The sequence below is a fragment of the Lepeophtheirus salmonis genome, chromosome 2, assembly GCF_016086655.4.
Source record: "Lepeophtheirus salmonis chromosome 2, UVic_Lsal_1.4, whole genome shotgun sequence".
NCBI lineage: Eukaryota > Metazoa > Arthropoda > Copepoda > Siphonostomatoida > Caligidae > Lepeophtheirus > Lepeophtheirus salmonis.
Window position 1 is genome coordinate 28,494,834 of NC_052132.2, and position 72,089 is coordinate 28,566,922.

General features: G+C 32.6%; 6 protein-coding genes across 9 annotated transcripts; 2 read left to right on the forward strand and 4 right to left on the reverse strand.

The window, feature by feature from the left end:
- Positions 1 to 3,976: 3,976 nt before the first annotated feature.
- LOC121113721 (BOS complex subunit TMEM147-like) lies at positions 3,977 to 5,227 on the reverse strand. The gene is made up of 4 exons (XM_040707574.2): positions 5,050 to 5,227; positions 4,767 to 4,938; positions 4,488 to 4,709; positions 3,977 to 4,427 (listed from the first exon to the last, which is right to left on the reverse strand). The coding sequence occupies exons 1-4, from the start codon at positions 5,124 to 5,126 to the stop codon at positions 4,143 to 4,145; spliced, it is 756 nt and encodes a 251-aa protein (XP_040563508.1). The 5' UTR covers positions 5,127 to 5,227; the 3' UTR covers positions 3,977 to 4,142.
- Positions 5,228 to 10,662: 5,435 nt separating this feature from the next.
- Positions 10,663 to 13,670, reverse strand: LOC121113720 (BOS complex subunit TMEM147). Its single transcript, XM_040707573.2, has 5 exons — positions 13,546 to 13,670; positions 11,735 to 12,991; positions 11,452 to 11,623; positions 11,173 to 11,394; positions 10,663 to 11,112 (listed from the first exon to the last, which is right to left on the reverse strand). Exons 2-5 carry the CDS (start codon positions 11,809 to 11,811, stop codon positions 10,864 to 10,866), a joined length of 720 nt encoding a protein of 239 aa, XP_040563507.1. The 5' UTR covers positions 11,812 to 12,991; positions 13,546 to 13,670; the 3' UTR covers positions 10,663 to 10,863.
- A 91-nt stretch (positions 13,671 to 13,761) lies between these two features.
- On the forward strand, positions 13,762 to 14,260 carry RpL28 (ribosomal protein L28). Its single transcript, XM_040707572.2, has one exon. The coding sequence runs from the start codon at positions 13,762 to 13,764 to the stop codon at positions 14,185 to 14,187; it is 426 nt and encodes a 141-aa protein (XP_040563506.1). The 3' UTR covers positions 14,188 to 14,260.
- Positions 14,261 to 18,296: 4,036 nt separating this feature from the next.
- LOC121113717 (uncharacterized) lies at positions 18,297 to 21,103 on the reverse strand. 3 transcript variants are annotated; one of them, XM_071886732.1, is made up of 5 exons: positions 20,990 to 21,103; positions 20,532 to 20,699; positions 20,161 to 20,468; positions 19,668 to 20,111; positions 18,586 to 19,615 (listed from the first exon to the last, which is right to left on the reverse strand). In XM_071886732.1, the coding sequence occupies exons 2-5, from the start codon at positions 20,681 to 20,683 to the stop codon at positions 19,572 to 19,574; spliced, it is 948 nt and encodes a 315-aa protein (XP_071742833.1). In that variant the 5' UTR covers positions 20,684 to 20,699; positions 20,990 to 21,103; the 3' UTR covers positions 18,586 to 19,571. The 3 variants fall into 3 exon arrangements, with proteins under 3 accessions (XP_040563504.1, XP_040563503.1, XP_071742833.1); XM_040707570.2 differs by having other exon boundaries at positions 18,297 to 20,111; XM_040707569.2 differs by lacking the exon at positions 20,990 to 21,103 and having other exon boundaries at positions 18,297 to 20,111; positions 20,532 to 20,960.
- LOC121113716 (uncharacterized) lies at positions 21,099 to 26,814 on the reverse strand. 2 transcript variants are annotated; one of them, XM_040707568.2, is made up of 8 exons: positions 26,699 to 26,814; positions 26,167 to 26,650; positions 24,900 to 24,971; positions 24,730 to 24,817; positions 24,141 to 24,242; positions 23,857 to 24,026; positions 23,292 to 23,648; positions 21,099 to 22,973 (listed from the first exon to the last, which is right to left on the reverse strand). In XM_040707568.2, exons 2-8 carry the CDS (start codon positions 26,404 to 26,406, stop codon positions 21,300 to 21,302), a joined length of 2,703 nt encoding a protein of 900 aa, XP_040563502.1. In that variant the 5' UTR covers positions 26,407 to 26,650; positions 26,699 to 26,814; the 3' UTR covers positions 21,099 to 21,299. The 2 variants fall into 2 exon arrangements, with proteins under 2 accessions (XP_040563502.1, XP_071742832.1); XM_071886731.1 differs by lacking the exons at positions 24,900 to 24,971; positions 26,699 to 26,814 and having other exon boundaries at positions 26,167 to 26,652.
- Positions 26,815 to 27,424: 610 nt separating this feature from the next.
- LOC121113715 (complement receptor type 2) lies at positions 27,425 to 31,079 on the forward strand. The gene is made up of 5 exons (XM_040707567.2): positions 27,425 to 28,774; positions 28,836 to 29,042; positions 29,155 to 29,692; positions 29,755 to 30,077; positions 30,136 to 31,079. Exons 1-5 carry the CDS (start codon positions 27,634 to 27,636, stop codon positions 30,240 to 30,242), a joined length of 2,316 nt encoding a protein of 771 aa, XP_040563501.1. The 5' UTR covers positions 27,425 to 27,633; the 3' UTR covers positions 30,243 to 31,079.
- Positions 31,080 to 72,089: the final 41,010 nt, after the last annotated feature.

Genomic DNA, 72,089 nt, shown 5'->3' on the forward strand with positions numbered 1-72,089 from the left:
ATGGTGTGTGTTTTGCCCTGCTTTGCGATGAGGTAGGCAACTTCGTATGATTCTATGAGGATTGGTTTGTCGATGGGTACAAAGCTGAGAACAGGCAGAGTAGTCTTTTAATCAAATTTGGCTCTCTTCACCTTGACTTCAGCAAGTGTTGTGTTCTTGTATCTACCATCTCCATGCAGCTTTAGGAAGTGTTCCTTCAGTTTTGCAGGTGCTAGACTAGAATTGCTCAACTTGGTAGTGCAAATCATGCATTGAGGACTCTGACTCCCATCACGTTCCTTTATACACGTGAATCCATATTGTGCGTATTCATCAAACCACTTTCTTTTTTTGCTGGGCATAGTTAATAAGAAGGGATTGAAAGATTATCCATTAAGACTGAAGTAAAGATTTTTTTACACAGCTATTTATACAAGTTGAAACATGTAATAATATTTCCATGAAAATCTTATTTATTTGAACTTTTGTTTTTTTCTAAGGACGCTCATGATGATCGAGATAATACCTTATTATTATATATTTTAAACATGAAGTACTTTTAATATTAATATTTGTTACAATATTCATAGGAACAAGTTCAAAAATGGTGCGCCTGACATTTTTAACGTAGTGTGACGACATTGTTTACTTTTTTTTATCCATACTTATTTTTTGTTTTATACAATACAGTAGAAAAATAACAAGAGGATATATGCACAAACTTTGAGACCCGTAAATCCATTTTAATTCAAAAAATATCATTTCGATATGAGGGAGGCTTTATCAAATTTTTCCTTGTTTAACAGCCATTCAAATAGTCTCTTCTGTAATTACAGTCTAGCTAGTCAGTGGACGCAGGAGCTTGCCAACCTCCCGAGAGTGTGTCACCAAACCCCTGGTGTTCGATCGAACCCAGGGTAAGAACCACTATCCTTGAGGAAATGTGGCAAAAGAAACTCTCATAGGATAAAGTTTTTGATCACATTTTGGATCATATTATTGAGCTATATCCACTATAAGTGACTGTACGAGTAACGTGATTGAAGAGAAAACACAGATTAGTAACTATTGCTTCTCTGAACCACTGATGATTAGATTTTGAAAAATAAGGAGTTGAATACTGGATAATTAAGAATTCATTAATTTCCTATATTTATACTTTTCTATGTTACAGCATATTTAATATCCAGTTGAGTCTAGGGAAAAAAAGTTCTTTTTATAGAAAGAAAGAGTGAAAAAAAGGAAAAATAATTAGGAGGAGAAAGTGGTGATGGTAGATTTTAGTAAACGTGCCCAAAGTCAAATCTGCTCTCTTGCGATGGATGATCCTTTTATAATTATCTTTCTTCAATTTTCTCTATATGGCTTCGGTTTTCTCTCTTGGAGAATATTTCTGAAGAGTCTCCGTATTTTCGTATCATTAAAAATGTAGGTCCTGATTGAATCTGAATTTACGAATAAAGAAAAAAACTGCCTGAATGGTCTCAAGGGAGGGGGGTCTTAGCTTCAAATAGTGCCCAAGGTGTTTGTCTAATATATGTTTTTTCGGGTTAACACTTGGGGATGCTCCATGGATTCATATTCATGGATGTGCAATTTATTTAAGATAATTATAAGTCTTTTTAGTGTATTTGAAGTATGATAGGATGAAAATGGATTGTATTTCTATTCATAATTAGTATATTTATTTCTGGGTAAAAATGTCTCATTATATTTTGTAAATATATAATTTATATTTGTTGCAAACAATTTGTTGAATCCATTCGTAATATTTAATATTAATAACTTTTATTAAAATTTTCTAATTAATATTTTCGTAATAGTTAATCGTTTTTTTATTTATTTTTTTAACTTGATATCACAAATATACGTTATAATACTTTAACTTATCAATTTATTAGTAATTTACTGCTACGCAGCTAAAGCGTTAGCTATTAGTTTTTGATCACTCATTCTATAACGTATCATATTAAAGGGAAGAAATTTAAGAGATCTTAATGTTAATAGATCTATAATATACAAATATGAAAGTTTTTTTTGATGAGTTTTACGATGTAAATCAAGTATTTCTGAATTGAAAATTTCGACTACTTTTTATATTAACTGTTTTAGTGTTACTTGAAATATAGAAGATTATCATTTCTAAAGCAAAATCAAGTGATATGATTTCCTCCAAAACCATAACTTTAATCAATGGTACCATATGTCTCGCTCCCGAATTTTACTCACAATCGCTCGATGACCATCTCTAATTATAGTACATAGGATGTACCAGTTTTAAATATTTTATGCTAAGAAAAACTTGCTAATCTTCGTGACATACACGTTTTATAATATATTATATAGATATGTACCTATTAATTTATAAATAGTTGATGTAATGTCGAATGTAGGAGAAGGAAGTTCGGTTAATGCAATTAAATAACTTCAAAAATATTATATTAAGACACAGATCTAATACATTAATTTCTATACTACTAGATCCAATACATCCACTGAGATTTGTTGTTAGTCTTAGTCACCATCTCTGGTACTACCTGACCGCACAGATGATATCTATTCAGGGAAACAGTATGGGGGGGGCAGTAGCAAAACAAGGAATTTTTGAAAAAATGATTGATTTGGAAGAAATAAATTATTATAAGGAATTATGCGGAACATTTTATTTTAAAAAAAAAGTCATTTTATCAAATTATACTGTGGAGCAAAAAATACCATTGAAAAATTATAAATAATTTAATTATATTAAAAAAAATAACTTGTTAATCTTCTATGTGATAAATGATAATGGACTGATAGTAAAGGAAAGGGAGGATCTGGCAAGAGCTATCGATGATATCAAGATAACCTGTCGGTACTAGAATGCCTAAGTTTCCTCTCATGTCCTGGTCTGTTCAAAGACCTACTGTAGAAGCTTTTATCACAAATTACTCGGGGTTTATAAGTTATATTTAATCTTCTTAAAAGGAGATAGACTTAATGTACCCTCAATGTACTGGCCATTTATTTTGGAATACAAAAGTTAAAAATTTTCACCCAGAATCTCCACTCTCTGAATTACAGCGTAGAGAAAGTTGGTCACAATTTTTATTGATCAAGTTCAAGACGGGACAAGGAGACAGTATGAGGGATCTTTCCAAAAATTCCCTTGATCATTTTTCTTATATTATATAAAATATCAATAGGTATTTGATTCAAGAAAAATATTTTATAAACAAAACTTTAATATATTTGGTCGATTATACAATGGCGTACGGACCACAGGGTTAAGATACCGCATATTAAAAGTATCTCCTATTATCCGCCCCCCCCCCCGAAAAAAGAAAATATTCCCCTCATCCAATATGAAAAATCTTGCTATCTTCAAAAGCTTCACCACGTTAGGATATAAACTTTTTGTAGTTATGTACATAATATGTATTATCCAATATGCTACCATTAATAGAATATGGGACATCTCACATTGTATTCCTTACATCACAAATTGCATAACAAAATAATGTGAGACCATGTTTGATACATATAGTAAAGAAATATTTTTAAAACTTCATTTAATGAAATACAACTCGACCCTAAAAAAAATGTTTTAATAGGTTCTGACAATTTGTAGGATATAGCTAGATTTGTAAAATAAATTCTGTAACTGATGGCTTATTTAGGGAACAGTTAAGTAGGACTATTTGGAGAAAAATGTCTAACCCTCCTAATGTCTTTAGTTTAATCAAGTATCATAATTAATTATGTAAGACTACCATAATTTTTGTATACATATTTGGGTCTGAGATGTTATTAACGAGAGAGATTTATAATTATAATAATTACTTAACCTAGAGACATAAGTTAAGTACCTAATTTATATTTTATTAGCTAACTTAAAAGCAAACAGGCAACAAATAAAACCACTAACTGTTTTTAATTTTTGCTAATGATATGCATTCTTAAAAATCTTCCAGACTAAACAAATTGCAGATAATTTACAAGAAAAAAAATATATATATATACTTCTGATATTTATTTTTTAAAAGACTATCAAAATGAATATAAATCTCTCGATTCCACTTAATAAAAAACAACTTGAGTTTTTAATTTAAACATAATGATACATATTATGTAGGAATAATGATTCCAATAAAAAACGACTTCCATAGCATAGTTATGAATTTTTAAGAAACAAACAATAAATTAAAGATGAGTAAGCTCAATATAAGTCCATTAGCAGTTATTCCAACGTAGAGTTGAAGAGTAATAAGACCTATACAAAGTGTTACAATGGCTTTATAAGCCAATGCAGTCCATATACCCAAACCAAAAGAATGAACAAATGTATCTAGAATTAGGGTTTTGTAAGAACTTATAACTAGAAGGCCAATGATGACAGGAATAACAGATTTAGGAATATCACGTCTCATCCATAGCCAAATGAGGCATGAAAGGGTAATGAAGTGAACCTAAGGAGTACACAGATTTTAAAATGATAAACTTATTCCGTAATAGGTAGGCATAATTACAAGGCTAATGTTGGCATCAAAACTTTTAAGAATATATTTCCAATCGAATTCAATCCCTCGTGCTCCGACCCACAGGAAAATAACTCGTGTTAAGAATAATTCAGCAAATGCCCAACCCACCCCAGCAATCATAATTTTGACTTGTCCTTTTCCAGCGATCCTTTGTAAGGCTAAATATATTCCAACTAGGTCGACAAGGTCCACTGTCAAACGAAGAAACTCCTATGAACGAGATGAGATAGATATAGTAAGTAAACAAATATGGTGAAGGGTCTGTACCGTGAAAAAGTCAAATTTCTCCTCTTTATGGAGATCTTCTTCTAAATAGCCCTCATCTTCATCCAATTCAGAAGTAGGGAAAAATGTAGCTAAAAATAACATTTTGCAGAGCTGAGTTAATGTGTATATTAGACAAGCTTGGATGCATTTTCGAAGGGCTCCATACTCGGATCTAAAAAATGGCATCAAGTATATAATTAAATGGGTTAGAAGTTACGTTAATTATAATTTATTAATTATTTGTATATGTTAAGCCCTAATAGAAATTGAAAGAGGAACTTACAGTCCAGAGTATTTATAAGTGAAATAATAGGGCACACAGGCCAATGCCAAACAATTTCCGAAATGGTAAAAAGTCATCTTTTATAGTAAACTAATTAATCTATGACTATAGACTCAATTTGATGCTGGAATCCTGACAACGACAGCAGTGGTGCGTACATACAGACAGTATAGTAGTGAGTATAAAATGAAATAGGGATGAATTTTAAAGAGTTCGAACCAATTTTACAAAATCCTGTTGTATTTCTACTTTTCTTCTCTCACATTTCATAACAACAACAATAATAGCAGGACTTCTGGACATTTACTATTTTCCACTTTCGAAACTTCGACACACAAAGTTCCTTTAATTTATTAGAACGATTTTTTTTAAATATATAATTTTTGATAAAATATACAAAATGATAAAGACAATACAAAGGAGTAATTACACTATTAATGAGTAAATACTTTTTTGTGGCATAATAAGCAAAGGTCGACTTTTTATTTAAATAATTTCATTTTCATATTTTATTGGGTCAAGAAAGCTGTAATTAAAGGGTTCCATCAATGAGTTATTTTACTATAAAGTATAGCATAAGAACTCATTGGTTCTGTCCTTGATAAGCAGTAGAGCTTGGAAAAAGTCCCTATATTCCAAGTCCAAGTAGTAGTCTTTGATCTCGAAGCTTTTCATTATTTATCAAAAGTCATTAAATCCACTTAGAATTCTCAGATTTCTTTAAATCTCATTTCAAGTCAATACTTATTTATTTGTTAATTTGAGCCAGAATATTTTTCTTGAATTCAGTATAAGTTTGTTATAATAAGGTAAAAGTAATCTCCACAATCAAATCTCAATTTTTAATTAGCAACGTTAATATTTTTAACTTGATATGACTCTCTATGAATTATAAAGGTACTTTTACGAGGAATTTACATCTAGTTAAAAAATGGGTCCAAGTCCAGTAAAGTCTCAATTCTTCGAAATATGTGTGTTAGTCCAAGTCTCCAATCTGGTAAGTAGTGAATATGTCATTAGTTATTTGATGTATGAAGTATGACCCTGTATGTCAGAGGTGGAGATATAATCACTAAATTATATTTCTCTTATTAGTCTTCAGTCTTTGACACCAAATCAAAGTTTAGTCTTAAGATCTTTGGTATCCCAAATCTAATCATAAAAGCCTATTTTTATTCATAGTAAAACACAGTGCGTAACAATGATGTGTGGTGCATCAGATTTCATCAGTGCTCCAAAACCAGAGTGTTGTCCCAGCATGGCTGCAGCTCCATCTGAACAAACTGCAGAAACCATATTCCATGAAAGATTGTTGCCTCTGAAGAAGTTATCTACGAGTTTCTTCACATCGACTGCCTTGGTTGTTGTTGTAAGATACCTACAAATAGAAAATCTTCCTTTATCACGTCTTCTTTCATATAGCACACAAATACGACAAGCTGCTTAGATTAGAAATGTCAGTAGTCTTATCGAGTTGGAGGCTGAATTTTAGAGGGCTTGAAATAAGATCTGCAACTACTTGAGCCAAGATGGCATTGCTCATGTCGTTTATTCTGCTGCTGATAGTGTCATTTGAAAGAGGAATTTGAGAGAAATTATCTTCAGCCGATTTTCACGAATGGTGTGTGGTTTGCCCTGCTTTGCGATGAGGTAGGCAACTTCGTATGATTCTATGAGGATTGGTTTGTCGATGGGTACAAAGCTGAGAACAGGCAGAGTAGTCTTTTAATCAAATTTGGCTCTCCTCACCTTGACTTCAGCAAGTGTTGTGTTCTTGTATCTACCATCTCCATGCAGCTTTAGGAAGTGTTCCTTCAGTTTTGCAGGTGCTAGACTAGAATTGCTCAACTTGGTAGTGCAAATCATGCATTGAGGACTCTGACTCCCATCACGTTCCTTTATACACGTGAATCCATATTGTGCGTATTCATCAAACCACTTTCTTTTTTTGCTGGGCATAGTTAATAAGAAGGGATTGAAAGATTATCTATTAAGACTGAAGTAAAGATTTTTTTACACAGCTATTTATACCAGTTGAAACTTGTAATAATATTTCCATGAAAATCTTATTTATTTGAACTTTTGTTTTTTTCTAAGGACGCTCATGATGATCGACATAATACCTTATTATTATATATTTTAAACATGAAGTACTTTTAATATTAATATTTGTTACAATATTCATAGGAACAAGTTCAAAAATGGTGCACCTGACATTTTTAACGTAGTGTGACGACATTGTTTACTTTTTTTTATCCATACTTATTTTTTGTTTTATACAATACAGTAGAAAAATAACAAGAGGATATATGCACAAACTTTGAGACCCGTAAATCCATTTTTAATTCAAAAAAATATCATTTCGATATGAGGGAGGTTTTATCAAATTTTTTCTTGTTTAACAGCCATTCAAATAGTATCTTCTGTAATTACAGTCTAGCTTGTCAGTGGATGCAGGAGCTTGCCAACCTCCCGAGAGTGTGTCACCAAACCCCTGGTGTTCGATCGAACCCAGGGTAAGAACCACTATCCTTGAGGAAATGTGGCAAAAGAAATTCTCATAGGATAAAGTTTTTGATCACATTTTGGATCATATTATTGAGCTATATCCACTATAAGTGACTGTACGAGTAACGTGATTGAAGAGAAAACACAGATTAGTAACTATTGCTTCTCTGAACCACTGATGATTAGATTTTGAAAAATAAGGAGTTGAATACTGGATAATTAAGAATTCATTAATTTCCTATATTTATACTTTTCTATGTTACAGCATATTTAATATCCAGTTGAGTCTAGGGAAAAAAAGTTATTTTTATAGAAAGAAAGAGTGAAAAAAAAGGAAGAATAATTAGGAGGAGAAAGTGGTGATGGTAGATTTTAGTAAATGTGCCCAAAGTCAAATCTGCTCTCTTGCGATGGATGATCATTTTATAATTATCTTTCTTCAATTTTCTCTATATGGCTTCGGTTTTCTCTCTTGGAGAATATTTCTGAAGAGTCTCCGTATTTTCGTATCCTTAAAAATGTAGGTCCTGATTGAATCTGAATTTACGAATAACGAAAACAACTGCCTGAATGGTCTCAAGGGAGGGGGGTCTTAGTTTCAAATAGTGCCCAAGGTGTTTGTCTAATATATGTTTTTTCGGGTTAACACTTGGGGATGCTCCATGGATTCAAACATGTAGATGTTCAATTTATTTAAGATAATTATAAGTCTTTTTAGTGTATTTGAAGTATGATAGGATGAAAATGGATTGTATTTCTATTCATAATTAGTATATTTATTTCTGGGTAAAAATGTCTCATTATATTTTGTATATATATAATTTATATTTGTCGCAAACAATTTGTTGAATCCATTCCTAATATTTAATATTAATAACTTTTATTAAAATTTTCTAATTAATATTTTCGTAATAGTTAATCGTTTTTTTATTTATTTTTTTAACTTGATATCACAAATATACGTTATAATACTTTAACTTATCAATTTATTAGTAATTTACTGCTACGCGGCTAACGCGTTAGCTATTAGTTTTTGATCACTCATTCTATAACGTATCATATTAAAGGGAAGAAATTTAAGAGATCTTAATGTTAATAGATCTATAATATACAAATATGAAAGTTTTTTTTGATGAGTTTTACGATGTAAATCAAGTATTTCTGAATTGAAAATTTCGACTACTTTTTATATTAACTGTTTTAGTGTTACTTGAAATATAGAAGATTATCATTTCTAAAGCAAAATCAAGTGATACGATTTCCTCCAAAACCATAACTTTAATCAATGGTACCATATGTCTCGCTCCCGAATTTTACTCACAATCGCTCGATGACCATCTCTAATTATAGTACATAGGATGTACCAGTTTTAAATATTTTATGCTAAGAAAAACTTGCTAATCTTCGTGACATACACGTTTTATAATATATTATATAGATATGTACCTATTAATTTATAAATAGTTGATGTAATGTCGAATGTAGGAAAAGGAAGTTCGGTTAATGCAATTAAATAACTTCAAAAATATTATATTAAGACACAGATCTAATACATTAATTTCTATACTACTAGATCCAATACATCCACTGAGATTTGTTGTTAGTCTTAGTCACCATCTCTGGTACTACCTGACCGCACAGATGATATCTATTCAGGGGAAACAGTATGGGGGGGGGGCAGTAGCAAAACAAGGAATTTTTGAAAAAATGATTGATTTGGAAGAAATAAATTATTATAAGGAATTATGGGGAACATTTTATTTTTTAAGGATTTATTTTAAAAAAAAAGTCATTTTATCAAATTATACTGTGGAGCAAAAAATACCATTGAAAAATTATAAATAATTTAATTATATTAAAAAAAATGACTTGTTAATCTTCTATGTGATAAATGATAATGGACTGATAGTAAAGGAAAGGGAGGATCTGGCAAGAGCTATCGATGATATCAAGATAACCTGTCGGTACTAGAATGCCTAAGTTTCCTCTCATGTCCTGGTCTGTTCAAAGACCTACTGTAGAAGCTTTTATCACAAATTACTCGGGGTTTATAAGTTATATTTAATCTTCTTAAAAGGAGATAGACTTAATGTACCCTCAATGTACTGGCCATTTATTTTGGAATACAAAAAGTTAAAAATTTTCACCCAGAATCTCCACTCTCTGAATTACAGCGTAGAGAAAGTTGGTCACAATTTTTATTGATCAAGTTCAAGAGGGGACAAGGAGACAGTATGAGGGATCTTTTCAAAAATTCCCTTGATCATTTTTCTTATGTTATATAAAATATCAATAGGTATTTGATTCAAGAAAAATATTTTATAAACAAAACTTTAATATATTTGGTCGATCATACAATGGCGTACGGACCACAGGGTTAAGATCCCACATATTAAAAGTATCTCCTATTATCCGCCCCCCGAAAAAGAAAATATTCCCCTCATCCAATATGAAAAATCTTGCTATCTTCAAAAGCTTCACCACGTTAGGATATAAACTTTTTGTAGTTATGTACATAATATGTATTATCCAATATGCTACTATTAATAGAATATGGGACATCTCAACATTGTATTCCTTACATCACAAATTGCATAACAAGATAATGTGAGACCATGTTTGAGACATATAGTAAAGAAATATTTTTAAAACTTCATTTAATGAAATACAACTCGACACTAAAGAAAAAAAGTTTTAATAGGTTCTGACAATTTGTAGGATATGGCTAGATTTGTAAAATAAATTCTGTAACTGATGGCTTATTTAGGGAACAGTAAAGTAGAACTATTTGAAGAAAAATGTCTAACCCTCCTAATGTCTTTAGTTTAATCAAGTATCATAATTAATTATGTAAGACTACCATAATTTTTGTATACATATTTGGGTCTGAGATGTTATTAACGAGAGAGATTTATAGTTATAATAATTACTTAACCTAGAGACATAAGTTAAGTACCTAATTTATATTTTACTAGCTAACTTAAAAGCAAACAAGCAACAAATAAAACCACTAACTGTTTTTAATTTTTGCTAATGATATGCATTCTTAAAAATCTTCCAGACTAAACAAATTGCAGATAATTTACAAGAAAAAAAATATATATATATACTTCTGATATTTATTTTTTAAAAGACTATCAAAATGAATATAAATATCTCGATTCCACTTAATAAAAAACAACTTGAGTTTTTAATTTAAACATAATGATACATATTATGTAGGAATAATGATTCCAATAAAAAACGACTTCCATAGCATAGTTATGAATTTTTAAGAAACAAACAATAAATTAAAGATGAGTAAGCTCAATATAAGTCATTAGCAGTTATTCCAACGTAGAGTTGAAGAGTAATAAGACCTATACAAAGTGTTACAATGGCTTTATAAGCCAATGCAGTCCATATACCCAAACCAAAAGAATGAACAAATGTATCTAGAATTAGGGTTTTGTAAGAACTCATAACTAGAAGGCCAATGATGACAGGAATAACAGATTTAGGAATATCACGTCTCATCCATAGCCAAATGAGGCATGAAAGGGTAATGAAGTGAACCTAAGGAGTACACAGATTTTAAAATGATAAACTTATTCCGTAATAGGTAGGCATAATTACAAGGCTAATGTTGGCATCAAAACTTTTAAGAATATATTTCCAATCGAATTCAATCCCTCGTGCTCCGACCCACAGGAAAATAACTCGTGTTAAGAATAATTCAGCAAATGCCCAACCCACCCCAGCAATCATAATTTTGACTTGTCCTTTTCCAGCGATCCTTTGTAAGGCTAAATATATTCCAACTAGGTCGACAAGGTCCACTGTCAAACGAAGAAACTCCTATGAACGAGATGAGATAGATATAGTAAGTAAACAAATATGGTGAAGGGTCTGTACCGTGAAAAAGTCAAATTTCTCCTCTTTATGGAGATCTTCTTCTAAATATCCCTCATCTTCATCCAATTCAGAAGTAGGGAAAAATGTAGCTAAAAATAACATTTTGCAGAGCTGAGTTAATGTGTATATTAGACAAGCTTGGATGCATTTTCGAAGGGCTCCATACTCGGATCTAAAAAATGGCATCAAGTATATAATTAAATGGGTTAGAAGTTACGTTAATTATAATTTATTAATTATTCGTATATGTTAAGCCCTAATAGATATTGAAAGAGGAACTTACAGTCCAGAGTATTTATAAGTGAAATGATAGGGCACACAGGCCAATGCCAAACAATTTCCGAAATGGTAAAAAGTCATCTTTTATAGTAAACTAATTAATCTATGACTATAGACTCAATTTGATGCTGGAATCCTGACAACGACAGCAGTGGTGCGTACATACAGACAGTATTGTAGTGAGTATAAAATGAAATAGGGATGAATTTTAAAGAGTTCGAACCAATTTTACAAAATCCTGTTGTATTTCTACTTTTCTTCTCTCACATTTCATAACAACAACAATAATAGCAGGACTTCTGGACATTTACTATTTTCCACTTTCGAAACTTCGACACACAAAGTTCCTTTAATTTATTAGAACGATTTTTTTTAAATATATAATTTTTGATAAAATATATAAAATGATAAAGACAATACAAAGGAGTAATTACACTATTAATGAGTAAATACTTTTTTGTGGCATAATAAGCAAAGGTCGACTTTTTATTTAAATAATTTCATTTTCATATTTTATTGGGTCAAGAAAGCTGTAATTAAAGGGTTCCATCAATGAGTTATTTTACTATAAAGTATAGCATAAGAACTCATTGGTTCTGTCCTTGATAAGCAGTAGAGCTTGGAAAAAGTCCCTATATTCCAAGTCCAAGTAGTAGTCTTTGATCTCGAAGCTTTTCATTATTTATCAAAAGTCATTAAATCCACTTAGAATTCTTAGATTTCTTTAAATCTCATTTCAAGTCAATACTTATTTATTTGTTAATTTGAGCCAGAATATTTTTCTTGAATTCAGTATTAGTTTGTTATAATAAGGTAAAAGTAATCTCCACAATCAAATCTCGATTTTTAATTAGCAACGTTAATATTTTTAACTTGATATGACTCTCTATGAATTATAAAGGTACTTTTACGAGGAATTTACATCTAGTTAAAAAATGGGTTCAAGTCCAGTAAAGTCTCAATTCTTCGAAATATGTGTGTTAGTCCAAGTCTCCAATCTGGTAAGTAGTGAATATGTCATTAGTTATTTGATGTATGAAGTATGACCCTGTATGTCAGAGGTGGAGATATAATCACTAAATTATATTTCTCTTATTAGTCTTCAGTCTTTGACACCAAATCAAAGTTTAGTCTTAAGATCTTTGGTATCCCAAATCTAATCATAAAAGCCTATTTTTATTCATAGTAATATGAAAAAAATATTTCACAATTATGTTAGTTCCTGACGTAACTTTGAGTATGGATGTTCTTCTTTCAGAACCTAGAATGTGAAAATGAAGGGATAAATTGCTTGATAATAGAAGGAGACGCGCCATCTTGGGGTCTCAAAATTGATATTTTTACTACATAAAATAAGTAAATTTCCAATAAATCTTGATTATACTCAATCAAATGTGTAAATGAATAAAAAAAGACTTACACCTGCATTGAATACTACTTGATGCCAATTATAAACACTGATATTTGAATATAATCAAATTGTAGTAAATATCTTATTTTTTCCATTGTAATAATTTCCCTTTTATCTACAATATAGAAATAAGATATAATATAAGGTATAACGATATAATAACATATATTCAGGGACATATATATATATAATAAAATTAAGGGATTGAGAAGTACATTTTTGATAGACAGTAAGGTTTAAGTCCTTCTAACTGTTGGTGCCATTTTGATGTCCAATAGTTTTCATTGTTATACAACTTGGTTGTTTATGACCTCAAATGGTCGACATGAACAATTCAGCCGTCACTCTCTACATTTATTATAATTAAAGAAGTTGAAGCAGCAAATAAATAATTGATAAATTACTTTTCCTTAGTCATATAGTATTCTTAAAAGGTTGGGAGTTTAAATATTTGGTTAGTCTTGTATGCGGTTTCCCTTCTACATCAGCTTACATTGATATTCCTCTTTCTCCTTCCTTTCCAACTTCCTTTGCCCACGCGGACGGTTCCTAGTTTCTTTAATGTAAGTATTTATACTGAATTTATTTATTGAAATAACCTTATTATCCTCTCAATTAGCATGTCCAACGACGTTATTTGGTCCGTAATCCGCGGCAACTCTGCCTTCCTCCTCAAGAAGCGCAACTGCCCAAAGCCATTCTCTACGGAACCCCTTAATTTGGCCAACAAGCACTCCAAGCGCTACTCCGGCCTTGCCAACTCCAAGGCTATTGGTATTGCCCCCGCCAAGACCAATGGTTTTGTCTTTTCTATGAAGAAGACTTCTTCCAAGAATAGACCTGCTAAGAGCATTTCCACCACGACCATGGTGGCAGGGCCCAGAAGGTCCCTCCACAAGATTAAGAAGGTCTGTTTCGTCAACCGCTACAGAAAGGATCTTGCCAAACTCGCCATGAGAAGAGCTTCAGCTATCATCCGCTCTCAGAAGCCCATCGCATCCCGCAAAGGAGCCAAGAAGGCCGGCACCTCAAAGAAAGCGGAATAGTTCATGTTTTTTTTTTCTTTTTTGCCCCTTCGTTTATACTATGATAAATACACTTCTTTAGGGTATTACTCTATCTCTTTGGAATATCATTTATTTTGATGTGTAATTTACATTAGATGAGGTCTAATATAATTATTTATCAGGGCCAGTCCTGTGAAGGTGGGATAGGTCTCTATCTAAGATTTATATTTCTGTGTTGACTAGTTTAAAATGACATTTTTATTGTTTAATTCTTGAATCTTAATGATATTTTCTATATTTAAGTTCAGTATTAGTAGACGATTAATCCAACATTTACAGTTTTTGAAAACTCTGAATTCTTTATCATCCAAACTCTCATCATATTGTGGTGTGGTCCTCAAAATATGCGGGTTTTTTTTTGTCTTAGGAAAGTTTTGTTTTAAGATATGTAGTGAAATCATTTTGGTGGATTATGATCCTTAGTTTTTCAACAATAGTTTAATATTAATAGGATATGAGTGTGTGTTTATAAGGGGGGTTGTCCATACTACATACGTATCTGGTATTATTCTTATATTTAAACTGTAAGGTTGATATGAGAATGAACCTGGGATTACCAAAGTTGCATATCAGTTTTATTGTATTTAAACTATGTATTCTGTCTTCAATACATTTCTAACTTTTCATAGATCAAAATACTGAACTAGTTGACCTAACTGTACTGAAAAATCCAGGAAATGGTAGTCAAAAGTGGACAATAAAAAAAATTATCCAATTGAAAGGGCTTTAGTACTAAAATAGACAACGAAACAGAATAGAAACGTGAACTATTATGTGTCTGGATATGCGGGTTCGTGGGGTTGTTATCAAATCCCTCAATAGTTGTAGATCTAGAGGACATTTATTAATTAATGATTATTATGTAGACTTTTATACAATTCAAAAAGTACTTGAAACTCACAACTTTTCAGATAATCTGTAAATAAACAACTTAGTGATAATAGAGATTCTTTTCAATGTAGCTCTTGAATTAAAAATATTTTTTAAGATGACAGCATAACTGGGGAGTTGGAAGTGTTTTTATACTTGAGGAAGGGGGAAAAATACAAGATCCCCTGCGCTTTTATTATTAGGTGCTGGACTCCTGTCCTTCCTACGCCACTGCATCATCGACCAAATATAACAAAAAATGCATATATATTTCTTGATTTATACGAAAAAATATTTTCTAAAATATCAAAAATAAATATAAGGAAATTTTTGGAGAGATCCCTTTTATTCTGCTTCAAGTGTTGGGCACACTGGATCAGATCCTATTTCCCCTCCTGTTCTTTGACTTGATCAATAAAATTTGTGGTCAGATTTACACCCTTTTCTCAGTTGTCATTCAAAGAGGGGATATTCTAGGTATGTGAACATTGAAGGTACGTTCTTTTAACATAAGCAGATTAATTGAACGACTTAGCTCAATAGACAGGGAGAAATGATTCTCTTGAACTTAATGTTCGCACCCGGTTGTTTCTAGAGAAAGAAATATACTTCATGAATATGTATATATACTTCAAACAAGATTCCTAAGTCTGATGGAGTAAATGTAACGAGCTATTTCCTTAACTTTATTTTTTTTTCTCGATCTATTCTAAAATGAATATATTATCCAGATTTGCTTTCTTCAGATAATAAATATCAAGGAAGGCTATATAATATATAGCTACTCTTGGTAATACATTAGCTCATCCAGGGAGCATGATGGTCTGCCCTAGGGAGATGAAACTAAAACATATCAACAACTTCCACCAAGATAGACTACAGTTAGCCCAAGAAGTTCCTTGTAATCAACTCGAATAAATGCGGGTTGTGTGTGTACACAACTAAGTATATATATATATATATTTAAATTTTTTTTCCAAGGAGTTCCGCTCTTTTTCCAATCTTCTGATTCACTCCACTTTTAAATTTTTTGTGGAACTAAAAATGATTCTTTTTTTTTTAAATTTTTTAAAATTTGTTTTCCCATCAAATTTCCCGATAACTTTTTCTTGATCAAGACAACTATTACTGTGGATAGGCGGGGGGCGGGTTGTACAGTCCCTTTGCGGACGCCCTTGTTATTTCCTAAAAACATATCACTCAAACCTGGTCGAACGCCCACCTGTTTCTAGCGTGTCACCGCACTAAGCGACTAATTCCCGTTTTCAAATTTAGAATTGTTATAAAATAGGAAATCTGATTTAAGAGGTCACCTGCACTAAGCATTCGATTTTTCAATTTCCTTTGCCAGATCATTTTATGCAGGTTAGATTATTTTTGGTTTCTGGGGGCTCTGCTGGTGAGGGCCCTAAGTCAATAAGTAACACTTTTTAATAGTGACGTCATAGATAATAACTTTTACTAGTAAAAGCTATAAATCGTCATGGACGTCTGGAGCACCAGGAAAACAGACTAGAAAACGCACAATCCAAGAGCTGGCTTAGAAGAAGTTCAAGAATATGTTGTTTTTTTTTAAATGACCATATATTAATACGGATACTCTGAGTAAAAATCTATAAATGTCCTATTCATAATAGGACAATTCATAAGAATTCAAGACTAAATAAGCTACAATATATCACCAATATAATTTACAATAATTATTTCAAAAAAAGATGCACAAACCAGAAAAATTAATGTTCATAACTTAAACATTATCAGATTGAAGTTTGGCAACCTTTCTAGATTTGAGCTTGTTTTCAGATGATCTATTTCTACCTTCCTATCGGATGTTGTTATTGAGTTGAGAAACCCAATTTCGCCCATCTCGTTCAAGAGGATTTAAGAAATCTTGCCCATTTATGACCTTGACTTATGACCACAGTATCAACTATTGCTTCGATTGTAGTTTCTGAGCTCCTTCTGGACCCTTTATGGTGGATTTCTTTTATATGAGTCAAGTTTGGGTGTAATGATGATTTAACTCCTAGACGGTTCAGGGGAATGCTGGAGTATTCTTGCCTTTGGAAGCAGTTATAAATATTTTTTAAATTGTGCACAAGATCGAAGATGAAATAGAGTTTTCTAGTGATGTTGTATGGGTGAGTAACTGAAGTCTGGAGCTCCCCAACACAAAGAAAATGAGTGAAAAACTTCCTGTTGACTGGGTGGCTAGCAACTAATACGACCACAACGATAAATTCAATTTGAAAGAGGGTTTTCATAATTAGAGAATATTTGTTGTAGAGGAATTCAGTCTTTAAAATGGCAACTGGTATAAGTGCTACCACATCGGTGTAGTTTCCTCCACGGATTTAATCATAAATGTCAGGACCTTTTTAGTTGTTTGGTTGTTATCGCAGCCCAAGAGCTTACCTCTAACCAATTTGACTCTTTCTGTGGAGTAGACCTCATCGATTATAAGATTGCCATTACGCTCTCTGTTGTTAAGGTGTTTGATTTTTGTTCCCAGGTATGTAACTATAGATGACTGTAGTCCAGTCTCTACAGTAGACCTATTTCTAAGATACTTGGGACATGGAACTGTAAGGCAATTCGACTTAAAAGATTTGATCATATAGGACTGTACTAACATATTGCCACAAAAAACAAACGGAGAGAAGACAAGGTGAAAATCTCATTCTGTTGGGGTTCTTGATGAGAAACGTCTCAACTAAATATTAAACTTATTGCAACCTAACATATTTAAATGCATCATACAATACATCACCATGATAATTGTTAACATGATAATCTGGATCGTTCAAAGCACACCAACGGTCATTACTATACTCATAATTCCCCATAGTCTCATTGAATTCGTGAATTTAATAAAGGAAACATGCGTGCAGGCATCCCCTGGTATAGGTGTTCTTGGTCATCTTGTAGGAAAATATATTCAATTAAAAAAAAACTTTTTTGGAAAAAAGTCACATTAGTCTAGGGAAAAACAGTTCTTGGTATAGAAAGAGAGAGAGAGAAAAGGAAGAATTAGAAAGAGAAAGTGGTGATGGTAGATTCTAGTAAACGTGCCCACCTCGTCAAGACAACATAAATGTATATGAATTAAAATATAATAGCAATATTTTCCCTGCACTAATACTTTTTTAAAGTTAGAAGGTTCTCCTCTATATAGCAGTTATTCATTTTCTCCTTTCAAAAATCATAAAACAGGCAGCTGATATTAACACAAATAATTATTAGTATTTTATTAAATAAAATAAAATATATATAACACTATAAATAACATCCCAAGACTATTTACATTTTGATAATTTACAATAAAGGGAGTCATTTGGATCCTTCGGCTAAGAAATTTCGAATTATGTTGACAACATATAGAGGTGCAACACCGGGTATTTGGTGGTTCGAAAATATATTCAGTATCATGCTGAATATTTCATGATCATTGTAACCCTTTATAATATCAAGTGATAGACTTTCATAGCTTAAAATAAGGGAAATACATTTGGAAATTCTAGTACTATATTCCAGTTTTTTCTTTAGACCTTTGGACATAAAAGGCATGAAAGATCGTCTTATAGAGTCCTCGAGGGGTTTAAATGATTTAAAATATATCTGGATTCCTTGCTCAGAGCAATAATATTTACTTATGAACTTGAAAAAATCCTCACGTATTTTTGGAGTTAATATTGGGGTAGGCCCTATACAATAAAGGGTATACATGTGTTCCAAGAACATTGAGAATCCAAAAGGTGGATTAGAGAGTTTGCTGAATGATGCTTTAATTTTATCACCCAAGTATTCTTTAAATCGATACTTTAGAATACGAGAACTTTTGATTTCACTAGACAATTTAAAATAAGTATCATGAAGATCTTCATTAGTCAAATTAGAAGAAGCTAAGATCTCGGTAGAAGCTTTATGCACTTTCTTTAATTTAGAACTTAGATTATTATAATTGAAATTCAATTTTGGGGTTTCCTTGGGCTTGACTAGAATACCACAAAAATTATGAAAATATTCCAATGTAACATCAATAATTTGATTATATACTTCAACGTCTTTGCTAAATGAATTCATTCTTTCGAGTACAATAGACCATATCTTCATTTCCAAATCACGAGCCCCCTGGTCAGAATATGTTTTTAACATCATTTTAAAATCCAATTCTCCATCAAGAAGAATTCTACAAAAGTCAAAGACAATTCTATCCCGTGTCACTTTCTTCTTCTTCTTATGGAAGGTTTGAAACAAAGATAATTTATTAGAAATATATAATGCAAGTGGCAAACATGACTCCATCCTTTCCTCAATTGTTTCAAGAGTTGCCGCTCTTTTTAAAACACTTGATCCTATTGGTTTAATAACGAATGAGTAAAAGTTGGAATAGGTGGGAACTTCACCACTGAGGAATTTAGTTGTCATTTTTTCGAGAAGCATTGCCTTATGTTGACATGAATAGAGAAGACAAGTATTTTCTTTTCTACCCATTAGTTTTGAGTAAATTTTGGAGAAAAGAGGAACAAGTATATCACTATACAAGATAGGATTAGTAACTTGCAAGTGACTATACAGATCACCAATACCTTTCACCCTTTTTTCAAATCTTCGAAATAAATCGTATTTCTTTAATGCCTTCAGTAAATATGGAGTTGCTTCATCCGATAATGATAAAATTAGAACTCCATCAAAGTAATTAATATCATGTCTTTTTTCAATAAATCCTAAGAAATTTATTAGCACTTCCTTCTGCGATAGCATAAGGTGCATATTGAAATCCCGTGGATTTTTATAATAAGATCTTCCCTCTATCACTTCATAGAAATTTGAATGAGTAAGCATATTATGATCCTTGGGTTTAATGAAACCCTGCATACTTGTCCCATTCGATATATAAGCTCCAATTTGACACATTTCCGTCCTTAATTTACTCTTTAGATCAAAAAAGTCGATGTCTATGAAAATAAGACGATAATTTCCAAAAGGTAGCTCATCTTTCAATGACATAACTTCTTTTGGGATCCTTTTACCTAATTTAAGTACAATCATAATTAATCATTTTTTGAATTGAAAACCTACCTGTAATAGGATGCCTTTCTGATAAAAAAGATGCCCTCAAATCCTCAACATTATTACTTTGTAAGGTTTCGTATTTTTTTGAATTTATTAATTCATCAGGAAGCAGCAATCTCGACGCATCCTCCTCAAATTCTAGGTCGGAAGTAGAACAGTTTGTAGAGAAAGGATTGAAGTCCTTAGAATTACACGGTATTGGCCGATTCAATCTACAACTAAATCCAAAAGTATTTTCCCAATTCGGAGTGAACGGAATTTCTGTTTCATCCCCTATTTGATTATCATCAGGATTCATATCATATTCATATGGTCTGATAAATCAAAAATAGTACGAAGTAATTGAATGAAAAAAGTTATATTTGATACTAGAATACCGTATTGAACACTCTTCCATAAAAATAGGTGGTTTAGACACAGAGAAGCATGAACGAAAGCTAGTAACTTTTTTAGTACGATTTATATCTTCGTCCATTTGGATATCAAAACTTCCAAAATCCAGACTGGCATTACTTTCTATTTGATTCATAGCTAAAATGAACTATCTATGAACAGAAATTATATTCATTAATAATATAATCATTTTTTTAATTCGAATAAAGTTCAACATGGCTACTAGCTGAAAAAATATGAAAAAGGAGGGAGTAATAATTGGCTGGACTTTTCAAATAGCTGAACTGTGTGTTACTAAACCCCATAATACATTTATTTCAATTACTAGTCAATCATATTGAATAAAAATGATTCATGGATATTTCTCATAATTCATACTTTAGGTAAAGCGAAGCTGATTGGAAAAACGAATTAGTGATAGAAAACAACGTACTAAATGTACCTTAAAATTTTAAGTGATAGAAAGTAACACTCTTTAAGTCTCTTGATCAAATTCTGAAATAAAAAATGCACTTAGAGAGATAAAGCAGTATTGATGATACGCTGACGAATTGACAAATTATATATATTAAATATAATATATAAACAACTAAAGAATGATACAATGAAGTTAATTGTAAATATTGAAAAAAAAAAAAAAATCATCATAGCGAAAACAATGCCACAAGACTGTGGAACTCAACTTACAAGTATCAAATGCAAACATACATTCATACGCACAAACAAAAAAAAAAAAAAAAAATCGATAAAAGTTATTTTCCGAATCCAGCAAGATCTGCAGGATCTATGCCTAACATAGCTAATTCATTTGGATCCATATCTTCTTCGCCAGGTGGTAGATCAAACTTGGATGATGAAATTTTTGGAGCTTCAGCAAAACTATTTGTAGTATAATCGTTTGCATCTGTACCTGGACAATGCTTTTCAATCATGATCTCCATTTCAGTTTTTTCACGAACTGGTGGAGGTGTGGGTATTTTGGGTGGTCTTGTATCATTCAAGGCATCAGGGTCCTTATCAGTTGCTGCGGGTAATGGTGGAAGAGGAATTTCCATTTCCGGAGGAACAAACTCTTCTGACCGTGCCCTCATGTGAGCTTGAGCAGCCGCCAACATTGCATGCATATCCATAGCCTGTGGTGTCGGATTCTTCGGTGGATTCTTTTTCGGGGGTGGTAGTGGCGGTGGAACAGGATGCTCTTCAGGGCCTAGCAAACCAAATGGTGTTGGTACATTCGACAATACTCCAGGAGGAGGAATGTTCGAATTCGTATTTGGAGGGCCGAAGCGAGACTCTCCAGGTTTTTTACCACCCTTTTGAAGCCAAGGCATCTTTCCCACAATAGGTTGGGTCTTTTTGCTTTGTTGTGCAGGTTCTGGCGTACCTTTTTTGATACCTTGTCCCCATTGGATAGCCACTTGAGGTCTTGGTGGCATAGACGTCTGATCAGGAATGTCCGCTTCCTTTAAGGGTTCCAATTCCTCCAAAGACGTAGCTTCAGATACAGCAGCCCATTGTTTCTTCTGTTGCTCAGTTTCTTTTTCTTTTGTCAACATTTTTTCTTTTAAACTCATTAAAGAAGGATCTTTATCTGTTGTTGGCTTATCTGCCCATTCATCCAAATTAATTCTATCATTTCTGTCTTTATAATTTTTAAATTCCTTGGGTTTTGACTTTTCTCGATAATCTTTACTCCTTGACCTTGAATCCCTACTAGAAGACCGTCTTTCCTTACTGCGACTTCTCGAATATCTTCTATCTCTACTTCGAGACCTCTTGTTATTGCGCCTTCTACTACTATCATCACGATATCTATTTCTTCGATCTGGGGAATAATCACGACGTCTATGATAAGAATAATCCTTGGATCTAGATCGTCTTTCGCGCTCTTTTGAAGGCGAGCGTTCTTTGGACTTCCTACGCACTTCATCCCCATTTTTCTTATGCTCACTCCGCGATATTTCTTCTTTTTCATTCATTTTAGCCCTCACACTCCGGGAAGTATCTTCATGGTATGCCTCTTCATCACGTTTAATATCCTTCGAATATTTTTCTATTTCAGCAACGATCTCTTTCTTTTTTCGCTTAGGTTCAACGACTTCAATTACATGACTTGTCTTAACATCCCATTTCTTCGCAACTTCTTTTGTAACATATTCTTCTTTGTGTTCCCTAATCAGAGAGTCTTTGGAATTGAATTCTTCCAATTGTTTCTTCAATAATTGATTTTCAGATTCAAGGGCATTAATACGGTGCGATAACTCGTTGTTGTCTTGCTTTGCTTTCATATAAGCTTCAGACATTTTCCCTAATAAGTCCATAAAAGTTTCATCGCCTTTTCTAGATGATTTTAAAGACTTAAGCTCTGATACCATGCGAAATATTGAATCATCTAAAGGAATGTCTTCCTTCACTTTATTTTTAATCTAAAATAAACATAGAAAAGAAACAATTTAGTAGAGCCATTTAAAATATATAAATTGAATTTGTGGATTTCGTAGATACAAACATAGCATAAGTAATTTACTTAATTTAAATACTTACGTCATCGTATCAGTAATAATTTTTAATATTTATTAAAGCACAAGGTAATTAATGTTTTAACTTGTCAAAATACTATCTCCATAATATTTTGAGTTCTATTATAAAGCTAGTGCAATGAACAATGTTTTCAAAAAAAATAAATATATATATACATATATTTATCTTCGAAGAAACAATTGAATTTTAAATGAACCACCTACCTTTTTGCGTTCATGATCAGAATCTGAGTCATCCGAGCTGGACGAGCTCCTATACTTTTTCTTCTTTTTCTTGTGTTTCTTTTTTGGCTCTCTTTCGGAATCATCTTCCTCGTCGTATTCATCTGAAACAGATTTACCACGATGACGTTTCTTTTTTTTCTTTTTTAACTTTTCAGAGGAACGTTCTCTGCTAGAGCTTTTATTACGAGATTTACTCCTACGAACTGAAGTTTCCCTTCGTTTAGAATTATTTCTTTTGTTGTTAATATGCCTTTCTTCATTATTATACTGATCTAATCCAACATTGATTTTATCCAAAACTTCTTTCATATGGCTAAGTCGATTTTTGACCTCTTTCTGTAAATACAATTTGATATGTTATGATGAATTAAAATAAAATAACTCATGTAGATGGAAAATGCAAATTTTCTTTTCATGAATGGAATGAAGTTCTATTCATCACACAAAAATGAAGTATGCAAAGTAATAAGAAATGTAGCAAAAACATCAATATCTCTGCACTTGTTATCTTTTATGAATATGTAGATAAAAACTATTCACAAACCTGAAGACGAGCATTGTCTTTCATAATTTTATCTTCGTGTTTTGCACCTCCATCCTTTAGTGCTTCCCTCTGCTCTTTTAGTTTGATCAATTGAGCTTCAAGTTTTTCCTGTGCTTTTTCATACTGTTCCTTCTGAGCTTTGAGCTTACTCCTTTGCTCCACAGATATACCTAAATTAAAGACACATATTTAATAGCATAAAGGAATTATACATTTAATGCGGATATATTCATATGCACATTTCATTTGTCATAAAAAATAATGAAAGTAAAAATATAACTCACGTCTGGCCTTTTCGTCTTCGGATTCAGAAGAGGAGGACGAAGAAGAAGAATCATCCCTAGTAGACTTTCGTTTCGATTCTTTTGAACTGCTATTGTTATTTCCTAGCAAAAGGTTTAATTAAATAAGAAAAAAATATTAATTATTAAGGTGTTCCTAAAGTGGAATAATTATGAGAATCAATTACATGTAAGCCGTTGGGTGTGACTGATGTATTTTGTAGACGTATGAACCTAACTTCAAAAGCGAATAAGATTTAAAATGGATCATCTCTGCCCGTAAATTTCAACATGGCCTCTCTTAATATATACTTTCAGTTTTAATAGGACTATTTATTATGAAAAATGAATGAAGTTTGTGGTGTTACTATGTTTGGTTTAGCAACTCACCAATAAAATAACAGGCGCATATCATACATAATAATATTTTGACAAAAACTTATTTAACAGAGAGAGAGAGAACGTAATAAAAGGGTGAGGAAGAAATTATGACGAAAGTCTTCCAAGCGATACATACCTAACGCAATAATTACAGCGTTAATTTATATATATATAAAATGAAAAAATGATGTGTACACACTAAATTTCTCACCTGTAACAAAGGAACTTTCATCCTTCTTTTCGTGGGCGGCGGCAGCAGCCTCCGGGTAGTGGGAATTGCTGTAAGAGTTGGAGTTAGTCTAGAAGCAAATAAGAAAAAATAATACATTAATAAAAGATCTTGTCTTGAGGAGGGGGAGGAGGAAAAGGATGGCAAATTACCATTGAAGGATATCCTTGATGTGGATAGGGATAACCCACAACTTGGTTGTTGAAACCATAATTCGAATTGGTCTACAAGAAAAAAAAAAAAAAAAATAGATAAGGAACTGTTCTTGAAATACTAGGGGGTATGTTTGACAACTTATATATTATTGGAGTAGGAGGATCTCGGCTCTTTCGAGTTATTCGGACAAATATCCCTTTGGAGGATCTTAAAAGCAGGGATGGGCAAGGTACATTGTTACTTTCAGCTAAGTCCTATACTGATACTTGGTTTAAAAAGTAGCACTTATGAATACTTAAATAGTTATAAGTACTTTCGACAGCAAATTATGGAAGATACTTCACTTATTCCGTTTAATAATGTTATAGAAATAATAAATATTTTGATACATTTTAATATGTACTTGTAAATAGCGTTGTAACAGTCCTTAGTTATTCGGTCCAGTCCAGTCAAAGGGACTTAAGAAAGTCGTATCATTCGTACTGTTATTACTAGAATTGATTAAAAAAGAAGGAATAAAGTTGAGTGACATCATCAAGGAGCGAACTTGATAAGTTTTAAGGACTGATCTGGACGGGACTGTAGGGTTCGAGTCCTAAATAAGGAATGACACAACACTCATTGTAAGAAATAAATGTTGTTATATCGAGTGTATTACTCTTGAACGTATTATCTAGTTTCGACTGTTAGGAAATCTACAAACTGATATGTTGAAAGATTATCTTCAACCCGACTATTTAACACTAGTGAGTTCTCAACTTCAAATGATTAGATCTGTCCTCTCCATTTCGAAAGATACCTTGTCTTTTTTGCAAGGATTTCTTCAACTAACTCCTAGTAATTTACTTCTTATAAAAGTAGACTATCTCGTCAAATGGGATTGAGACATAAGAATAAGCAAATCTATTTTTCATAGTACTTGTACTGCAATAAATTACATATATCCCTAAAAACCAAAGAGCCTAATAATTGTACTTGATATTTCAATCAAGTACTTTACGTAAGTAGATATCCCTGGATGGAAGGTCTCATTGAGGTGAGGAGGTCTTTTTATCAAGTATGAGGGGAAGGGATTCCTTGTGATTTGGAACTCAAGGAGATCCTATCTCATTATGTGAGGCACTACGAGTCAATTTAGGGGATGCATCTACTTTAAAATGTTATTGTTATTCCAAAGTTGCGAGGATTGGGTTGGAAAGAGAGAATTCAGAGTAGCCAATAGGAGGTGATGAGGGCAACGCATCTAGATTAAGGAGTACTTACACGAGCATCATTTGGAGTAGGCGCTGTCGGAGGCGGTGGCGGCGGAGGTGCGGCGTCGTTCACTTTATGAATGAATGCCTCGGCTCTCTGAGCCCAATTGTCAGAGCAAGCTTGAGGCTTCGAGGAACGGGATTTCGGAGAATTGCTGCTAGACATGGATGCTTGATGATCACGCATATCATCGGATCGCTTCCGCTTACGTGGATCTCTTTCATCCATGTATTTCCCGGACTCTTCCATCACGGGATTCAGTACCTCACTAATCTAGGAGTTGCAGCGGCGAGTTGTGTAGTTGTGGTGTTTGCCGAACAAACTAGCAACTCCTTTACATTGATAAAGCTTTAAAAGTAAGTAGTGAAATGAAGACCACGTGATCACTATTTGTACAAAGTAGTCGTCGTAGCGACACTTTTTTTCGTCCGCTAGGAGTGTTGAATATTACTCCATAACTAACCATACAACCTACATGAACTTACCCTTTTGACTAAATAAAAAAAGGTAAATTCTACAGAGGAAAGAAAAAGTTGCTTACAGTCTAAGGGAAAATGTTTGAGGGACGTCATCTTTAGTATCATAAAAAGCGACATCTTGTGTAAGAAAAAAGGTAACTCCGCGACCTAGTATCTCCTTAAGCTAACAGGCGCGTTGGACTACTTTGTTACAAAGGGTTAGATTACACAGAGACGCAGACACATACAGAGACAGGAGAAAGAAAGTTAAATATCTAGCCTATGACGGCCCATGATCTCACTCTTACCAATTGACTCTTCTCAAACTTTAATATTAACTCCACGTCAATCATTTCTTCTTATTCATTTTGTACTATAAAAATATTTAATAAAAATATGACAAACATGTTTTTTTGTCCTTTTATACTTGTGTAAATATTATCTATGCTTTTAAGCACATGGTTGAGATATGTTACATATTGATTTTGAATATCTTAATGTAGTTGTTATGCATAGTAAGTTATGACGTATTATAAATCCTTGAAAGAACTATTTCCTGAAATTGGTATTGGACTCAAATTTATCTAGGTATAATTATTAAAGACGTACGTAATAATTAATCAGTCATTATTGATATTTTAAAATACAATAATATAGAACAAGACAATCTTAATTTGTAAAAATTTGTTGAAGAAGGGCTAAATATGATCTATAAAGGGCATGTTTATAGCTATTAACGAGGCTAAAATGGAGTATCATATATTATTTTTTATTATTAACAACCAGTAAATAATATGTCGTGAGCTAGGAAAAATGAGACTTAAGCTAGAAAAAGGACCTGACGAAAAGGAGAGCTAGTTCTTGGAGGGAGAGAGGGGAGACTGGGAAGATGGGCGTGCGTTTGAGTGAGAGGGAGAGAGAGAGAGAGAGAGAGAAGTGAGACGTAGGACTACTAACGTAGAGCGTAGAACGTAGAAATGAAAATAATGGAAATGCTTGTGAAGATGAAGGGAGCTGAATGATGAAGAGGATTAGAGAGATCCGAGTGTTGAGTTTGGTGCTTTGTGTTTGGAATGTGTCTGGAGAGCGTGGCTCCCTACCCCCTTGCTCTGAGCCTCAAAAGATTGCATATGGGATCTCTGATTGGGAGCCCGGATTGAAGATCGCGCGTTATGCTTGTTTGAAGGGCTATCATCTTGTGGGAACCCCTCAATTGGAGTGCCGTTATGAGAAATGGTTTGGTGACCCCCCGAGTTGCAAACCCGTGCTTTGTCCCTCTGATCCCGGGATCCTTCCTCACGGTCGACTTGCATCCGGAGTGAAATATCGGTACGGCTCTGAAGCGAGCGTCATTTGTGAAGAAGGCTACGAAATCCGGAACGGAGGAAAGTCGAAGATCCATTGTCGCTCTGACGGGACATGGGAAGGAGTTCACGGCGGATATTTGCCCATGTGCAAGGAGAAGTCTTGCAGTGTGAATCCCAGGCTCAGTAATGGAACAGTGGAGATGAATGTCAATGTGGAGGGATTGAAGGCGGGGAAACCGGGCTCGGTGTCCATTTACTCCTGTGACCCGGGATTCGTACTTGTGCCCCTGAGTTCTGAAAAGAGAGCTTGCGTCAAGGGGAGTTGGAGCGGCCCCTCTCCCACTTGTGTAGTGGACACTCAAAAAGCGAGGAAACTGCATTGTCCTCCCCCGCCTCTCATCAACAAGGGGCATTACATCATTACAAGTGAGGGACAATCTGAGACTCCATTGGCTCTTCCTGTTTCGGAAGGAGAGGAAGAAAGGTTCGAGAGAGGCACACTTGTTCGATATCTGTGCAAAGAGGGCCTTGCTTTGAGAAGGTTCCATGGGCAAGATTTATATAGATGTGAGAGTAGTGGGGAGTGGTCACCTAAATATCCTCCCCTATGTATTGATCCTTCAGCGGATCTACTCAGTGATCCACTGGAAGAAGCCATGTGCCCTTCCCCTCCCCCTGTTCCACATGCAGACTACGAGCGGATAAGTGGATTACTTACATCCAATGGAGTTCTTCATGGAACTGTTCTTGAGTATAGTTGCCAGGTTCAATATCGAGACACGAGTACACCATGTCTTCCTACAAGGAGAACGTGTCATGCAGGGAAGTGGATAGGGAGGAAACCTACTTGTGGTAATAAAATATATATTGTATTCCATTTATACCTTCTAATAACTTAAACCCTCTCTTGAAGGTCCATTCAAGTTTTGTGTTCAACCTCCAACTATAAGTCATGGCTTTATGTTGAGTCCCGCGGAAAATGCATATCCTGTATATTCTAGCATAGAATATGGATGCCAGTCTGGTTATCGCATGAAGGGCCCTTCAACTTTGAAATGTTCATCCACAGGATGCTGGGTACCAAATATATTACCCCAATGTGTTCGGACAGAACTTTACGGTATATTACATACGTTATTGCGTTATCAAATCATAGCTTTTTATATACATTACTTAAAATGAATTATATTTTTAGCTTGAATTTATCTTATATTTTTCATTTTATATTCTAGAGTCTAGTTGGAATACTAATTCAGGAATGGGTGGAGATGATTCACAATTACCAGCTGTAGCTCTTTTAGTTTCAGTCACAGTTGGATGCGCTGTTGTAGCTTTGGTAACCACGGTGTGTTTGCTTATTTTGTGTCGTCGAAAAGGTGGACCATCCTCTCCTTCCCAAGGGCCAGCCCACTGGTCAACAACAGTAACTGTTACTCCAGAGTGCCGCCCTCGGGAACCTTTAAATCGTAGGCAAGATCAAGATAGAATGGCTCTTATTGCTTTTGCTGATGGAGTTCAACAAGTCACTCTTCCAAGCTATGAAGAAGCTCTAAGAGATAGTATTCCTGCCTCTTCGCAGTTTCCAGAATATGATAATCCTCTATCCTCGTCTGGAATTTTGTCTGGGAATAGTAGTATTAATGGAACTTATCATTTGAGGCCCACTGTACGTCATTTAAGTGGACGTCATGGAGGAGGACGTCGATCCAGGGCTATGGTCAGACATGAAGAAGCTCTAAACACCTGGAATTCGAGACATAATACACAAGGGTAAATTAAAGTTAGATATCACTTGAATAATATTTACCTATCATTTTATATCTTGCTTAAAGTAATGGTGTTTGTAATGGCAATAATGGCGGAAGGAGAAGAAGAACTGAACATGTTGATACTTTGAGTGATACAGTTTCTCATCATTCCATTCACGTATGGCCTTGTCGTCAGCCTAGTCAGACCGCCAGTTTAAAATCAGGAGGTTCAATTGCATCCATGGAAACTGTTGGTGGTCAATCATTTAGCCAAGTTAGTGGACAATCAGAGAATACTGTGACCACAGAAACAAGTAGTACCTCAAATTCTAGTCAAACACCATCTTGTAGGGCACTTGCTGGATCGTTAGCATCTTTCGACACATCATCTATAATTAATACAGAAGGTACTTTTCCTCCTGATTTACTTAGTCTTGTTATCATTTAATTTATATTGTATTTTAGGAGTTCCTTTGTTGGAAGAGAATGAACTTGAAACAGAGAGAAGTAATTCCTCCGAACCAGGAGACACTGTTAGTTCAACTTATAGTGAAACAAGTTCTAAAACCTAATTATTTAAAAATTTATCTACAAATAATGGTATAGTTTTATATACATTTTACAGATGCTGTGAAAATTTATGTTATACAGGGGTGTCTGGATGGGTTTTTTGTTAGGTAGAGGGAGAAGGGGACCTAGCTCAGAAATTTTTTAACGACACACGGAAGACTAAGAGTTATATTCGCTTTAAAAAATATAGTTCTTATTTTCATTTTTGTTTGGAGGGGGCCCTTGCTCATAAATTTCATTTATACCAATAATTACCTGCATATGTGAAAATATTTTTTTAGCCCCTCCTTCCATTTACACCCCCCACCCCCTGTAATAGTACGTAACTTATTCCGAACTCACATAGTTCTATATATCTGCAAATGATCATCTAGTTGAATGGGACAAGTTAACTTTATTTTTGGACATCAATAACTTAAATGAGATCAATGATTTACTTTAAATTTCCTAGGAAAGTACTCACATTTGAACAGAAGACTCTTTAAGATCTCTTTTTATTTCTTAATTACATAGTCTTTCACACTAAGTTAAAAGTATTAGAATTTTTTAATTTCCCACATTTGTTTAAAAGTACCTGATGAATTGGACTAATTGAAATCATTTTGCTTCATTATTTTAGTCATAACCATTTGGCAGCTAATCTTTTGTTTTATTATTAATATGTTTATTATTTCAAAAATTCATTCAGCTATTTATTTTGTTATTAACGGTAGGGTTTTTGTAACTACCGTTTTGAACAAATATATATGTATATTTAAGTATCATAGTTTAATCGATGAATCTATCAATAAATGTATCCTATGTTAATTCTAAATATAATAATTTATTTGCTATAAAAATACTTATTTGACAGATATTGTTGCTTAAATTTTTATATTATACGTTAGTATATAAAATATAATTAAAGGTTCATTGAATCACAACGAAGTTTTATCACGAAAGGTCCATTAAAAAGAATATATTTTTGGTGAGTTCATTTGTCAAAGTGGAGTCGCAAGCTTTTGATAGTGAGATCAAGTCGAGTTGAAAAGTCTTCAAAGTATGAGCTCAAGTCTTGAATCCTAATTACTCATCAGAGATACCGTAATAAATAATTATCAATCAAGATCCTCTATTGCACAATAAATCCTTCTAGATACTTCCTAGTCAACCTTTCAATTAATTCATGCAGAATTGTAAAATCCATTGCTCAAGCTATTATCTAGCTAACAGGAGAAATTTTATCAACACAGTATATGTGTCTGGAGATTTGATATGAACAGCAAATTAATCATATCTAACCAAAATAAATTCATAAATGTATTATATGATTCTTTATATCATGATATAAAATTCCAAAGGGACTTAATGGTTATATCAAGGGAACTCATGAAATTGAAAACTGTTTTTATTCTATCTTTCTCCTATACATTGAAAGTTGAATATAAATAAACTGGAACCAATAAATTATTCTGAATCACGCCCCAATTTTGAAGCCTACGTATTATAATTAAGGTTTGAAGAATTGTGATTGTCTAGCTTGTTTACCTTTTTGTTTCTAATTTATCAAAGTCGGAATACAACGGTAAAAATTCAACTAACAAATATATAGGTCATAACTAAAAAGAATTTATTCTTCTATTATTATCGAAGGGAAAAAAGTCTCAAGGCAAACATGTTCAAGGTGAATCCTCCTAGAACTGACAATTGCACATTGTTAATGCGATCTCCTGCTCTCTGCTTGATGCACCGAGTAACGCCGGGCGGGCAACCCTGTGCTACTAACATCATAATTCATATATCGAATTATTAAATGGATAGACTAATTCTTGCCTCAACAAAATACTCTTACTTAAAACGTTATTTTATTTTTAATTGTTCTTTGGTTATTTTTATTTTCTTATCTGCATAATTATTTTTAACCTTAACATTTTAATATTTCGATTACCCTTCTTTTTTGCTTATTTCGGCGCATTAAAAATCTGTGTTGGGTGGTGTGCTAATCGTTTTTCTTTAGATTATGTACATATATATTTGTTAGGAATCAGAGCCCTACTTATAGGGCTTTGTTGGGAATAATGTTACTCCAGGAAAAAATAAATAAATGATATCTTAACAACAAGAATAGGAAGACCCTCAAAAATCTCTAGATGCGACTGGATCCCTGAATGTATTGGATTGAGCATATTTTTAGTAAAATTTTACGATTTAAAATATTTTTAAGTCCCTAATAATGTTCCGCTTATTGAATCAAAACTTTTTAATAAAAATGTCGAAAAGAAAAAGGCACCCCAGTGTAAAATATAATCAAAAATGATACTACATAGCCGAAATACAAATGTCATGTTTATTTAGATGGGATAGTAATTAACAGAGCATAATACGAACTGAAATTATAAAAATTTAAGTTTGCTCAAAAGTATCCCTTGGTTTGAAAACTTCATGGTTCATATATCTCAGGAAGGGAAAGGGCATGCTGTATCCTCAATACCTATGAGACCAAATTTGAAGAAACTGCACACTGCAGTCATGCTGTGCCCGGTGGGCTATTGACATGAAACATGATTGTTGATGGGTACTTGAGACAGATTTTTACGGCTAATTTTATATATTTATTTATCTAAACTGAATTTAAAATTTTATCCTTTCGTATGTAAAATATTTTAACTTAATATATTCATTATAGAAATGTCAGATTTATTTATATTTTAAAAAATAAATGTCAAAGTACTTATTTTCTTGGTGTCACCCAGGACAAGGTCGGAGGGCATCCCAGTGTGCCGCAGTATCCACTTTGAGAAAAACTGACCTAGTGCACTATTCAATTCCCTGTTTCCAAAGAATAATAAAAAATACGTTGATAAATTAATCTTTGAAAGGCTCAACACTTTGAATCATTTCGTTTACTTCAATCAAAATATCATTCTAATATTTGTATTACATTATACATTAAATGACGATGCTCTTTTCATTGGCAAATTATTTTTTTTGAAGGAAAAATGAATATAACGAGAGTTGATGGACATTAAATCAAATGCCATTGAACTAAAAATTAATTGTGTTGCTACACTATCTATTTACGAAGCAAGGCCTGAAGGCTATTATTATTTTTAGTCAAATTTAGTTATAGAGATTTTCTACTGGAGTATACGAGTAAGTATGTATATTATATATAAAAAACAATAGTGAATATCGGCACTCGGTCTCAAAAACCCACCTTTAATGAGATATTGAACTATTTATTATTTGCCTCAAATTACTTGTAAGCGATTTTTAATTGCAGTATACATTCTTGCTTTTATGTCTAGCATGGACTAAAGTAAATTACTCTTTCTATTATTATAAAATAAAATTCTTCTTAAGGGAATGGAACAAAAATTTCTGACCTAGTAAAAACTAAAATTATCTATGTCTCTTTGTTAATTTAATGTACGTAAAAATATCTTATCCATCAAGAATATTCTACATGAACAGTCGGGTAATAAGGTTCCAAAATATACATGATCAGAGATTCAAATGATATGAAACACCGGTATGTTAAAAAAAAGAAACCGGAAATTAACGTGGTCAGCTGGACAATTTGAAGAATGTTTGGGAGGAGAGCAGCTTAGCTGTCATGATGTTTCATTATGTTAGCTGGGAGCAGCTATGAGAAGAAGGGAATAAACTCAAACTCCACTCCGTATCAAGCAATCATATTGAATTACAACAATGTTTCCTCAATTCTACAACGAGTCCAAGAAGGACTTAAACTTATAACTCCACAACAAATCCTAAGAGTTACTCTTCTTCTTTCACACACTAGTGGTTACTTTATACTTAATGTTCTCTCTTTAGGAATAAAAGAATCATGATGAGAGCTTCGGAAAATAACAAAAATCATTTTGAGATTGCAATAACCCAAAAAGAGGGCGCTCTTAAAATTTCATGTATTTTAAATCTTTGTGCATGATATAACTTATTACTTTGTAACCAGGCTTTGAAGTTGAGTGAAAATGAGCACCATTAATTTCATTCTTTCTTTTATAGTCTTCTCTAAAAATATATTTTACCACAAGACCAAAGATAAAAGCAAGTGTCGAAACAAGAATACATAATCAATTTGTTCCAGAGCTGTTTCACTCTTCAAATTTACTAACCATTGGATTTTAGTTTTTTTAGGAATATCAGATCGTTGTATTGCTCTTGAATGTAAACCAAGTCATCTGGGTTATGAAAAAATAAAAATAAAACGAAGAATGTATTTACTTTACATAAGTTCCCATCGAATCTCAAGGAGATAGAGAATTGAATGAATACCCTAAAAATACTTAGGACTTATTAGACAAATAGAAAGAAAACTCAAATATTAAATTCCTTAAAATTTGTTATACAGGGTGTCCACGATAAATTAGAACTATCTTAACATTCAACCTGCTTGATAAAAATGGAATTTGGAGTGTATTTGTTAATATGAAAAAGTTAGACATGATATTAAACAATAAATTTATTCAACATGCCCTCCCTCAGCAGCCACCATCTTCTCCATCCTTCCCCTAAAGGATTTGCATGTCCTGATGACTTCCGCGGAATCGACAGCATTCAACTCCCTCGTAATGGAGCCCTTCAGGGCCACGATGCTCTTGTGGCTGACCTTGCACACCTCCCTATCCAACTTCCCCTACCAGTAGTAATCACACGGATGGAGGTTGGGTGAGTTGGAGGGCCAGGTGTTGCGATCCCAGAAAGTGATGTCGTGGGAGTTGAAAAGGTTAGTGGTCCTCATGGCGATGTGTGATGGCGCTGAGTCTTGTTGGAATATAAACTCCCTCTCAGCGGCCGTATCCTTCATCCAGGGGATGACAAACTCCTCCATGACTTCGCAGTACCTTATCGTGTTAACCCTTTCCTTGGAATTGAAGAAGAGAGGAGGCATCACCTCACCGGTGCTGCAGATGACACCCAGGGTCATCACAGTGGCCGTGAACTTTGTGGTGAAGACCGCAGGGACCTCTTCTCTCTCCTTGGCAAGCCAACTGTCATTCTGGACGTTGTAGCTTCTGTCGACAGTCCAGTTCTTCTCGTCGGAGAAGAAGATGATTCTTCCTCCATGGCTCTTCAGGTCATTGATATTGGTGAGCCTGGTGGCCTTCATGGATGCCGTGAGGATGTGTTGTTTGGCCATACGGTATGACCTGTATCCAAGGTCCTCATTCACAGCCTTGGAGACCAGCTGCTTGCTCACTCCACGGCTCTTGCCCAACCTGGACAAGGAAGTCCCCGACAAAGCCTTGATGGACTTCCGGAGGCCTTCAAGGAAGGGGGGAGTGCGGATTCGGTCACTTCTCATGTTGTGGGCCTTGCGGCAGACCTTCCCCTCAACCTCCCAGGCATTGAAGATCCGGTACACCGTGGTCTTGGAATAGTTAAGAAGCTTGTAGATAGCAGAGGGCTTGTGCCCTGCGCGAGCCAATTCGAAGATGGCGCCTCTCCTTGCTTGTTCCATGATTACTATTGTTTGTTGTCAAAACAATTGTGGTGGAAGTTATAGTGTATTGTTCAAGCAACCTTTTATATTAGTAGGATTTAACCCCGAATATCCACATTATGGATCTGGATGAAGTTTAAAGTAGTTCCAATTTATCGTGGACCCCTGTAGAGCTCTGCACCATCAGAAATGTTATGTAGTTATGTAGTAATTAGATTTGTAAGCCATTTCTATGAAGAAATTCGCAAAATAATATCATCAGAAAATTAAATATAAATTCTGAAAGCAATCAATCTTTATTTGCTGCGGCTGAAACACAGCCAATGAAGAAGTAAGTCTTAATAAATATAATATCAAAGAAGAATGTAAATTTGATCATAGTTTACGTATTTATGATAAATTTTCTTAAAGAAGAGAGGGATCATGTGAGGCAAAGTAATAAGCGGAAAATCTTTGATGAGAAAGATTGTACTACTGATCAAAGAAAATATCAAAACTGAATGGCCCATTGTCAATACTTCTTAGTTAATGAAAGATAAGTCTAATATAATTTAATAAAATATTTCCATTAATATTATTGTCCCAGTTTTTTCAATCATGTTTATTTATTACATATCGATGAGGATATCTCATTTCTCAAAAAGTTTTCAAACTGTCCAAATTTCGAAATAGTTTCTATGATTTATTTTGTGCGCGTAGCTAGTATTGTAACAGTCCTTATTTAGAACTGAAGACTGTAGTCCCGTCCAGATGAGAGAACTGGCCTAGTCCAGTTCACTGCTACATATCAGTCCTAAAACTTATAAAGTTCGGCTCTTGATGACGTAAATCAATTTTTTTTTTTTTTTTTTTTAAATTAGTTCTAGTACTGGCAGTCAAAAGGACCGATTCCAATGAGTCATAGTATCAGTCCTAAGACTAGAATAGACTAGACCGAATAAATAAAGACTAACACAACACTACACCTAGCTAAGTGAGTTATGACGACTAATGTACTTGTTTAATTTCCCTGTTCTGTCCCTAGTTAGTGTCATGAGTCATGTAGTACCATAATAAAACTGGACGTAAATACCTTTATACTTCACGCAACCTTCACATAATTCCAAGCGTTTTTTAACCTGGGAGAGGAATTAAATATATATCCACCCAAATCCATCCAATACTATTTCAAGGCAAAATATAAGTGCATAATCAGATCTACAAATGTGTTATGGTTTGTCAACATAAAAACAAGCCGATATGGTCTTTCAAATAAAATCTATCCATTTGTAATTCTTTTATTGTGACAGGGACTTTTTCCTACTTTAAAAGCAATTTGCGATACCTCAAAAGGACTAATTATAATTTGTAAAAGTGTAATCTAGGCTTAATTCTAGCTTGCTTTTGTGTTGACAGCCCATATATGAAGTGTTTCTAAGGATACATAAAATTATATGTAACAAATGTTAGGTATATACCTACTAGTTATTTGATACTTATTCCTATGAAATATTATAAAGCCTACCTAACTTCAAAGAGCGTAAAATCACAACACCAAACATTAAATCTATTCAAAAATATACTTTTTTTAATTATGTTTTCACACTTTTTTCCATGCTTTAAGATGTGAGAAGCTCCAAAATCCTTTTTTTGGGGGGATCTAAATATGTGTTATATCCTGTTCATCGGCCTTAAAGGTGTTTCCAAAATGCAATTTTTGATGATTTTGTGTGATTTTTGGACAAAAAGTACAAATAAAACAGTCGAAAAATATTAAATTTATAACCATTTTCAAATTGCAGCAGCCCATGAAGACTCAAATACTCTTAATTATTCAATTCCATCAAGTAGTAATTGATATTATAAAAATTACCTTCAATAAGAAATTGAGGTGAATGTATAATCTTTGGAAAATATTATTGTATTTTCCCCAAAAATTGATAAATATAAGAGAAAATTATATTGATAGACGAGAGTATAGATTTTTAATGTTGCCATCCCTTCTCCTAACCTTTCCTCTTTACTGTCATTGTTTTGGGCAATCTTGATACCCATATAATAAAATATAAAAAAAAAGTATTTTTCAAAAATAATCATATTTTAGTTTAATGTTCTTTTTGAGATTCAATCGTGTATTTTATCCATACTTTTTGTCCAAAAACTACCTAAATCATCAAAAATGGCATTTTGGGTAAACTTTAAAGCCGATGAGGCAGGATATAGGACATATTTAGATCCCTTAAAAATAATTTCGAGCCTTTCATATTTTAAAACATGAGAAAGAATTTAGAAACAAATCAAAATTCAAAAAAGTATATTTTTGAATTGGTCTAACCGACCATATATAATTATATTCTTTGTCTATCTCACTCAATAGCATAGGCAGAGTTTGTGGAATGACCGTGCCCCCTCCCTTTGATCATAAATAATATAAACATACATTAATTATAGAGCGAGTATAAAATAAAAGTCACCCTAGTATAAATTTCAAACTTTGTTTATGCTCAATAGGTTATATGATATAATTGTTACGGGTTCTGTATCCAAACTTAAATCCAAGGTGGACAGTTTTAAATGTCCCAGATCATGACTAAGATTTTTCTTTTCAAATCAAACAGCTCGATATGATATTTTATTTATTTATTCTTGAAATATTTTAACGCCCAATATTTGATTTTTGGATTTGTTTGACAAAAAAAAAACTGTTTATTTAACATTTTTTGCTATAGTGTTGTGTTGGGCCTTATTTATTTGGTCCAGTCCAGTCTTTGGAACTTTTTCTATAAATGTTGAGGGTGTATTTACCTAAATAAGATATTTGTAATAAGATATTTGTAATAAGCTCATTGTACATAACTTGCAAAAAATATGATTTTTTTTTTCGTTATAATTTAAAATAAAAGGAATATATTATAGTTTTACATTGTTATTTAATTTATTCCATTATTTAGCAGAATAATTTACAAACAGAAAACACCCATACATGACGTCACAAAGGAACAATTTGACTTTCTTTAAGGACCGACAAAACACTACCCATGGGCAATGTGTGAGGCGGGGGAAGGGGGGTATTTTTTCAAATTTTTCCCCACTCGAATATAAGGTGACTTAAAAAAAAAGAAAAAGATATGGGCCTTTTCATTTCCCTCGAGATATTAAAGGGTCTTTGTTAATAAATAATTTTGTTTTTTAATCAAATGGCTTTTTTTGTAGATAATGTTTCATTTTATTTTCCTACGACTTTTTTTTTGGAAAAAGGTCAAGTATTTTTTGAGTCCATTTTCCTACACTTCTTTTTTTGAAAAGTAATATTTTTATCTATTTCTAAAAATTCCTTTTTATAGGAAAATATAGTTTTTATTTTTCAAAAGACCCTCATTTTAATTGAAAGTCAATCTCAACATTCATACAGTTTTTTTATACTCTAACACTCCGTGTGTGTATGGGGAAGTTGAATTAAGTAACATGGGGGCACAAGCATAGTTTTTGGTAGACTTTAATGCCCCCTGTACTTTCGGTACTGGGTGTTTCATTAATATTCTACTTCGACTATCGAAGGTCGGAGAAAAGGCAAAATAAACTTCCCAAAAGTTTGTTAAATGTATATTTTCGTAATTCATTTGAATGCAAAAGTTTTTACGTAGGACATATTATATGGAACTGCTCATTTCTCTATTTATTTATGAAAAAATTGAATAAAAAAGGAAGTGCTTCTTTCTTTTTCTGCAAATGCCTCTTTCAAAAAACTTTTTAAAGTTATAAAAATATATATTATTGCTTTTATTTTGCAGGGAAAATAAGCGTTGCCTACAATTTATGTATTATGTATCTTTTATGACTATATGTATACATTTTCACAATGGTGGTCTTTTGAAAAAAAAAAAAAAAAAAAATAGATTATTGAAGTAAAGAAAGATTCAAAAGAGTTATCCTTTAACTTTCACCTTTTTATGTAAGTCAGAACCATATTACCAAGTGGTCCAATAAAACTTGAACACCTTGAATTTTAAACTTCAACAAGATATAATTTAATAATTAACAATAGAGCTTCAAAAAAATTAATACTATAAATAGATGTGTGTATGAGCTCTCTTAATCATTAATGTAGACACCCTCAGCATTATTGTTGATTTCTAGGCGGTGGCGGAAGGCCTGACACTCGCTGTATATGTAGTCCTCCGTCAGTACTGGATAACAATGGCTTTCAGGGTATCAGTGTTTGGATGACCCACCCTGCAGACCTTCCACTCATCATCTACCCAAAAGGTGTAGTTGAGTGTGTTAGCATCAGGGCTATAGAAGGGCAAAAAGTGTCAAAAAAGAGTTCAAACGAACTGAAAAGACTCATGAAAAGAGGTTCGCAGCGGAAAAGATGGGTTTTTGTAATTACTGGTGTCAAAATTGGGCTCTCTACTCTCACAAGGTTCTTTCCGCCTACTTTTTTGATAGCTTTCTGGACATTGGGGTGTGAAATACCAGGATCTCTTGTATGGGTCCTCGTAGACTTGAAAAAATTGGCCAAGGCTGTTTCCTTTAAGTCCTCTGGGTCCAGTTTAACCTTTCTGACAGAGTCCTTCTTCCTTTCCAACGTTTCGGACTTGCTGATGGCGTAGACAGTGGTACTGGAGACGTCTAACTGCTTGGAGTGAGAGAATGGAAATTCTTTGATCCCGTTCAAGTGTCATTTTCTTGACTTGTACATAAGTTAGAGACCTCAAGTTTGTTTTGTTTTGTCATTAATTGTTTATGCTGTAATATATCGAAACATGAATTAATTTCAAAAACTCAACCTTTATGCATTATTGAATTAGTAAGTTTTCAGATTTCAATGGAGCACGAGGTATTTTCAAAAATGTTCGCTCGTGTCAATTACGGCCTCGATTGACGTCAAAAACGGGAGCAGATCTTGATGATAGTCTCCTTTGGCAGATTCTGTTGACGCGTCGCTAAAATGTGCTCACAAAAAGGGCATGGGGTTGAGGTCCAGTAAGACTTGAAGGAGAAACACTGGGTCAAGCATAGTAAAAAACAATTATGACAACCAGGTTAATGTTTCCTTTATATTGTGACATAAAGCAGAGTCGAAGTTTGTATCTAAAACCATCTCTCACACACTTCTTGATCAGCCTTACGGAACAGTTGAGAACCTTGGCAATCCTCTTCGTTGATTTGGATAGCTTACCATCAATGATTAGTTGCAAATTAGCAATGAAATCATGATCCCTCTGGAAATATGAACTCATCTTGTGATAAACACCGTTTGTTATTGCTCCAGGCTCTTTTTTTGACTCTACAGGCAAATAACTTGTACAGGGTTAAGTAGTTTGCAACCTCAAACCTCATTGTCTCGTCCAGTGAAGATTGTAGCAAGGACACTCTGCCTTTTTCCAAGATTGTGGAATAAATACTTTGTTGATCGATGTTGTTTTTTTTAAAACTGATGCCAAACACTTTTTGCTAGCTCCCCCAAAAAAGAAAGAAAAAGAACGTGCATACACTCAAAGTCTGTTGTTAAAGAACGGTTGCACTCACAATGAAAATGGTGCTTATGTTGGGCATGTTAAAAAAAAAAGAAACAGAAAATCAGCCTGGTAATCCTGACAATTCGAAAAAGTCTGAGTCCCCATGCTCCAGTGAAAATAATATTTTGGAGGAGAGCAGCTTAGCTCTCTTATTACGTTTCGTTATACCAGCTACAATCAGCTGTGACAAAGGTGGAGGGGAGAAGGAAATACTCGAGGACATTGACAAGAATGACTCCTATGTCGATCCTCAGTTCTACTCTGAATCCAAAAAGACTTACAATTATAATTCCTCGACAAATCCTCCATCTTTTATAAGGACACACGAATGTTCAATCAGGGTTTGAATATAGTAGAAAAGGATGTCCACTACTAAAGAGTTAAATATTAATGACAACAGCTAAGGAAAAGAAAATTCATTCTACAGATTACTAATTCCAAAAACGGGTCAGCTAAAAAATACGCCCGATTTACACCACTGGGCTGCACGATTTATATACATACATATATTAGACTGGTTCTTTGATTAGTTTTTTTCGAAATGTTGGAGGTACATTGTACAAAAAAGTTTCTTATGGTTATTATTTTTTTTTCTTCAGAAATATCAATTTTATACTATTTATATTAATTTATTCGATGGACAATGCACTAGGGAGAAATTACTCACTTGTACAAAATGTGTGTAGGTTCGCACCCAGTCATTCTTAGAGAAGAAAATATACTTAATGTATATGGATTTCAAAGAGGATTCGTAGGTTAGATAGAGTAAATTTAATACATTAATATTTACTTATACTTACTCATTGCTACTCATTCCGACCAATTAAAGGAACATTACAATAACTAATATATATATATATAAGTCAAAATAAAGCAATTTATAATCAATAACTATTTTAGATGAGTAAATCAACCTTCTAAAGTTTTTTATAGTTTTCCCATAAAAGGTTTATTTCTTATAAAAATAATTATATAAAGTATTGTTGTCCCCCATATAGCATGTACTTTTTAGCATAATTCAGGGGTCGACAACATGACTTCCTTTTTTATAATGTGTGGCAATCAGCCTGTAGAAGTAGTAACTGGATGGGCGTGGTTTCAGTTTAGAGGCTGGATTCTAAAGTTTTTTTGAACATACAGTCATTTGCTATCATGGGTTGGAGTATTGAGGAACGTGCGTAAGACGTCGAAAATAAATATTGACAAAGAAGGTTTTGACATAATATTTTATAAAATTTATTCCCCACCGATTTTTTCAATTCATTTTCATAATTTGAAATTTAAACGCAAATAACTCCACGAATAATAATACTAAAGAGCTGAAATGGGCTTTATCAGCTTTGGTGTCCTGCAAAAATTATAAATTGGAACGGTCTGTCTTAATCAAGTCATGAAATCCGGATTTACTCCCGAAAAACCAACATTTTTAAGACTTTTGCAAAATCGGCAAAGAATAATGATTTAATCAGCTAATCGTCTACAACTAAAAATAAGATAAGGATTTAATTAAATATTGAATCTTTTTAATTAAAATAATTATACTTTTAAAAAATCTCAATGAAAAGTTGTTGACAGGGAAACAAAAAAGATAAAAAAAAAAAAAATCATAGGGTATTAAAATACTAAAGTTTGGTTTATTCAGTGTATGGGTAATGGAGGACGCTTTTTATCTGATACCAGTACCAGTCTAAAAAATATATATATACAACCTTCATTTGTTTCTCGGTTCGTTTTTCTGCGAATAACATATATTCATCTTTTATTGGAGAGATAAGTTGAGTGAATACTTGATTAAATACAAATTGTTGTCATAGTGAATATATTTATTATTGTAAAAACATCAAATTCATACCAAAAAGTTAATTAAAGAACAACTCATTATAAATGTATTTTTCACATGAGCCTTTTAACACTCCTCAATAAGGATACAATATTTGAATAAAAGAGATTCATTCCAATAGATTAAACACATTCAAAAAATATTATAATAGCGTTCCATCAGTATTAAAGGAATTTATAATGGGGGTTCTCTAAATTGAATCTGGATTACATTGATATCGTTCTACTAATTATAACAGAGGTAGGAAAAAGTCCTAATTCTGCATGTCCAAGTCGAGTCATAATGTATCTTTGTTCATATTTTCAAGTCCTTGAATATTTTTTGTTGAGTTCGTTTCAACTCCATATATCTAAATTGAATGGATTTTTACCCTAGAAACGATACTTTAAGGAGTACTTTACGGGTATATCTAGTGAAAATGTTGAAATGACAGTGAGCAAATTTGTTAATATGTTGTCTGAAATCCAATAAATTCTCGAGCCTTAGCTTTCAAATGAACCCTCAAGTCTTTATTTTTCAGATCAATTTGAGTCACAACTTTCTACCTCTGCTAATTATCGTTCATTTCTATCATTGATAATTAATCCTTTGAAAGTGTTGTACATTGCACTTAAAGAAAAACAAGAAATCATCGTCACAATAAAAGAATTATAAATTGATTGACGTTATTGGTAAAAGCCATATCGGGTCCCTTACAAGGACATTTAACTATAGTTTATATTCTTGGATATCTCATCTCATCCCAGAAATTTGAATACAAAACCTATAATTGAGCAAAATACATATATCCATGAAATATTTTGACTATATATCGAAAAATAAACAGATAACAGATTATTTGCAATTATAATTGTCTAATTAATTATTGGATGTATATAACTGCATTAGTCAAATGATTTAATATGTGAGTCTGACTAAATACATACAAAGACCGAGTAGAAAAAATTAGGGTGTGAAGTACATCCAAAATTATATGGATCGTAAAACCGACAGACTCCTCAGTTTTTATAGTCTAATAATAAAAAAGAACGCAAAGTAACGCAATTTTTACTTTTCTCTATAATTTTTTCTCGTTCAAGGCCGTTATAATAATGAAAGGACCTTCATGAAAAAAAATAGGCCTATAAAAAGGCTTTCAAATCTAGGACACTCAATAAAGAAGGAAAATAGAAAGAAAAAAGGGAGGAAGGAAGAAAAAGGGAAGAACAGAAAAGAAAAGAAGAGAAGGGGGGAAAGGAAAGAAGAGGAAAAGTGGAATACTCCTTGTTACGATATTGATTTTATGTAAGCCCCCTTTCCTTTTTTTCTCTTTCTTTACATTCGGAAGTAAGTTGCTACATGCTATGTGATTTGGGAGGCCCTACTTTTTGCGTTATAGTACATACATACATACACCATGTCAACAAGGATACTACATAATATGTTGTGATATATAAATATTATATGTATGCCTATATGTATTTAAATTTATACTCTTAAAAACCACTCAAGTTCCACTCAAAAGAAGAAGACGTAAATAATATCTTATTATTATTATGTACTATACTCATCAAATATATTTAAGAGAACAACTTAATGATAAAAAAAGGAGACATTTAGTTGCTATATGGTACATTTTTATCTATTTTAAGTAGTACATATTGTTTAAATATGTAATAGTTTGGATGTCGTCATATGGAGAGAGATACCTCACTGGATTTAATTGTCAACTGTCGATTTTTCTACTTATTAGCTTCCTCTAATCCGTTTTTGAACGTTTATTGATTGGTTAAATAATTAGAATCAGCTCTGGTTACTTAAGATTTGAACGATTCCCAACAAAGAGTATCGTTCTATATTGGGAATAATTGGATAACTAGCAGTTAAATAACTGATTTTGTCCTTAATTTGTGTTTCTTTTTTTGAGGGAAGATTAGAGGGGGGTAATATAAAGGACATGTGGGATTAATTTCCTATTTTTAAATGAAGAACAGCACTATAATCAGGAATAATTTCTCAACTATACCTAATGCCCTTGAAAGGAAAATAATAAAAGGCCCAAACTCTGTTGTTAGTTAGCTAATTCCGACAAACTGTGGAAATATTATGCAATTTCGATCCTTCATTTTGGCAATTAAAGTCTCAAGTCATGAAAGTTATGCACCTCCAGTGAATATGTCTCATTCAATACCCACTAACAAATGATGTAAATAGGTCATCTATAGGATAATTATCCAAGTATCCATTGTGAAAATGGCAGTAAAACTCATGATTCCTCAGTCCTATTTTTTTGGAGGGGGGCTGTTGACATGTTGTTTATTGCATCATCTTCAAATTCCACTAAACGGCCCAAGATCAGTTGGAAGCAATTAGCCAATATTTCCTAACTATGAAATTATTATTAACTGATGGGAATTGTTCATAAACTACTTCACAACAAGAGCTATTTATAATTCAACTAACCAAATTTCAGAACAACACTCATAAGTGGAAAATAAGCAGAAAAATCGACCACTGACAATAAAATACTATGTCTTTTTGTGTATAAGGGAGGTACAAACATGTCTCCTAACTGACTTTGGGCTTTTCCCCTTGTTTCATTCTGAAGGTTGGCAGATACATACAATAAAAGTAACAACGTGTTCAGGGAGATAGATAAATATACATTCTTTCAAAAAAGTACCGGGAATTGTTAATTTAAATTACCTGCGCTGACGGGATTTAAACATCCCTTTTTTGTCTAGGTCGGCAGCACTGTTTTTCATTATGATGCCAAGTTTGAGTGAGATCTATAGTCCAGGTTTCTTGCAACAGCTGAATAAGTCAGTCTACCTCACTAGTTCTCACCAATTTTTACAATGAACAAAATCATAGAATAAGACAATCGTCATACCAGCATAACAGAGTTATCACATTACCTGAAGATCTCTCACGAGTCAGTTTGTACCTTTCTGACTGAAAATTTAACCATAAGACGCGTCGTTGCACGGCTTGTTCCAAAAGAGCTGAAGTTTCTGCAAAAACAGTACGTGAGTAAGTCTCTTCATACATGTTTGCTTGTGCAAATTCCAACCCAACGTTCATGGAACGCATCATAACTGGTGATGAGACGTGGGTCTGTGAGTATGACATACAAACAAGAATGGAGGGAGAAATAGTTCATTGTAAAAATTGTGAAGCACTACTGAGGTAGGCTGACTTATCCAGCTGTTGCAAGCAAACTGGTCTACAGATCGTGCGCGAAATTGGCATCATAATGCAAAACAGTGCCGCCAACCTAGGAAAAAAAAGTTTTAAATCCCTTCAGCGCGGTTAATTTAAATTAACAATTCCCTGTACTTTTTTGACAGAATGTCAAAATGAAATAATTATATAAATCTTTTCTCTTGGGTGAGTAATGTTATCTATGAGCATTAATACTTATACTACAGCAAAGAAATTCATTTAAGGCTTGTGTTTCTGTTATATATGTATATATATATATATTCAAAGCTATTTGAAGAAGAACGCTTTAAATCTGTTGTAGTAAAGAAGTACATTATGTTACATAAAAGGATAGATTTACTGCATAGCAACTGGGATTTATTCATATAAAAATATATGATTATATGTATGTAAGTATTACGTATAAATCAAGTATGTACAATGTAATGTATTGTACAGGGATGTCCTAAGTTTTTATGACTCCTATTACATATTATATTTTCTACATTATGGCATGCCTCAGCCCTGGGTTCTATATAATACATGTTATTTTAAGGTCCACATTTATCATGCGTGTAAGCGTAATTAATTTCTTCAAACTTTGCTTATTATAATTTCAAAGAACAACAATTCCCTCTGTTAAAATAAAAATATTCTGAACAGTGATGAAAATCGTGTGTATTTTGGGCATGTAAAAAAAAAAAGAAAATATTTTTTTCCCCCCCAAAATCAACGTATTCAATCTGAGAATTTAAACAATTTTTTTTGAGGAAAGTAGCTTAGCCGTCAAAACGTTTTATTAGTAAAGAGGGGATGTGTGTGAAGAAAAACTAAGTATCGTGATTAGAAATGGAAAATCGGTTGAGCATGTGCTCTTTCTTCTTTTTAATTCAGTGTTTAATAAGTCGTCGTGTGCTAACACATGGATTTCTCAACACCTGGATGCTCTTCTACCACGCAACCTTTCTTTGAGATACCGTAAATAAACTTTGTCCACATGCAGTTCCTTGAATAAATTCATGGTAATCATCATGGTTATGAATAAGCTAGAGTATCAAGAGGATTTTATTCCAGTGATTAATGATGCCTTCTATGACGAAGGATTACTTTTAACTATTATGAAACGTAGATGAAACACTACTAACAATTGGAACCCTCAAATATTCCCTCTACAGGAGCCGTTCCTTATTACAAAGGAGGTAAATCAACTCAAGAAATTATGTGTCACTGCTGGGGACATCTACAATTAAGTTATCTGTTATAGATATTCAGATAATTTCGAATAGGAATTGCTCTCGTCTGCATCGGATAAATGTGAGCCGAAAGGCTGCCGGCCCTATTTTTGCGTCTAAGGGTTTTAGTCTATGGCATAGTTGTAATAATCGATTTCATATTCAAATTTTCTCAATTTCATCGACTCATGTCTGGCTCAGAAGCATTAGGAATGTTATGCACGAGGACTAAGAAAAGATAGACTTTACTAGAAGTCTGGTCTCTACTCTTAATGCAAAAATCATTTTATAAGTTTCTCAAGCCCTTAAAAATTTATTTATGTAATAAAAATATCTTTCTCAAACCTCATCTCCAAAGTTTATTCGGCTTTATAAGACAACAACCAGTCTACAGTGATTTATATCTTATAATAATGTCACATAGTTTGGTGATATATAATAGAGTTTAAGCTACTATTCAAGCTTAATAAAATGTGACATGTGGGATTAAGTGATATGGATAAGAAGGACTTTATAACCTCGATAGAAATTAAAATATTATTCCAGAAATGGTGATTTGAGACACTTTTCCTGCATTACTTGACTGTATGGACAATTCGTTTTATGTTCATTAAATGTTTAACTAATTATTTTCTTCATAAGCTTACAACAAATCCGAACCTTTAAGAATTATGCAAAGCTAATGTTTCAAAGGACTAGATATCTGGTAATATATACGTATTTTTTAAATTTTATTAAGCCTTATATTTGCATACAAAAGTATTGGTCTAAATATTTTACATGTAAAATCATGATATTAGTTTATAATATATATATTTATTTATTAAATTATATTAATATATATATTTCTTGTTCTATTTTTATATTTGCAGGCGAAAAATCACTGTACTTAATTCTATTCATTTTTTATCGTCTGACTTTGAAAGAGAGCCGCAATGGAGTAATACATTAAAATGAATAAGTCTAAATTTATTGACTTTGTAACTAGAGGAGGCCTCATCTAACCTTCCGATTTAGTGCATCTTGTCTGCTTGAACAGATTAAAGCTTCAAAAGGAAATTTTTGAGACAAAATCGTCTCTTGATCTTTTTTTATCGAGTCCATCACTCAAAAAGTATTTAGTGTATGTTTAGAGGAAATTGTAATATCCTATCCTCTGTCATGTAAATCTGGTCATTGTTTCTCTTCCTTTATTCCCAAAGTTGGGCATACATTTTTTAATGCCATGAAAAATTATGAATCTTTCAAAACAACATAAAGAAACTCCAATCCAATCGGTTTTTATCCTTCAAATATTATGTATATCGGTATAGTTTTTTGATTAAATAAAAAAAGGGTATTTATTGATTATCAGTCAATTAGTTTTATCATACACTGAAAAAATATCTATCATATATGTAATAATTAAAGCACCTTTACAGTGAGGAGTAAGGGAATATGAAATGGAGAGGAAAAAATATGAAATAAAAAAATCAATTGGTGTCTAAAAATACATTTGACAATGGTTTCAAATATGTTGGTGTTGAATTCGAAGGATTTCAAAAAGTCGGATTTAGGGTTGGAGTCAAATAATTGGAGTCAAAGTCAAGAAATTTCAACGCCACGATCCTATTGCGTAGGTTTAATACTAGGTCGTTCCTAGAGAAAAAACTATATATTATGTACAGGGAGCGGGGATCAAATTGTCGCCTACTTTAAACCTTGATAACTTGAAGACGACATTATCAAATAAAAAACCGGTTACCAAATAGGAAAGCTATTTTTGTCAGCTGACGATACGTACTTTAGTTAGCATCATGCTGTCATCATATGAGGAGATAAAGAGCTATAAGTGGAACGAGGAGCTTTCGAGGTCACCCGTAGTCATGGCATTGGTTAATAATGGAGGTGATATCACCAATTCAACGATTGCTACAACCTTAGGAGTGAATTTACGAACTGTTCAGCGTACCCGTAAGAAGCTAGAGGCTCTCCCGAGCTTAATCCTTTGGACTATTTTGTCTGGGTCTATGTCGAGAGACTGTACATACCAACAGACATCCCCATAGCACCAAGGCCAGCCTGATGGACTCCATCAAGTAGGTATTCGGCAACATGGACACTGAGATAGTCAGAAGAGCCTACAGCCGAGTCAGAGGCCGTATTGAGGCCGTTATTGATGCCAACGGTGATTATATCGAATGAATGGGTACTCTATACCTATATGCTCGTCATAGTTTTGATTTTCAATAAAAAAGTTAAAAAATTTATATTTTTTGTTGTTTTTTGTAGAAAAATATTTTGGCAACAATTTGATCCCCGCTCCCTTTATATATACTTTTAAAGTCTATTTCAAGGTCTGCTGGAATAATTATATTACAATAATGTTAACTTATACTTAATTAGTACAACTCCATCTGCCCAATTAAAGGAAAGTTAAAAAAAAAGGGCTTTGTTTGGAAGTGTGAAGATGCCATTCTAAATTAAATTATGGAAAGACAAAAGTACTAATGTAGCATGGATCTACCTATTCGTCTATCAAGAAACATTTTAAATCAGAGAACCATTTTATTTGAAGGAGAGAATGGTTGAGATTTGAGGATGAAAGTATGTAAAGTTATAAAAAATAAATTTTCTATTGTACCTATGTTCAAAAAATATAAACATATATACGAGTATACGCTTGATAGATGCGGGATCCCACCTTTAGGTCTAATCTATAGGACAGTTAGAAAAAAAAAAATTAGTTTGACTTGTTACTTCTTTAAATACAGTAAACAAATTCAGCCCCTAAAAGTTCCATTATTTTCACATTGACTAAACAATTTCAAATCAAGAGTTTTTTTTTTAATAATTACCTTGTTTGTTAAAGTGATTAATATTTTATTTAAATACTCAAACTGCTATTACTATTTTTGATTAATAACTTATCTAAATCCTGTATTAAAAGTAATTATAACGGTAGATATCATTCATATGAAACAATCATGTAACTCAAATGTCATCTAGAATGTTGTGTTATATGTATCAGTACATACTCATAACTATATTGTTCGTTCAAAGGGAGGTAACGAAGAGTGAAGCATCATTGATAATAATTAAGAGACAAACCCCATTTAATTATGTAGAATGTATGTATTATCTATGTACAATGTATGTATATATTATATATAGGGTGCGACCTCAATTTAACAACCAACACAATTTTTTTTCTTCAAATAGATTTGCCCCTAAACTAATCATCTGATTTTAATAAAAACCAATACCAAATGAAGGATGAATTAAAAAAAAAATATATATATATTTAATACTAGGACGTACACGTATTATATATTTTATTTCGAATTATTTTATTAATGCTTTAAATAACTATAGAAATTAGTAAAACTTGTCGATAGATAACATTTGAAGTTCTTCCATTCCTTTGGCCATTATAGTTTTAAATATGTTCCTCCTTCAACCATAATAAAACTAACTCGCTCATCATCTTCTTTCCCTTCTTTTAATTTGTATTAAATATACGTTTTCCCGTATTCAGTTAGTAGAATAATTAGTTTCTTCCATAAGATTTAATAATAGACACTTCTTCCATACTCACTAATGAAGGAGATATGAGATTGGAAGTTAGATCTGAAAGGAGTAAAAAGATATTCCACATAAAAAAATAGCCCTAATTGAATCATAGTTGATTATTGCTTTTGAAGTACTCTTTCAAGTTTCATCATGAAAATATAAAATTTTCCAATAAAATATTTTATGTTTCCACAGCTTTTCCAAACTTAAAATATGTGGCTATACAATGTACAACCCCAACACTTTTCATTGAGAGATGAATATAAAATTCGGAGTGTATTTTATGCGAAAATTTGACATAATGCCCTTGTAACCCCCATAAAGTTCAACCCAAAGGCAAATAATATTGATTATATGACTATATTGATCAAAAATAAAGGTTTTAATTCTATATATATTCAAAAAAAATAAGAAATATTAGGAAGAAATGATGGAATAAGTATATTGTAAATATGTAATTAGCAATATATTTACTACTTGGAATCAGTTTTTTTTTTTTTTTGCAGTAAATAAAGTCAAAAATTAGTCTCACAAACAAATACCATTACTGGCTGTGAATATGCAGATATGTTTATAAACAAATCAATGGCTTAACTGACGGATTTGTACTGTGTATTGATCAAAACAGGTATATGTTAGGTTTAATTTTGGACACAGCAACTCAAAAATCATCCTCCACGTTAAGGCAGGATCTGCATTTATTTTATATATAAGTTAATACTGAAAAAAGTCTTCTCACCTAAATAAGTTGAGCAAAATGGTGTAAGTAAATCTAAAGCTCCTTTAGCCAGCAGTAGATACTCATTCATCGCAGAAATCTTGAATTCGTCAAGTGTTTTAGAATCAAAATCTGTTTTTAGTCACATGAAAGTTCGATAAGATTAACATCGATATGAGTGACCGATGACTATGAAAACTCTTTTTTGTAAATCCTCTTGCGACCCCCAATTTGGGAACCACTGCCTTAAGACGCTCATGATACAATTATTTTAATTAAATTCCCTTTATTCTACCTGAAAAAATTGGCCTTACTTTGATTTTTTTTTTTTTTTTTTTTTGGGGGAAGTTAGATAAAAAAATAATGCATGTTGCATGATTCAACTATATTTTGTTTTTATGCAGTACTGATATTGATTATTCCAAGTGAAGCTCAACTCGTAAAGACTACCAAATTTGTCATACTTATTATATTTAACAATTATCTTGAGAAACTGGAAACATAAAATATGCCAAGTCAACAGAGAAATAGGAACGTCATAACGAAAAACCATGGAACAATGCAGAGCTGCGATTCTGATGCTATCCGTGCCTGGAAAATCACCGTAAGATCTCTCTAAAGCTCTGGACTGTAACGGCTCTGTTATGTACTGGGTGACCACGAGAAGCACACCAAAAGCTTTCAAAAGGTTCAGATCAAGCCCAACAGAATTGGTTGAAGTAATTAAAGGCACCATCGAAGGGAGAAAAGGCAAGATGACCGTCAATGGCCTTGTTCGTAAATATGACAGCAGCTATGGTTCACTTGGTGAAGCAATAATTAATTCTCAAAGCCTATAAGAGAACTCCTCGTCAGGTTTTGTAGCCTTTGGATAGAGTAAAGCATGTAATCCATGTGATGGATGATTTTTGTAGACTGAGCATTACTACAAAACCGCCCTACACCAAATTTGGCGGGATAAATATTATATTAATATTAATTAAAAAAGTTGTAGACCGAAATTCAAACCCTTGATCAAAATTTCATTTTCTAAAAAATGTTTTTTTGTGTGGAACCGGATTAAGAACAAACTCACTAAAATTATAACGCTTTTACACCGATCCAGGGTTTCTAGACGGAGCCCTCATACTGTTACTGAGTACATATATATGTATTTTATATAAACACAAGTATGTAGATATAGTAAAATAATTTTACAACAAACTTCTTATTGAGTGTAAATGAAGCCGAGTGAAATTGAGATGGGGCAAAGGAGGGTCAGGTTTCGGATATAAATGTAATTATACATTTATTTAAATACTTGTGGAACTTTGACTCCTTTGAACCTTTGATACAATACAGAAGTGAAATGCGAAAAAGAAGGAAATTTGATCAGTTCTCATCAATAGCTATCATAGTCAGCGTCTTGTTTTCATATAAGGACCGTGGAGAGTAACGGATGTTTGGTATTAAAAAAACTACCTAAATACAATGGATTAAATACTTTGTATTTCTGAGTTTAGAATAAATATATAGAGGGACGAAGTTTTGCTTCAGGCTGCTGTTGTCACACAAGTTATTGTCAACTATCATTGAGGGAATTAATTATATATTTTTTTCAAGCTTATAACACATGAGTTATAAGTCCCCGGCTTCACATATAAATTGTTTTTTTTTAAATTTACCTCATTTTCAGTTAGTATCAACCTTAAAAAGACAGTTGTCAAATTTTAATGAAAATGTGTTCTTTAGTTTACGAGTTATTCTGCTAAATGTGTCGCTATTTTTGTTATTTCTAAAACAATGTAAAATAATAAATAAGAATTTGGTTTTTAATATTGTACTGCTTCTTTTTAGAAAAAATACCGTTCAAACTAAGCAATTACTTGGAAAGTGCTATGGGGGAAAAAATGATCTAAGAAAAAAAAAAAACAAAAAAAAAAAACCCCATGCTTTCTTTGTTTAGTCCGCGACTTTAAAACCCATGAATATGACTATTAGGGAAAAATTAATCTCTTAATTTTGACAAAAAAAGCTACACCTTTTTCTGGGAATTTGTATGAACCTAAAGAACACATATTAGGGAATTCTAGACACATGAAGTCTACTAAATGAAGAATTTGTATTTAGATACATTTGTCGTTGGTAATTCTTTGGAAATAAACATATTCAATAAAATCCGTTTTGCGTTATGAGTTTTTTAATTTAAAATCTTACAAATGAACCTTTTTGCAAAAAATGATTGTTGCAATTAAAATTTGTAATAAACAAAATGTGAAAAGTACCATTCGCATTTTATAGAAGTGGCAATTTCTATTTAATGGTAGTTTGGCATTGTGAAGATACAAATCGAGTAGAAGAGCTCAACTGCTATAAAAATAGATTGGTTGAGAATGTCTTTGGTTTGAAGAACAAGTTTGACTATTCATCGTTAATTGAATTGATCGAACTATGGGCCAAACCAATATCCGCTATTGGAAGGACAAAATCAACTCCCTATCGGGATGTGACTGTCTTCTCTGTTTCAACTCATCCCTTTTCTCCGTATCTTCATTACTACATCCATGTCTGTAAAAAGCTGAATTTTAGATCAAGATTTTTCCCCTCATGTTGCGTCTATATATTTATTTTCTCTATGGGAAGATTAATCTGAAATTGCTGGATTTTTTATATTGACACTTTATCAATGTTTTTAATATTGACATCATAGTGTATGAGTGGTTACGTATTTTCTTAAAATCTGCCTTTCTTGCTATCAGTGGGTACGACACATCAAATGGAAAATTATAGCAATAATGACGTCATAGACTATGATTGGTTGCGTCTTTTGTCATAATCTGACTGTTTTGCCCATCAGTCGGTACGCTACATCAAATTGAAAATTCTAGTAAGCCCGATGACATGATGGTTTAACCTTGTATTTCTATTAACCTTAATCTGACCTAGGAAATATCTTCAGGTCAATTTAAGTAGCATATATAAATTTCCTTCTCTAGGAGGGAACAGGATTGAAACTAATACACACTGATTGTAGGAGAGAATCCAACCCAAATAAGTCATCCACTATGCCATGGGTTGCTCCATAAAACCATTTATATTTGTGTATGCCCTTGGTTCACTTCTTGACTTTTATAGTTACGTATATTTTTGATCCTCTCAGAAGCAGTATCTCATATAATATAAATACACATTATAAATCTTGGAAATAAAATTTGTAGATCTTTGAGACATAAAAAAACCTGTGTATCTGCATATTAAATGACAATTAATGAGTATTTCCTGATTTTTGATTATAATGGCTTTTAGTTAGTGTTGTGTTGATTTGAGTTGAGTTGTTAAAGATCTACTCGAGTCGATAAATAAAGAATAGAAAAGATTAAGCAGTCACATATACCTACATCCAATTTAATAGTTTACTTTAATGGAGACTACATCATTCGAATTGTTGGAGTAACCTTGTCAAGATCAAAAATAATGATACACTACGGACAACACAGTACATTTTTCTCCAATAAAAAAAGGTGTTTGCCAAGGGGATCCGTTGTCCGCCACACTATTTATTACATGCTTGGACAAATTAATTCAAAATATACATTAAGAGAATATTAGGAAGGGTGTTCAATTACCGACTAAAACTTTAAAATGTCTCTGCTATGCGGATGACATGACAATGATAGCGCCAAGGAATTATTTTATTACTATCCAATTAGTTAGAACCTTCTTAAATCTAATATCGAGTTATTCTAAGGAGTCTGGGCTTTTCATCAATGAGGAAAAAACAGAATTTTTGTCTCCATATAGTAGCCTTATTGCCAAGGCATGGCCACTTTTTAAATTTACTTATAATATTCATATCTTGGGGTTTTGGATTGGCATCACCTCTACCACATTGAATTACAAAGAGATTCGGTCAAAAATTAAGAAAACCACGAACCATTTCTCACTCCTTAATTTGGATACTTGGGATAAAATATGCATGTGCATGGAATATGTATGTTGTACCAAAGGTCCCTCATCTTCTGCAAGTAACTCCTTTCTTGTCAAAAATGTCTTCTGAAATAAGTGCTGTCTTTTTTTGAAATTACTAAAGAAGAGGAAGATATCCATTCAAAGAATGCACAATCCCTTGAACCCATTGAAGACATGTGGAAATGTCTTAACTCCTACTGGATTAGGAAGCTGTGGGATAACCACCAATACTGGCCCGACCTCTGCCTTGCCTTTCTTGAGAAGCATAATATTGATTATTATATGCACCCACACCGTCGCCTCTCAAAAACACTATTAAAGCTTGGACATTCTCCCCTAGAATCAAAAGCTTTTGCCATGGATCAGTCGATGAATTTAAAAAAAGTTGAGCTTTCCTTGCAGTGGGAGATGCCTATATCAGACACATTTAATGTGAACTATACTACAGATCGTGATTCAGAAATTGCGGCTGATGCCGTAGCGTCGCATTTTTTTGGTATGCAAAATGGCTTTTAAATTTTATGAATCAGTTTTAAGAAAATATATACCCGTACAACGACCTTTACTTCCTTTTAGAATTAAAATAAGCATGCTTACTACTGCAAGCCTAAGAAAATATTTATACAGTACAACTCTTACTCCTTTTATCTCTTATCTAAGTTGCCGTGATATTGCAAGGACTCCCAAACAAAGTATTAAAACAATTAAAAATAAATTGTTGACACCGCCCGAGAAGTGGTTCAAATATAGAGTTTTGTCAGGTACTCTTGAATTTGCTGTCAAATACTTTAAAGAGAGCCGATCTAATTGTTTCTTCTGTGAAACAACAACAGAAACGACCGACCAAATTCTGTGGGATTTTAAAATCTTAGCTCACACTTATAATGGAATTCGGAAACTCTTATAAGAAAATTTTAAATACCGACTGAATAAAGAAGACTTCAAACAACGAAAAAATCGATGCAATTATAACCAAGGCGCAATATATTATCTATACATTACGAACTGTCAAAGAAAATAATATTTCTGGAATTGTTGTTTTAACCGTTTTATCTTGTTTTTTCTTACTAGGTTTTTTTTTACACATGATTTTAATTGTTTTCAAAACCAGTTGTGTTCATAAATTGTTAAATGTCAAATAAAATCGCATGGCTTATGACCAAGAAAAAAAAAAGTGTGTACTTTGATTATAAAGAGATTAATTTTGATTATTATATGGATGTAGTCCTTTTTACCGTGAACTAGATTTGCAAATTCTAAGCATTATCTAACATGTAACTTTTTTTTTTGTAGTTGGGTGTGTTTTTTAATTCTTATGTAGAGAACGCATAAGTATTAAGTAAGAGTGCGTTTTCTCATGAATAAGGATTGACAATTAAGTAATTATTGCGCATTACCTTGCTAGATACGGGGTTGGACGTGTGTTGATTGCAGCTCATCTAATGAAACGTCATGACAGCTAGGCTGCTTTCTTCTCATCCATTCTTTAAATTGTAAGGGTACCCAAGTTCATCTTCAGTCTTTCTATACTTATTCGAATATATAACCCTAGAGTGAACTTTCCATCTATTAAAAGAGAGACATGAACTCTCTCCACCTGCTATGGGACGTCTTTTGCAAATCATTGTGTTGGGTTCTAAATTTTATAAGTTACCTTTTGATCCTATGTCCAAAAATAAAAAATAGGAAATACGTATGCAATCTCTTCTGTACCGGTTACAGTGGTGAGAATGCTACAGAGACCGTTGGCATCTCTATCCGGACTGCCTACAAAATCAAGAAGTCTATTAAAACCCCTCCTGCACCAGACACACCCTTCACCGTCAAGAGTTGCCAATCTGTTTGTTGGCGTATCGAGTCTATTACTGCTTGTGAAGGAGGACATTTTAAATAAAAAAATATAGCTAAATATATAGTATTTAAACATTTCACAAATTTGTTTTGAGTTGTGTTTTTGATTCTATAAAAATCATGTTTTTTGTATTTAAGTCCTGCTACTATAAGTTTTGAATCCCCATTCTGTATATATATATACATTTAGTGAACTGGAATAAATTTAAATATATAAAAATACAAAGAAATAAATATAAATGCGTATTTATTTACAAGATACTTGATAAACATTTGACAGCTCTAATTTTGCTCAAAAATTATGTCGTTGAAATAAATTAATTTATGTATAAGGGAATCATGTACTTATCAAAGCACTAATATTATTATTATATACTAAACACAAGTTCATAGCAGTATTTAAGCTCCATTATAACACTTGAATGAAACAATCAGTTCATTTTAAGTGGTGCTACAAATTGTATTTTGTATCGTTATAAGTCGACCAAAACATTGTAAAAAAATAAGTTACATAAAACGTTCTCTATTTCTCAAGTTAAAGAAGTAGAACTCATTATGAATGAAGTTAAAACGTGATTTATTCGGTTTAACAATTCATAATTTGATATACATTTTATTTTTGATTTACTTTAATACTTTTTGATATGCTTTTCCCTTTAAAAAAAACTGCAAATAAAGACTAAAAATCAGTTGATAGTTAGCCAATTCTTCTCGGCCATATAAAATATTATTTAATAATTGTTGAGAACTGTTTAATGTTCAAAGCTTAACAAGAACTCCTTTTAATTCAGCCAATCAACGTTTAGAACACTAATTTTGAAAGGGAAAAGCATCAAAATCGAAAGCTAACAAAAAAATACATTGTATATTTCTGTGTTAGCAAGGTAACAGGTTGATATATTACATATAGAGCCTTAGAAGATGTATAGGGTGGACAAGGTAAATCCGGAATAACTTTAATGTCTAATTATGAGACTTGTATAGGTCACGTTATAAGAAATGTAATACTTGCAACAAGTTAAATGTGTTAACTATCAAATTTAATAACAAGTTTTTTTTTTAGTAGCTCGTCATTCAAGCATGGAAAAAGTCAGGAGAATTTCCATCATTGAATCTCGCCGTGTGGGACACTCAGGAGATAATTTATTTCCTCAAATATCCAAAATCAACAGTTTATGACTTAATTAAGGCCTTTGATGAGGAGGGAAAGACTGAGAGAGCAGCTCATTCAACAAGATCTGATAAAATTTGGACTAAAAGGCTCATAGCTGGCTTGAAACGATCAATTGACACTCATCTAGACACGCCAAATGCTAAGCTGGCCAAGGACCATAAAAAATGCCATCAGGATTGACTTTAGTTACTTTTTCAAGGGTCAGAGTCTCAAAGCATCTGCTAACAGGGCAGAATCAGGCATACAGAATCAGCAAAGGTAAAATTCGTATTAACCAAATGAAGTGCAAAGGTGGTTACGTGGGTTTTTTTTCGAACGAGAAAATCTTCACCTTTGACGCCAACCATAACCGTAGAAACGATAGATAGATCTCTTTGGACCATGATAAGGTCCAACCAGTCATGAAAACAAAGAATCCGGCTTCAATTATGATCTTGGCGGTAATCAGCACGGAAGGACAAGTTATGCCCCCCACTTCTTTCAAAAAAGGCAAGAAGGTGACCAAGAAGGTCTACATGAATGTGGTCACCCCATGGATGAATGAGGTCACTGATGGGAAGCAATATACATTCCAGAAAGACTCAGCACCTCCTCATAAGGCCAGGATTGTCCAAGAGTTATTAGTACAAAATGTACCAGATTTTTAGCCTCCATTCTATTGGCCAGCCAATAGCCCGGACCTCAATCCATGTGATTTTTACATGTGGAGCAGGGTGGGGAGGATCGCCTTCAAGAATAATCATCCTCAAATGCGGGCTTGAAGACCTCCATCAACAATACAATGAAGGACCTAGATCTGCACGAGGACATGCAGGGCATTCAGGGGCCGTGTAGAGATCATGATCAAGAACAAAGTCTTGCATTATGAATAATCATTTTATATTAATTGTGGCTTTTAAATGAATAAAAAATAATATTTCTATCTTTTATACAAATATCATAATTAGCCGTTAAAGTTATTCTGTATTTATCTTGTCCACCCTGAATTTATGTTTAGGGAAGAGTATAGTTTTTTTACACGAGGGTAAGTTGACATCATTATTACTTTTTTAGCTAGTTTAGTGTTACATTATCTATGGTTCTTTGAAAGTGAAGGTGTTTAATTCTGTTCACTGAAAATTGACCTAGAAAGAAAATAACTAGTTTGGAAAATTGCCTGTCATTTAGTAAAAAAAAATCAAATTGGATGGTACTTTAACAAATAAACATCAATAAATTTTTCTGCAAAAGGATCTGACATTTACTTTTTTGTGAATTTAAAAACGAAAAAAAAACTTATATTTTTTTGTTAGATATCTATTCAAAGGAAATACCTTCAATGTAACTTTGAGTATAATTTGAATTTATCCAAATATTTTTGTTAAACTTACATTTTAAATGTTAAAATGGACTAAACTAAAAAATATTTTTCTAAGTTATTTGCATAATATGAGACTTATACCTATATGGGCCTTCCATGTCAAGTGTTACAGCCCTTTTTGAAAATATGCAACATCATCATCAACAATTTTGATCATTTTTGGTCTGGGTCCCAACAATAAAAAACAAACAAACTATATTTGAAATTTTAGACTTGTGAGAGTACGAAGACCCTTTTGGAAGTCCTTTAAAGTGTAACCCTTTTTGAAGAATCCTCTAAATTCAGTAATTCAATTCTTAACTGAGAGTGATCCAATTTTAAAAATCCGATTTAGATTTTTTTTTCTTATAACTTTGACCTACTCATATCCTATCAGCATTAAAAAAATTAGAGTGTTTTCTTAATTCCATCATCTGCATTTAAGTCTATAAGTGGAAAAGGGCATATTTCCCATGATAGTGAATTCCTTATTTTGCTTGAAAAAGAATATTGTAATATACTCCTGGATTACCTATTCCAAAAAACTATATATAAATCTATATAATTACTTCCTAACTTTTACCTCCTTCTACAACTGCCATGACGTCATAATAGGACATCTATTCTCTACAGTCTACAAAATTTTATTTACTTCTATCAAAATACTACTTTAAATCATGAACTCACGCCAATAACATATAATGCAAAAAAGTATTCAATTTGTTCTTTGATGCTTATAGTATCCTATAAACCAATTTTTTGGGGCTAATAAAGCCCAAATAATGCTATAATATCAATTTTAATTTTGGAGTGGGAAAACACTTCAATATATTCAAAATATTCGCCTTCGGATTTAGAAAGAAGTAACAGAGGGGTAAGGGATTATAATCAATGATGCCAATTATTTGCATTTTTTAGCTCGCCAGTTTTTGAAGGTGCAGTCATTGTTTTCTACTACATACAATGACATATTAAACCGGATTGAACATTTGTGTATGCTCATAAAAGACAAAGAGTAGTAACCTTGAGGATGTGTTTCGGATTATAATTGTAAGCCTTTGTTGAACTCAGAGTAGAATTAAGGATCGACATCCGTATAATTCTTCCATTTATCCTTGTTCCTTTCCTTCCCTCCTCGTTACAATTGCTTGTAACTCACCTAATGAAACGTCATAACAGGTAATTATCTCTCCTTCTAAACATACTTCAAATTTTACCGTGTTTATTTTTGCTTTTTTTTTAACATGTCAAAAATGCTACCGATTAGGATCACTGATTATCCCAAAAATATATAATATATAGTTTATTTGAAAAGAACATTCAAACAACTGTTCAACAGATCAGATAAACTCATATCATTGTATCTTTACACTATTAATGAACAATAATTTATACATACAAAGTAGGTGACAAACATAAATAAATGTGCAATTTGCAGTAAAATGATCTCTATATTATTGGAATAAAGGTCAAATATTTAATGACAATGACTAATAAAAAAAAAAGGGGGGGGGGCTCACAGAAAACCCTCATCTCATATCTATTGATGATACAATAATCCCCCAACTTTTAATTGTTCTTGCTTTCAAACAGTCAAGGAAGGGACTCTACTCGACTTCACTAAAGTGAACAATTTCAACTCGACTTCACTAAAGTGAACAATTTCAACTCGACTTCACTAAAGTGAACAATTTCAACTCGACTGAAATATTGTTTGGAGGGTTTGACTTTACTTATTATTGAATTATAATCAATACTTGAAACATTCGAGTAATGATGAGTTAAATGTCTACTATCCCTTAAAAGTTCATTAAAAACTACAAACTCTCCTTGTTATTAAATGAAGATGAAGGTACAGTGAGGCTGTTTTGGAGTATTTGGGTATGTTAAAAAAGAAAAAACCGAAAGTACACATGCTAACCCTGACAATTTGATTTTTTTTAGAGGAAAGTAGTTTAGCCGTCATGAACTTTCATTGGATCAGCTATAATCAGCTGAATTACTCCGATGTCGATCCAAAATTCAACTCTCAGTTCACCAAGGACTTACAAATATAACCCCGCAACAAATCCTCAGGGTTACTATCCGTATTTTAGGAGCATATGCAAATGTTCAATCCAGTTTCGTATACATCAATGATATGCTATATTTAGTAAAAAAGAAGGTTCACTCTCCTGGAATTTTATAATAACGACAACAGCTTAGGAAAATAAAATTCACTCTTCATTTCCCCAACCCCAAAAAACGGGGGAGCTAACAAATACGCCCTATTTTTATTACTAAATATAGCAAATTAATATAAAAAAGATCAAGTCGAATTTTAAATGCACTTCGAATAGGAGCAACATTTTCGTTGAAATTGAGGATTTTCTATATCTCTACCAGGCTGTGACTCATTCACACTTTTCCGTTCAGTTGCCCTTTCATTAATTAATTTTTTGTACATCCGTTCAAAGCGATGGCCACGTGATTCATGTCAAATTCCACGCGAAATATCAATTTTGAGAACAGATGATGTCACGTATTCATTTTTCTTCGCTATGTGCAACTTTTCTTCCTTCGTAGAGTTCACATTGTGAATTAATAGAGTTTGTGTATTTACTTATAGAACAATACGTGATACCCACAGCATCACTAACGGAAAAAACAGAATTCTCATAGCCATCTTAATTTGAGCATTTGGTATTCGTTTCAACCCTTGCTTTGAGTTTTCCTCCTTGAGTAAAATATGTATATTATGAAATGAACACCTTTCAAACATATTTTCTCTTAATCTTTCAATTTTTTCCCGTTTAGCTGTTCAAAAATGAAATAAATGGGATGAAGGGTGCTCATTTTCCGCTCAATATCCAAGTCTAATTTTGTATATATTATTTCTCCTTTTCCTCTAATGAGTGGAAGAAGTTTCCTGATTTATAATACCTACTAGTTCTACACTCTACAGGTCAGAGTTTGAATGAATTTCATCCTTGGATTGACTTTTTCATTTTGACAATAAATAAAAAACATTCAAATGCATAAAATCAGACAAAATAACCTATTAGTATTCAGAGTATACCGAGGGTATAAGCCCGGAAATATATCATAAAAGAGAACGACTAAGAAGAATAGATTAATTTTCTACATCGAGTATATATACATATACAAAACTATATACAACGTGAATAAATACTCTCTCTCTCTCTCAAATGAAAGGATTTCTTTGTACAAAGATAAATATTCCATGCGAGCATTTGCAAAAAAAATAAATAATGTTATTGGTTCTCTTTGTCTGTGAGACATTTAGCCTAGACAAGGAAGGATTATGTTAGTAAGTAGAACAGAGTCTATTTATGTACTTACTACATACCTAAATATATAGAAGTAGGTTCATAGAGTCTAAGATAAATTGAGATCAAGGATAGCCTCTACACAACTAAACAATAAAAGTGGATTTAGGTATACATATAGACCCGGTGAATAATTTAAATCTATAATTTAACATGTTAAACTTTGGAAACTAGGAATCTAGATTAACTGAAGATATTGTAGATAGATAGAAAAAGATATTGGTACATGTGTTGTCATTTCTAATACATGATGTAGCCTCCATAGACTTTGATAATGCCCACTAGAAGCTCTGACAGATGATAATAAGTCCATTTCTCATCAACAGAAGCCTTGAGAGCTTCGAGATTCGATTCACTTCTCCAAAATGCCCTGCCCTTGACATGAGGTCAGAAGGAATAGTCAATTGGGTTGGCATATGGAGAGAATGGTTTGGCCACATAATTTTTCGTCATAATGGAATGCTGGTCTCTAAAGAGGACTGTATAACCTTTGATGTGTGTGCGGGTAGACCATCTTGTTAAAGATTGCCTCAATGCCAATACCGTCATTGATGGATTTCTTGATATTGTAAGTAGTCTGTCTGCTTGACTATGTCAAGTTTCGGATCTTTGTCGGACTGTGTTTCTCGTGAAGTGGAGTAGAAATCTTGATTCTTTTGTTTCTTTGTGAGACCATTTAGATTGATGGTGTAATTTTTTTTAAACAGGGATGTCGATATAGTCAGTTTTGTCAGCTGATGGGAAGATTGATCCATTCTTCTCATATATATAAGTGGCCAGATTTCAACTATGCACCCCGTATATCCTACTTATTATATGCTTAATGCAGGATTTTTTTGAAAATGTTCTTCCTTTTTTTATTAATTATTACTTTTATGAATATTTTAATCGACTTAAGGGGATTCCCACCCTCAAGGCAGTTTTAAAATAATTTTTTTATTCATCCTTTTAGTCATTAATGTTTTTAAGGAATCCTTCAAATTAAATCCCTTATACTGCGTCACAGACTGTTCACTTTGTCTGCAATAACTTTATCATCTCGTGTCATCAGTGTTCATGCTCTTCTAGGCCCATTTTCTTCAGTTTTGTCACATTTTGTATATAGAAGATAGGAAAGGACCATTTAATATAACTTCACACATCTCCTCTTTGAGTCCAGTGTTAATTTAGAAGTTGGGACATTCCATGTCAAATCAAGGAAAAATAAAATAAAAAAATGTCACCCGACCCCCCTCAGATTTGGATGATTTTTGGCACACAAGCTTAAATACATGAGTAAATTAAGTGTGTCAAATTTCAGTACATAATTCTGAGTCGTTTCTAAGATATAGATACTCGTCTCAGACCAAAATTTACAACGTTGCTTAAATGTCTTTTTACTTGACGGTTCTTTTTTTTGTGTATTTTTTTATCCAACAGAACTAACCTCTTGAAATTTGTTAATTAATTATTTTGAAGTGAGAGGACTCCAAAAATGATGTCAGAATAAGAATATTTAAATTTCTTCTGACCTCAATTTTGATTAAAAAAATTGAAGTATACTAGCAAGTACTTGATCAACAATAAAAAAAAAGAAGCCCAATTCTTATGAATATGAAACTTTGGATACATTTTTTACTTAAATAGGGGTATCACTGTGCCAAAAATCGTGTTGGTTTTTTTTATCATAGCACCCAGGGTGGGATCTCAGAGTTAGGTTACTTTCTCCGGAAATTTGGTCAATTTTAATTACGTTTTTATATCTTAAACTTATTTTATGATTTATATAGACTGAAAAAAGAAAACTGAACTACAGTAATTCATATTATTGATTAGAAGTTAACAAATTAAAAAAAAAAAAGAGTCGTTTATAATATGTCACTTGTCTATAAAGTTGGACATAACGTTAAAATAGTTTGTTCATTCTTTTTTTTAGACTTGGAACTGTCGTTCTTTCGCTCTTGCTACTGCTGTTACCACAATGGCGTAGATAGTCCCTTTTTAAATTAAACCAAATTTGACGGACATCACGAAAATGATGTGAAATCTGACGAAACAAGGGGAATTGAAAAAATTGTTGACGAACTTTATACTGCAAACTTAACAAATTGTCCTTTTATATAAAACATTGAAACAAAAATTACTTTTTACATAAAAGAAATGTTAAAAAAGGGAAAGATTTTCCTTTATAAATAAAGTTATTAGACGAGACAACAGGTGACTTAACTGACAAAGATGAGACGAATATAATTTTTTTGAGGAAACGAGACGATCAAAAGTTTAATGATGTATTGTCAAACTCTGGATGGATTTGATATGCAGAAGTCCTTCAAAACTATAATAACTTGAATCGACTAAACTATTCGGACATTTATATGTAGATAAATTGCTTTTGCAAAAAGATTTACATATGAACGTATATAACATATAATTTAATCACACAGCTTATACTTTTGGAATGGAAAGTGTATGGTAACCTAGACTCACATGTTTGGTCTAAAATGATGGAGGTACACATCGTTACCACTTTATCAAAAACTCAAGGTGACTTTTTCAATAAAAATAAAAAGTCGCCGACTTGAGCTGTATATTTCTACTTGACGTATTCATTCATGTATATATGGCCAGTGTAAATATACACAGTGATAAAAACCCAGTTTAAGGTTTGATTTGAAGTCCCAAAGTGAGGTCAATGTATAAATTTGCCACATATCATAGTTGAAATTCAATTATGCCACCTTTAAATATCAATAAAATAACTTCTCTGTATGTAACGAAGCGAGTCTTTGAAATTCAATGAATATATTATAAGAGTTGGAGGAGAGGGATTTCGACTCAATCGATCACAATTCTTCGAATAAGTTTCTAGGGTGGATTAACCAATCATATATTTCTATTTAAATATGTTTATTACCTGATATGTTCATCCTGTAATGGTTCATAGTAGATACAAGAAAAAGTCGTATTATTTTACTCAATGAGATTGATTTCCTTCAGACTCATCTCTCAGATTGACTCCGAGTCCTCCCTCTCTTCTACGTAACGATACCTTCCATTTACTTTCATCATCCTTCAAAGTTGTAGTTGTCCTAATATCTCAAAAAGTCTTTTGGGTCCATGTAAAGGGGAAAGCCTGTAGTGTCCGTCATCCAAACACCAAGGCCCTCAAAGCCACTATCAACCAGCACCAAGACACCATGGCACAACACTACATCTTCATTCGGTGCTATGCCTTCCGTCTGGAAGGCATAATTGATGGCTAATTAATGATTAAGAGAGCTCAGATACACATCTATTTATAATACATTAATTTTGTTGAAATTATATTGTTAATTAATAAATTATATCTTGTTGAAGTTTAAAAGTCAAGATTTTAATGGACCATTTGGTAGAGATATGAGAATTGTCGAAATCCTTTTGACAGTAAATCAATAAAAGGGTTAGTAACCCTTGAAAAACGACAAATCTGATCACATAGATCCCCATTGATGAAAATAATATTATTTTTTAGTTGTTACTTAAATATATGTTTTTTATTTTTATTTTCTATTGCTGTTATTATTATAGTTATATTCTAGAAGAGAAAAAATAAAACAATAAATTAATCACTAGTTAATTAGTCCGGATGAAATCCTAATTTTCTCAAAAACAGTACATTACAAAAAGTTTCCCCCACACGCAACGTAAAATATAAACTACGAAGGTAGTTTTAAAAGTTATGGGAACTCAAATTAAATCTAATCTTCAGTTGTTACCAATGTTTACATATATAAAAGAAGCTCTGAATTGATTGTGGAAATTATTTTGACACAAATATGTAGGAGTCTGTCCTCTAATAATCTCGCCTTCAGATAATATACATTTATGTATTTTTGAAAATGTACATTTTTGCTAATTTAATATCAAAAACATTCAATGTGTGAAGAAAAATATTCGCTACAGAAAATACAAAAACTGCATTTCACAGGTCAATTTTTTTTTTTCACACACAAAATATAGAATTTACTTAAATGTCTTTTAAAATACGTATATGCTTTAATAAACTAAAGCCTGTAATTATCTGCATTATATGCCTATGTTAAATGTGTATATTCGTATGTAAGCATACGCCTACCCTGCACTTATTTTTATACGAATTTAGCTTAATTTTCATGGGTTTATCATTTATTTTTTTGTATTTTTTTTATTCTCGAAATGAATGGTTAGAGTTGTAAATCATATGACATGTCGGTATGTTAAAAAAGAAAAGAAATTATAAACTCTTCAACAAATCTTGAGTATTACACTCAGTCTTTCATGAGCACACACTTTATAAAAGGATGTTCTCTCCTCAAAAATGAAAGAATAATGATCACAAAAAGAATACTTTTCCCCAGTAAAGAAACCGAAAATTAATGTTTGTCACTCTAACAATTTGAAGAATGTTTTAGAGGAGAGCAGCTTGTTTCTCATGACGTTTCATTAAATTCACGAAATAAATACAAATCCCCCTCTGTATCTAACAATGATATAGGCAAGAGTTACTCCAATGTTGATCCACAATTCTACTCCTAGTCCAACAAGCTCCGTATCTAACAATGACATATGTGGGAATTACTCCAACATCGATCCTCAATTCTACTCCTATTCCAAAAAGGACTTCCATATACAACTCGCATTTCCACATATTTATATCAATATAAAACAACACATAGACATACGATACGATATCGTACACGTACGATAGATGTGGTCGTGCGGTCTTAAATACAGGACTATGAATCACTTTTTTAAAGTCAAATCTCAAGTATTTCAACAATTTGGCAACTCAAGTTCCAAGTTATCAAAGTTGTGCAACTCAAGTGAATAAGTCTCATTCAATACTCATTGACAAATTATCGACCCAAAATCTTTGGTAGTTAACCAATTCTGTCCAACTTTTGGGGTTTGAACTAGTTCAAATTCAAGTAATTAACGTTGAAAATAGGAAAGCGTAGCTCAATGGACACCATGCTCGGGACGGAATAGATTATTCTCTAGAATTTCCCGTGGTTTCCAATCTGTGGAACTCGACTTCAAATTGAGTCGCTACAACAATGCAATGGCTTCATTAATTTGATTTCGAGAAGAATATGAATATTTAACAAAATAAGGTGAAACAGCATATTAAGACAGTTATATTTATTCAAACTTGATACTAAATGTAAGAGATCTCAAAGTCACACAACGCAACGTCTGAACCATTATTGAATATGTTTTTACTTTTGTTTGGTTTTTGTTGCATCACCACTGTTTCTACTCCCACTATTACTGCCAAATTAGTCAGCATTTGGCCGATTTTTTTGTTAAATGTAAGATTTGGTCCATGCATGAATGAAAAAAAAGAAAAGAAGTCTTTAGACCGGTCTACCCTGTCAATGGTGGTCAAGACTGCAGGGCGGAAGTAAAAGAAGATTAAGGAAATGCCATTCTTGAATGAAAATCATCAAACTTCCCTATGATACATCGTAGAAGTCTTTTTAATGGCCTCAAATATCACGGCAATCGGGAGATTTTCTTCTCTGATGAAGAACTTTTGGAATTGTTGTACAAAAAAATTTATTTATATATAAGATATTTTTATAATTTGGGTAGTTTGTTGATGGCTGATGCTAAAATGTGTTGCTATATTGGAAAGGTTGGGAAACGTTGCTCTAGAACTCTATGTGTGTAGGTTCAATACTCAATCGTTTCTAAAGAAGGAAATATACTTAATGCATATGGGCTTCAAAGACGATTCCTAGGTCAGATGGAGTATTTGTAATACTATAATCTTTACTTAACCTTAATCAGTGCAACTTCATCTAACCAATTAAGGGAAGATTTAAAAAATAAATATAAAGAAACGTTCAAAAACACTGATAACGGAGAAAAAAACAGAAAAATCGACAGCTGATACATAAATATAGTGTAAATATTTGTGTTCGTGAGGTAGTATCGTGTTGACGTAGTGCATTGAGACAAAAAAATCAACAATCACATCAAAAACAACAACATTCACGAAATAGTTTATCAAAATTTCATGATATAAAATGAATAAATGATCCTCGCCTTTGAATGTATCTTTATCTCACGGTTTTTTTCAGCTCTACTTGATAGTAAAAATTTATTATTATAGTCTCTCATCAACATCTTTGAGATTCGTTATTAACAATAAAGAACTCGATGGGAATCCACTTATTTCTTATTTGTTAGTGATACATACATACATAAATTCATATTTTCAATACAAATTAGAAGGGAAACACTCCCCCCTCTAGAGTATACATACAATACAATATGAAATTTCTCTACAACCATTGAAAAAAAAATATTACATAGACCATTGAAAATAATGCAAAAGTTTAACTGAGCGTAAAATTGATGGAGTGATGATAAGGTTTATGAACTGAGGGGTGTGTATGGGAAGATATATGTATGTATGTATTTTTGTAGTCAACTGACTAAAAGTATGCATGTATGGAAAACCACTAAGAAACAATTGAGATGAAACCATTCAAGATAAGTAGGTACCTAGCTACATACTTGTTTTTATAATTAACTTCAAGAAACTAAACTGCATACAAATGACATTATTTGGCGTTGTCGTTCGTTATACCACACCAGCAACAGAGCCGGAGGAAGAGTAGCATAGCTGTATTCGAGTCTAATTTAAGCCGGAGTCTAGACGCAAGTACTACTGTTGTAGGAGAAAACGACGAGTGGATTTGTTCAAAAGCATTTCCCTAGAATTTTTTCATTAATTAAAAACAAAATTTAGAGGTTCGAAGGCGATCAGATACTACCTCTTGTTCTAACCATAAAAGATGGCAGCTAGCGAAATGCTGTTGTAATTTTAAGACTCTGCAGGGAACCTTTCTATAAATGAAAGCATTGTATGGGTCCCAATCAAGTCAAAGCCCATATTGTTTGGATTCGAAGTGAAGCAGGATTCGAGGCTCAAATACTGAGTAGACAAAATATTGAGTGCAAATAACCATATATTTAAAATATTTGATAATATCTAATTTTTATTTCAATCAATTTAAAAAAAAGTACCACGGATATTTCATAAATCAATTCTTGGTTAATCGGAATAAGAAGAAAAAGCGAACATACTAGATGTAACAAAAAAAATTATAACTTTGACTTCATCAAGAATATCAATCAGTAGAAAATAAAAGCACTAATGTTAGGGGCATACCGATGATTCAGAATCGGTCTTTTCTGAGGTATCAGAATGGTCTCAATAATACGATTTAGAAATAACCACATTTTTAGTTCCCCATACATTTAAATAGTATCAGGAGTCGTTCAAAAAGTTTGTTACGGTAGGAGTTGGGTTAATCGGTTTACTCTGAAGCCACAAAGTAACTTTTTCGCTAAATATTTTTTTTTATATTTGTTGAATTATATTGTCTATAACGGAACTTATGTTGAGTCCATATTTTCTGAGTCAAGGTCGAATCATCCGGGTCTATTAAAAAAAGACATGAGTCCGGAATCGATGACTGGCTTATACATATTTCAATTCCTAGAGCAAGCATATAAAACTCAGTTAGGAACTGAGACAGTTTAAGAACATTTGGTCTAATGTGAGCTGAACTATTAAAATGATAGAAAGTAGCCTGTTTTTAGTATTGCAAATGTATTTTTTTTTTTTAGAAATGAGGCGGTTGAAATTAGATCAGAGACTGAGGAGCAAGGAGACTAATTTAAAGTATCTATCAAAAAAGATAAGTCAAACTCCCTAATATGATCCTACAAGAAATTAATAGACTACTGAGTATGGAGAGTAATTAATTTTTTAAAATGATTAACAACTAATAATGATTGATAAATTTATGTATTTATTCCCTATCCATGATTAATAAAAAGTTAAACATTAAAAGAAGTAAACAATTTTGTTATTTGTTAATTAAATTTCTTTATAAATAATAAGGAATTGGAATTGTTCACAAAGATGACATCGGAATTGGAGCCAGCTGAAAATTTGGTATTGGTACATGACTAATTTGTGATGGGGAATTTTTATATATATATATTTTGTATTTAAAACGAAAATGAATACTTTTCACTCTGTATAGTACCCATTGGCTGCAATGACTGCTTTTAATCTCTTAAGGAAGTCATCTTTATTTACAGGCTTTACATACACTTCGGACATCATCCCCCATTGACTGTGTTTTTTATAGGTTCAATACATTGGAACAAAGTCTTTAGGTTAACTTCTCAATTTGCACCAGAAGACAGTCCTTCCACACTATTTTATAGTGTAAGGCTTGGCACCATTCTTCTGCAAGCCTTTCACTTTTTTTTATAGTTCTGGACATTACCATCTTACAAAAATTGAATTAGTTTGATTGCACTCCATACTCTTCTGTTGGGACGGTCTTGACACCCACCTTCAAAATATTGTAGACCAAATAAGCTTCCTGCCAAAACCAAGATACTTATTTATGTATTTTTAGGCTTAAGAATTTAAACTGCTACTTGATTGTTCCTACCCACCTCGCGTTTTCTGAAAGAGTAATTACTGTTTGAAGAAATGTTTCAATAAAGATTATTTTGTCACGTTCTTTATAAATCTAATTTATAAAAAAAAAATCAGTTAAACTTCACCAAAATGATATTTACGAGTGTAAAATTCGTCTTGTATAGTGAATGCCCAGTTATTTCTTTTCAGGAGATGACATTTGGTGACAGTAGGTCACATTTGGCCGAAAAATGATACTTAATATATTGATATATGCGATTCTA

Bases quoted from the DNA above. Each gene is read 5' to 3' on its own strand.
- LOC121113721 (XM_040707574.2), bottom strand. From the start codon at position 5,126: ATGACTTTTTACCATTTCGGAAATTGTTTGGCATTGGCCTGTGTGCCC. The intron at 4,939-5,049 runs GTAAGTTCCTCT...GCCATTTTTTAG, and splicing joins ACTTATAAATACTCTGGACT to ATCCGAGTATGGAGCCCTTC. The intron at 4,428-4,487 runs GTAATTATGCCT...TGTACTCCTTAG, and splicing joins TTGATGCCAACATTAGCCTT to GTTCACTTCATTACCCTTTC.
- LOC121113720 (XM_040707573.2), bottom strand. From the start codon at position 11,811: ATGACTTTTTACCATTTCGGAAATTGTTTGGCATTGGCCTGTGTGCCC. The intron at 11,395-11,451 runs GTACAGACCCTT...TCTCGTTCATAG, and splicing joins AGAAATTTGACTTTTTCACG to GAGTTTCTTCGTTTGACAGT. The intron at 11,113-11,172 runs GTAATTATGCCT...TGTACTCCTTAG, and splicing joins TTGATGCCAACATTAGCCTT to GTTCACTTCATTACCCTTTC.
- RpL28 (XM_040707572.2), top strand. From the start codon at position 13,762: ATGTCCAACGACGTTATTTGGTCCGTAATCCGCGGCAACTCTGCCTTC.
- LOC121113717 (XM_040707570.2), bottom strand. From the start codon at position 20,683: ATGAATCAAATAGAAAGTAATGCCAGTCTGGATTTTGGAAGTTTTGAT. The intron at 20,469-20,531 runs GTATTCTAGTAT...TTGATTTATCAG, and splicing joins ATGGAAGAGTGTTCAATACG to ACCATATGAATATGATATGA. The intron at 20,112-20,160 runs GTAGGTTTTCAA...TACTTAAATTAG, and splicing joins AGAAAGGCATCCTATTACAG to GTAAAAGGATCCCAAAAGAA.
- LOC121113716 (XM_040707568.2), bottom strand. From the start codon at position 26,406: ATGGAAGAGTCCGGGAAATACATGGATGAAAGAGATCCACGTAAGCGG. The intron at 24,972-26,166 runs GTAAGTACTCCT...TTTTTCTTGTAG, and splicing joins CTACTCCAAATGATGCTCGT to ACCAATTCGAATTATGGTTT. The intron at 24,027-24,140 runs GTGAGTTATATT...TCTTTAATTTAG, and splicing joins CGAAGACGAAAAGGCCAGAC to GTATATCTGTGGAGCAAAGG.
- LOC121113715 (XM_040707567.2), top strand. From the start codon at position 27,634: ATGATGAAGAGGATTAGAGAGATCCGAGTGTTGAGTTTGGTGCTTTGT. The intron at 29,043-29,154 runs GTATATTACATA...TTTATATTCTAG, and splicing joins TGTTCGGACAGAACTTTACG to AGTCTAGTTGGAATACTAAT. The intron at 30,078-30,135 runs GTACTTTTCCTC...ATTGTATTTTAG, and splicing joins ATCTATAATTAATACAGAAG to GAGTTCCTTTGTTGGAAGAG.